General features: G+C 47.9%; 2 protein-coding genes across 2 annotated transcripts; both read left to right on the forward strand.

Annotated features, from left to right (window-relative positions):
* The first annotated feature begins 426 nt into the window (after positions 1 to 426).
* LOC149995611 (uncharacterized) lies at positions 427 to 32,106 on the forward strand. Its single transcript, XM_090259503.1, is given in 6 exon segments — positions 427 to 1,211; positions 5,126 to 5,252; positions 10,072 to 11,609; positions 30,122 to 30,180; positions 30,265 to 30,615; positions 30,688 to 32,106. Coding segments are annotated over 6 exon segments (2,823 nt in total). The 5' UTR covers positions 427 to 1,163; the 3' UTR covers positions 31,388 to 32,106.
* On the forward strand, positions 25,231 to 55,365 carry LOC149995612 (uncharacterized). Its single transcript, XM_090259502.1, has 4 exons — positions 25,231 to 25,257; positions 41,412 to 41,480; positions 48,118 to 48,244; positions 52,622 to 55,365. Exons 2-4 carry the CDS (start codon positions 41,433 to 41,435, stop codon positions 54,859 to 54,861), a joined length of 2,415 nt encoding a protein of 804 aa, XP_090115628.1. The 5' UTR covers positions 25,231 to 25,257; positions 41,412 to 41,432; the 3' UTR covers positions 54,862 to 55,365.
* Positions 55,366 to 58,560: the final 3,195 nt, after the last annotated feature.

Raw genomic sequence — 58,560 nt, forward strand, 5'->3', positions numbered from 1 at the left:
AAATTAATGATGATAATTTCAAGGGCGCCTATAGGTGTAAGGCACCCTCGGTTCACTGTGCCTCTTGATTAAGGTGGCTCTAGTGACCCCTCGTGTCCTAAAAGGTGCCCAAGTTGTGAGCCTCGCCATGCAGGGATGAGTCAGAGGCCATGCATGCAGAATAAATACCTTTGTAAAGTTATATTCTGTTTAAGAAGTCATGAAATCACCGCACCCATGGAAGTACCTTAGCTCCTGTTTCCTGGAGGTGACCTGGGATATCAGAGTGTATGCCTCGCCTTCTGTCCTTTCCAGGGATTGTGCTTTCGTTGGTTGGTTGCTTGTTTGGTGTTTGCTTCTGAGATCAGTGCTAAATTAACATCATTTATGTCGTCATCAATTTTAGATAGAGAAGAAGAAAGAGAGAAACTTTAATCAGTTGCCTCCCACTTGCACCCCAATCTGGGTTTGGGGGATGAGTCCGGCTACCTAGGGCCCAGCCATGAACCAGGGATTTAAACCAACTCTTCGTGTTGCAGACGGTACTCCAACCAACTGAGCCACTTACCAGGGGTGGACTGAGTTCTTACTGTGTGCCACCTGGCTACAGGCTCCCCACTGATGCCTGAGTCTCACAGTAACCTCACGAAGTCTGGTGTAAACCTTGAAGCTGAAGGCCATGCTATGGTGTTTTCAGAGACCAGGGTCCAACAATCAGACCCAGGGTTTGGAACAGGGTCCTTTTCCTTCAGGCTTTGGGACTGGCAATGTGTACATATGTGTGTGTTGGGGGAGTGCCACTGAGTGGATGTGATGTGTTCACCAAGCAATTGGACTGGATGTACTGAGCCCAGCCCTAATCCCATTTCTGTCTTCTTGTGTGTGAGCCTTATGTGTTTGGGCCTTAGTTTCCTCATCTGTGAAATGAGGTGGGTATAAATAACCCCCACCCTGAAGGGAGTCATGAATAATAAATCACAGATGTTGCTTAAGGGCTTCGGAAGCCATAGGCCCCCACCCCTCTGCGTGCATTCACTATTAACTTGTGTGCGTGTCCCTGTCTGCCTGTCTCCTAATGGGTGTGATGGCTGTAAGGTCTGCATAGTGGGGCAGGCTTCAGCCTGATTTCTCATGTGCCTTTCTCTTTCTCCCCCTTCACACAGCCTGCCCATCCCTGAGTTACTATGGGCACTGGAAGACTTCTCACCCACCTCCTGACCATGAAGGCCCAGGTGAGTCATGTCAGCCTCTTACAGCTCCTTCCTAGGGTCAGTCTTCTGGGCAGGAATGACTCCCTGCTGCATCTCAGCCCCACTCAGAGCCAAGGGCCAAGGACCCAGGCCTGTTCTCCTGAATGTGTTCACTGTGAGGTGCTAGATTACTGTATGACACTGACTTTTGTCAACGTCATGGGACAGATTAGCTCAGCAGTGACTTGTACTCTGGGGCTCTGTGGAGACATTGGCAGGTACCTGGAAGTGGCATCTTAAAAACATTCCATCTAGTGTGACAGAGGCCCTGGACAGGAACTGATGTACGAGGTACATTTGGAAATAGGCAGACGGTACTAATGCCCAGGACATAATTGGAGGATGGTCGTGGAGAAGGATCCATAAACGTCTACGATTGTCACTCTGAACTTTTATGACTTTTTAGTGGGTGGCTGTGTATAGTATTCTTCTCTAAATTTCTTTGTATGCAAGAAATACTTTACATTAAAGAATATGTACATGTCGCTCAGAAGGTTAGAGCATCATCTTGATATGCCAAGGTTGTGGGTTTGATCCCCAGTAGGAGCACACAGAAGATGAAAGCAATGAATTCATCAAAATTGAGAGAATATTTCTTTTTCTCTCTCAGATCACTAAATTATATGTCTTTGCATAAATCTTTTTATTTTTTCCTCACCAGAGGATATGTTCATTGAGGTTTACAGAGAGATGAAGGGAGAGAAACATACGTGAGAGAAAAACATTGATTGGTTGCCTTCTGCACGCGACCACTCCCTGGATTGAACCCGTAACCTTTTTGTGTACTGCATAATGCTCCAAACAACTGAGCCTCATGGCCAGGGCTAGGCATAAATTTTCTCCTCCAGTTTGTATGATATTTTTTCCTTTTTCTTTATGTTTTTAATCATGGGTGGTGGAGCAACTCTGTAAAGGTTTTATTTATTTTTTAGAGAGAGGGGAAGGGAGGGAGAAATAAGAGGATATTATAGAACAATGTGTGAGAGAAACATCAATGGGTTGCCTCTCGCACGCCGCCATCTTGGGGCCTAGCCAGCAACCGAGGCATGTGCTCTGACTGGGATTCGAACCAGTGACCCTTCGGTTCACATGGAGTTCACTTTATTCATCCAGTCCAGTTTGGCCTACGGTATTTTTAGGCCTTTCAGAAATCTTTATAGTTATGGGCTGGAATGGTTTATTTTCCCACCACTGTGTAGCAGAGGCTGGCAGTGTTTCATGTTGTCCATTGTTAATTTCTTATAGTGCACTGAATATAAATAATAAGCAGAATCAACTATCCTTGTGATAGGAGACCACTGATGTCACATGATTTCTATCTGAGTAGCATCATTTGTGGTATTTGTTTGGTTTGATTTTTAGAAAATTTTTTCGCCAGCTAAGTGTACTGCGAAATTATGTATCATATGCTTTGCTGGTCTACAGGAATATGAAGGCTTTTATTATGTTTAAGAGCTGGTTTGGTTCTTTTTACAGTGAATGGAAGGGAGGGAGAAAGAGAGGTAGAGAAACATTGCTGTATCAGAGAAACTTTGATTAGTTGCCCCTCATATGTGCCCCTGTTGGGACCGCACCCTCAGACAATGCTGCAGCCAACTGAGCAACCTGGCCAGCCTGAACATTTCTTAATAATGCGCTCACACAACATGTGGTTTTTCTGTCTGGCTGTTTTCACTGACCTTCATGTTTCTAATGTACATCTGTGTCATAACAGGTGTCCTTTTCCATGGCTCTATACTATTCCATTGTACAAGTAGACCATGTGGTGTACATTTGAGTTGTTTCCCATTTTGGTTGTTATTAGTAATGCTGCTGTGAACATTTATGGACAGTTTTTGTTTGCTCTTCTCATTTATCTTGAGTGCAGTGGAGGAAATTAGGTTTTCTTTGATAACAGTATATTTAACCATTTAAGATGTGATCCAACTGTTTACCAGGGTAGCTGTAGCATGATGTCTTCACTTTTACCTTCTCCGTGACAGTTGCTTTGGTTTGTCATTTTACAAACCTTGCTTAGGATTTTCAATGCTTGTCTTTTCCATGTGGCTGGGATTTGAGGGTTTAATTTCTTTTTCTTAATCTCCTTTAGTGTAATTACTTTCTGACTTTTCTAAAAATACAGCCTTCCCTGGCTGGGTTGCTCAGTTGCTGTAGCATGGTCCCATACACCAGAAGTTGCGGGTTCAAATTCCGGCTCAGAGCGGGTCAGGAGGCAGTTGATTGATGTTTCTCTCCCTCTTTTTCTCTCTCAAATCAAGAAACGTATCTTTGGAACAGAATTTAAAAATTAAAAAATTATTTGCTGGGCTTTCGCAAACGTTGAGTGGGGCATAGAATCAAATAATAATAACATGAAATTAGTGTTAAGATTCAAAGCATATAGGAAATAAATATGGAATGTCAGGTAATCAAATGAAAAGAGCCGTGGCTGCCATTACTGAAGGCATCCAGCAGCCATACAACACTGGAATCACACATGCGTGACCTCATTCACCCTCGTAACAGCTACCTGGGGGACACTGTTGCTAGGGGGTTCATTGATCAAACAAGCTCAGAAAGGTTGTTGGTTGTCTGAGGAAATAGCCAGGGCCGGGGAGCAGAGCTATGACTTCATTATAGGCTCCCGAGCACAGACTAATAACCACTGACTCCCTGGACTGCACCCTCATCATGTGGTGGTGGCCGCAGGACCTAGGAATCCAGTGTGAATCCAGAGTCCTTGGCAGCACTCAGAACCCAGAGGGATTGGCTTGCAAGTGAGGCCTCCTCTCCGGGAGAGTGAGCTGTGCGTGGTTCATGGTCAATGACACATAACGTTCCTCTGCTCTGGTACCACAGATGGGGAGGCTTGAACTACAGGAATCCATTTGCCACAGTTATGGGGCTTGGAAGTTGGAACTTAAGGTGTTGGCAGGGCACTGCTGCCTCTGAGGCACCTGGGAAGGGTCTGTTCCAGCTGTGTGACCCAGCCTCTGCTGTTTCTGTGGCTCATCGCATCATAACTCCCATCCTAACGTGGCATGTACCTGCGTGAGTGCCTCTGCACAAATTTCCCCCTTTAAGAGTATCAGTCCTGTTGCCTTAGGGGCCACAGTTCTCCAGTGTGACCTCATCTTCACTCTGTACATCTGCAGGGACCTTGTTCCAATGTCCAAGTCCCATCGTGAGGTGCTAGGGGTTAGCACTCAACAGAAATCAACCTGGAACAGAGCAACTGCCTATTGAGTGACAGGTGTCATTACTGCTGTGGTGACATCATTGTCATCATGTATTTGTCCACAGAGTGCTGGAACTTTCATCATGCACAGGGTCATGGTGTGTACATCCTCAGTGCTTGTCACTGCTGTTTAAGCCTCAGGTCTTGACCCACCTGTCCCTACCCTGAATGTCCCTCTAAGTCCCCCACCACAGACAACACCTTCCAGCTTCCTGGATACTCCTTGATATGCTAAAGTTCATGCACAAGTCATAATGGCATTGACAAGATTGTAGTCCCTTACAGAGGTTTCTGTCTTAACAAGTACGAGGTGATATTTCATTGAGTTTCAACTTGCAGCCCTCTCATGATTACTGATGTTGAGTATTTTTCATGATGTCTGTTGGCCATGTGTATGTGCTCTTGGAGAAGTGTCTATTCAGGCCCTTTGCCCATTGTTTAATGGGGTTGATTTTGTTCCTGGTGAACAGCACCATACTTTATTTCTCAGTCCGAGGACCATCCAATGTACTCAGACAGCGAGGACACCGCATGGTCATACCCTTGAGAGCTCTGCACCTTGCAGACACCGCATTATATTCATCCTGTGTGCTTCCTCATCCTCTCAGCCCTTTTGGCCCCATCTCCCGACCCTTGTAAGGGGGGCCCTGTGGTGAATGGTTTGCACTTCCTCTCACAGGGCTCGGTGTCGTTCAGTGACGTGATGGTGGACTTCACCCAGGAGGAGTGGCAGCAGCTGAAGCCTGCGCAGAAGGACCTGTACAGAGAGGTGATGATGGAGATCTACTGGAACCTGGTCTCGCTGGGTAAGGGGCAGCTTTGCTGCATAACTCACCGCCTGCCTGTCACTCAGGATGACATAGATATAGAAAAGATGGACAGATCAGTGTAGGTAGTGCCCAAGTTACTTGAAGCTAAAAATAAACCACATAGCTGAGGAAGTAGGGAAGAGTATTTCCCACATGCATAAACGTTCATTGGATTGTAAATATGTAAAGAGTTTCTTTTTTCCATTTATGATAAATAAATGAAAAAAGACATGTGTATGATAGAGATGGACCAAGCTGATGAGTATACTATTCATATATATAGAAATGCAGTTACAGTTCATAAAGATTTTTAAAACACTACTAATCATGGTAGTACTAATGTAGTCACAGAAATACATTTCTCATCCCTGAGGTACACAGACATGAAAAAGAAGAACATCCCTGGCCGGACATGGCACAGTTGGTTGTACTTTGTCTGGTTCCCCTAAATGTTGCCAGTTAAACTCCCTGTCAGGGCACATACCTAGGTTTGAGTTTGATCCTCATGCAGAGCACATATCGGAGGCAGCTGGTCAATGTTTCTCTCTTTCCCTCTCCCTACCTCTCCCCATTTCCCCTTTTAACCCACTGCCCCTCGATCGCTCTCCCCGTCTCCTTTCCCCCTTTTGCCCGTCTAACCTCTCCCTTTCTCCTCTCTCACTCTCTGTCCTTATTCCCTTTCTCCCTGTCTAAACATATTTTTGGTGAGGATTTAGAAGGAAAAAAAGAACAGTAACAGCTGTTATCGTGCATTGCAGCAATAAGGAAAGGAGGAAATTTAGAAGCGAATTTAGGTGTTTATTTTAGCTGGCCAGAGACTGCTCACCCAAACACAGAACAAAAGCAGGGTGAACAGCCCCGGCCTTAAGGACTAAGGGGTTTATGAAGTCAAAAACCACATCCTGGTTCCTGCATCGGAACGGTTACGATGACTTAAATGAAAAAGAACATTGTTTAATATTGTTCCAGGAACTGTTATTATTATGTGGTTGAGAACATTACATTGCATACATAAGCAACTTTCTAAGTCATTGCTCAAGGATGGAATGTTTTGGTCAACCGTTTGTTCTGCTTGGCCTGAGGATGAAACCGCAGAGGTCCGGGTTCTTTGGCTAAGTTCCTCTAAGGTTGCAACCCTAGAGCTTAGAGCTACAGGCCTGGGGGAAGTAAAAATGACCTATAACAACAGCTTCTTGTAATATGATTTTCTAGGGAAAGGAACTCCTCATTTTAGGAGCATAAAGTATAGCTCTTTGGGCAGACAGTTTTGTGTTCTCAACCAAAGTTAATGATTCCATTTCTAGGATATATCCATTGATAATATTCCAATGAGTGTGCAGAGTATTTTAGAGAAAGAAAAGTAAACAGCAATGCCCTGCATGCTCACATACAAGACTGACAGAACATATCAGGGTGTATCAGTTCTGTGCAAATCATGACGATCTCCAAAGATGAGCACTCTGTGGTCACTGACACAGAAGGAGGTCCCAGAACAAAATTGTTCGGGAAAAACACTAACTTTCAGAAGGAGAGTATGGGCACATTTGTATAAAGCACTTCTGGAAGTTTAACTGACCTACAATTAACTGCACGTAGTTGATCTGAACAATTTGATGTTTTTTCACATTTATGTTCACCTGGGAAGTAATTGTCATGATGCAACAGAGTCATCGAGTAACCCAAAAACTTTCTCTTTTCAGTTGACCAACTTCACTGCCATGGTGACCAGTGCTCTGCTTTATATCGCTGCTGTTCAGTGTGCCTCTTCTAAACGGTGATATATATGGGATTATGTAGCCCGTACTCCTTTTTGTTTTTTCTTTCTTTCTCTTCTTACCCTTTGCTTCACTTTTTTTGACGTTCAACACTTTGTCCGTACATATCAATAGTTACCTTCCTTTCTGTCCTTTTTTAAAATTTTAAATCCTTACCTGAGAATATTTTTTATTGATTTCAGACAGAGCGAGAAAGATCATTGATCAGTTGCCTCCCATACGAGTCCTGATTGGGGATCAATCACACAACCTTTTGGTGCACATGATGATGGTCAACCAACCAACTTAGTCACCCAGCGAGGTCAATAGTTAGTTTCTTTTTATTTTTGCATAATAATCTACTTTATGGAGAGACAACCATGTGTTTATCCATTCACTTGATAAATATATGGGTTGTTTCGAGTTCTGGAAAATCTTCTGGAGACACTACATGTCCTTTTTGTTGATCATGGTTGGACAGAAAGCCCATATTTTCCCAAAGCAGTTGTCTCACTTTTGCTTCCACCAGCAGCGCTGGGCATTGCACTGCTCCGTGTGCTTGTCAGAACTGAATATGCTCAGCCTTTCTCACTGCAGCCACTCTGGTTGGTGAGCGGTCTTACCACGGCCCAGCTGGCAGCTGGTTCTGAGGGCCTTCGAGGTACTCATTTGTCAGCGGTCTGTTCTCTTCAGTGAAGTGTATGGTTCAGTCTTTTGCCTGTTTATTCAGGGGGGTTGTTGCTTCCATATCCTTCAAGATGGAAAGTTACAAATTCTATTTTTGTTAATTCTTGGTACAAGTCTTTTAACCAATGTCTATTTAGCAACGGTTTGTCCCATTCTGTTGGGAGACTTTTTTTTGATGGCATCATTTGAAACACAATTGTTTTAAGTTTTATGTGGTCAAGTTTATTTATTTCGTTGTTGCTTGTGCTTTCGATGTCATATTGCTGGGGACATTGCCGAACCAAAGGTCATGAAGAGTTACTCTGGTTTCTTCTGACAGTTTTCCACTTGGGGAGCTGGCAGTACACAGATCAGTAAAGTGCACAGTTAACAAGCGCTCACAGTGTAGCAGGGGAGAGAATGGCAGGCAGGAGCTTCCCTTGCACTGCAGGGTGGATAGAGAAGGCCTCCCTGTGGGGAGAAGGGCCCTCTGAGGACTCAGGATGAGCGCTCATGGGAAGGCCGGGGGGAACAGCAGGTGCAAAGGCCCTGAGTCTGGAAGCACTGGGCCTGGACAAGGACATCAGAGAGAAACAAAGAAGAGGGGCAGTGGATGGCAGAAAGCAATCAGGGGAGAGGAAGACATTGCCTGTGATCACCATGCGCTGAGAAGGTGCTGGTGGGTTTGATCTGACGCCTGAGACTCCCCATGGAGCGGACCGTGCGTTGTAAGAATGGGTCTGGCGCTCTGTGCTGGCACAAGGGGTGATGGGTAGGTCTGGTTCAGTTCATGTTTTCATATCAGATGGCATTTGTTAACTGTCTGATGGTGAGTGGGAAGGGGTGAGTCGAGGATGACTATTAAATCTTTTCTTTCTTTTTAATTTAAAATTTTCATTTTCTTAATGGTAGCAAAATATACCTATCATAAAATGGATCTCTACACTTTTTTTCTTTTTAATATTTTATTTTGGAGAGAGGGGAAGGGAAGGAGAAAGTGGAGAGAAACATTGATGTGTTTCCCCTCACACATCCCCAGATGGGGACATGGCCCACAACCCAGGCATGTGCACTGAACGCTAATCAAACCAGTAACCTTCTGATTCACTGGCTAGCACTAAATCCACGGAGGCACACCACCCTGGGCTGACCTGCTTCTCTGGGTGCAATTTGTGGCATGAAAGTACATTCACATTAAGTTCAGCTGTCACCGCCATACACCTCCAGAATTCATAATCCTCTCCCACCGACAATCTGTCCCCTCTAACTGGCACCCCCTACTCGAATCCCTGCACCCGGTTCCTAGTTTCTGTCTCTACCAATTTGATGATTCCAATTACCTCATAGGAGTAGAATCATGGTGTCAGTCATTGGGTGTCTGACTCATTTTTCTATGGCTCTCTGGTGGGCCTCTCTGTTATTTGGGAGCGAAGGTTCCAAATGCACATGTCTTGCATACAGTGCATTTGCTTTGTGATACCCAAGACGAGAGTCTCATGGGAGCTCAAACAGGAGGTCCTGTTCGGAATCCTTTTAGGCGGTGTCAGCATAGAGATGAGACTGAATTCCAGGCTCTGGTGAATTGGAGGACGGTCTCAAACTTGAGTGTTGTTGGGCTAGTCTGGCGTTCAGTGAGGGTAGGTGACTCCTGCTCCCCATTCCCGCTTTCTAGGCTGCCTCCTAGGAAGGAGGGCTCCATATGGCAGGACCTTCACTGTTTCAATGAGATTATTGTGTAAGATTTCACAATTGTTAATTTGAGTAGAGCTGTGACGTCCATGTCCAGAACTCAGGACAACCTCAAACTGGAAAGAGAAATTGAGGACCCTACGGGACACACAGAGGAAGGGATTGGGTCTCCTCTGGTGAGTAGTGAGGGACGAGTGTGCATGAGGTGGGTGAGGAGTCAGCAGCCAGGGCCAGGCAGCTCCTGAGCAGCTTAGGTTGTGGAGAGGTTAGTCGGGGAGACAGGACTATCATCACATCCACTTGTGAGTCAGGTGTTATTTTATCCTTTTTAATAAAAGCGGGTGGTTTGAGAAGCACAGCTAGCTGGGAGAGTTAGGATGAGACGTGCAAGTGAGGAGCTGGTTACGGTGAACACTCTCTGGGTTAGTGGGGCCTTGGATCCGCTTCTACAAGCCCGCCTTTCTCCTCTTTCTCTCCAGGGATCTATCCACCCATCTGTGAGCTACACTCGCCACCTTTGCACCCACTCCCAGGGGGACCTTTCTTGCTCTCTGCTCACCTCCCACAGCATCACTATTTCAGCTCACTGCTTCCTTTCTGCTGCTGCCCCCATGCCAGGTTGTTCCCTGCTCTCACGCTGTGCTTTGTCATGTCACAGCGTTGTTAATTACAAGTATGACATCTCTCTGCCCGCTCCATTCCCTCAGACTTGGAGACTAGACCTGACCTGAAAGAATCGGACCCACAGGAGAAAGTTTGGGAAGAGAGACCCTCTGTTGAGGTGGTGGCAGAAGGAGCTACGAGAGATGGTGCCTGGGATTGTGCCTATGAAGGAGCGGGGACACACAGTGACCCAGTGGGATGGCGACAGGGGAGCCCAGGGACCCGTGTGTGGCATTTGGACACGTCCCAAGCATTAGCCCCTCAAAGTCATGAGTTTAAGGTATTTCTCCTGCAAAGCCCCTTGTCTACCCTATCTAAATCTGAAGGATGGAGAGGAGCAGGGACACACCCGTCCGCCATGCCTACTAAGAACTCATATGCTTCAAGCCTCAATTCCCCCTCCAAACTCCTCGCAGTGATAAAGCCCTTTGTGTGTGGGGACTGCGGCAAGGCTTTCACATATAACTCATTTCTGAGGATCCACCAAAGAGTACACAGCAGGGAGAAGTCCTTTGCATGCGCTACCTCTCCACAGAAATTCCCTTTGCTATCGAGCCTCACTGCCAACCAGCGTGTGCACACCGAGGAAAAGCCATACACATGCGGGGACTGTGACAAGTCCTTTAGCCAGAATGGGAATCTAATTGTTCACCAGATGACTCGCAATGGTGAGAAAACATACACATGTAAGGGCTTTGGCAAGGCTTTCCGGCAGAGTGGGAATCTCATCCTCCACCAGAGGAGGACACACACCGGGGAAAAGCCATACACATGTGAGGACAGTGGCAAGGCCTTCAGCCGGAACGAGAACCTCATCCTGCACCACTGGACGCACAGCAGGGAGAAGTCCTTTTCGTGCACCACCTGTCAAAAGAAATTCCCCTCACTGTGGGGACTCACTGCCCACCAGCACGTTCACACTGGGGGAAAGCCATACACATGCGGGGACTGTGGCGAGGCCTTAACCCAGGATAGGAACCTCATCCTGCACAGGACACACACCAGAGAAGAGCCATACACATGCGAGCACTGTGGCAAGGCCTTTAGTCGGAACCAGAACCTTATTTTACACCAGAGGACACACACCGGGGAGAACCCCTATACCTGCGAAGACTGTGGCAAGGCCTTCAGCCAGAAGCAGAACCTCATCCGGCACCAGAGGATGCACACCGGGGAAAAGCCATACACATGCGCGAACTGTGGCAAGGCCTTCACCCAGAACTGGAACCTCATCGTGCACCAGAGGACGCACAGTGGGGAGAAGCCGTACACATGCGAGGACTGTGGAAAGGCCTTCAGCCGGAAGCATAACCTCATCTTGCACCGGAGGATGCACAGCGGGGAGAAGCCGTACCCATGCGAGGACTGTGGCAAGGACTTCAGCCGGAAGCATAACCTCATCCTGCACCAGAGGACGCACAGTGGGGAGAAGCCATACACCTGCGAGGACTGTGGCAAGGCCTTCAGCAGGAAGAACAACCTAATTTTGCACCAGAGGATGCACAGTGGGGAGAAGTCATACACTTGAGAAGACTGTGGCCAAGCCTTCAGCCAGAACAGGAACCTCATCCTGCACCAAAAGATGCACAGCGGTAAGAAGCCTTTCTTGGGCACCATGTGCGGGAAACCAGAACACGAACTTCAAACTGCTCCAGAGGACGCACATATGGAGAAGCCATGTGCCTGCGTGGAATGGTTCAAGGATGTAACTTTTCCCTGAAGAACCTTTAACGATCCCCTCCAGGTAGAAGTTCATCTCGCCTGCTGTGTGCAGGGGGCAGTTCACCTGACCTTCCTGCCTCACCATCCATCCTCCAGTACATGCATGCCTAGGACAAGCCATATGCATGCAGGAACTGTGGAAAGGACTTGAGCCAGAAGACGCACTTCATCCTAGAACAGAGAACGCTCACCGGGAAGAAGCACTTCTCCTGCACATATGTGGAAAGCAGGTCATCTGGCAGTTGACCCTCACTATCCAGGAGAGCTTGCACAACCTGGAGAAGCCCTAGTAGTGCGCCCTCTGCCTGATGCACTTTACATGGCGCTCGTCCATAACAATGCAACAGCACCTCCACCTCAACAAGATACCGTACAAGCATGGACAGACCTTTGTTAGGCACTTCTCGCTTAACCCCCACCACAAGTTCCACACTGGAGAGAAGCTGTACGTGTTTGGCAACAGCAGGGAAACTGTCAGCCGGAACATTACATTACGAGCACTAGAGCAGTATACACACATAGCAGTGTGTTCGTTGCATCTGAGAATCCACTTCCAACGTGTTGTTCCTGAGCCCGTGCGCCAGTGCCAGACTTGATATTGAAGTCCAAAGGTAGGGCTGTAGAGAAGTCCTTCCCAGATGGGTATCGGAAACGTGATTGCTGGGGAGAGGCCACGCCATGTGCCATGCACATGAGCTGCTTCCAGGGCATCCGCATACCGCATGGAGAGCAAGATCCCTATACTTCTAGTGTGTGGGAACATGGCCGGGGCCATGTGGCTCCAGACTGAGATTTAGTTAAGTATTCTATGAGCTTGGACAATTCATTAGGTGTCTGTTGGCCTCTGTGTCCTGGATAGTAAATAGAGGCGGGGCGGGGGGGGGGAGAAAGGATGAAGGGAAGGTGGGCTCCATGGGGACATTCTGCTTTTGTCACACAGCCCTGAATCTATTCAGAGATTAGATTGTGGTCATTTGGGTTTCCTGGTTTTCCCCACATCCACTCTACAGTTTCCCTGCAACAGAAGTTGCCAAGTTCATGAAGAAAAAATTATTCGTTCAGTGTTAGGAAGTAACACTGATGGCTTCATATGCCAAAGTTTCTCACAGTGAAATATTTTGTTTACATCTTTTAAAAATAGACGCCCATGTTAATTTAAACAATTGTCAAGTGCAAAAGCTACAGGTAGCTGCTCTCTTGTCAAAACGACTGGCAACATTTTGGGGGAGGGGTTTTCCCACCACAGGAACCCACGAGCCTGCCCCAGGTATGAAGCCTCCTTCCCCTCCCTGCCCTGCATTCCTGGCTTAGGAATGGTCAGACCAAAAGGCTGGGCCCAGAACTCAGTTTCAGAGATTTTGGAAGGCCCCCCCTGCAGAAACCCTGCACCGCAGCCCCCTCCCCACAGGGCTGTTTCAGTTACAGGAGAACAGCCCTGTCTCAAATCACACTGTATCCTTCACCCACCGTGTGCCCCCTGGAATTGTTGTGAAAATAAAAAGTGCCTTCAGGCTGGCGGGCGTATTATCCAATCTATACCTGACCCTCAACCTCACTCTTGGTGTACTTACTATTTCATTATTGATGATGAAACAATTGTTATTATTAAGATGAAAATGCTCTGTTTACAACCAAATACCTAAAGTGTTTGTTAATAAGTGGGTAATTATTTACTACTCACAGCCCTATTATTTCTGGATTTCTGCTGAGGATACCAAGGCAGAGATCCCTAATACTCTGCATAAGGAAGTTCCTGGGGACAGTGAATCAGCCCAAGGGACTCACTAGAGGGTGAAAGGTGGGAGGGGCTCAACCCGCCTTCATTGGGGAGACAGCTGTGTGTGCTTGTGTGGCTTAGAGGCCACACCAACCTCCCCTTGCATGGTCCTGGTGGTTGGGGACAGCAGGCAGGGAAGAAGCAAAGGAGGGTAGAGAAAGGGGTATGGGGAAGAAGAGGTGATGAAGGGGAGGAAGGAAACTACGTGATGCACTGACAAGATGAGTGACAAGTGACTGATTGGAACGGGTTGGGAACAGGAACTCTGGCATGTCTGCCTTATCCAAACCCCAGCTCTGTGCTTTGACCAGTGTGGTCATTTCCTGAGCTTCAGTGTCATCCTCTGTAAGGATACTGAGTAAGGAAATACATGCTATCGTGGTGTGTGGGTTCAGTGAGATAACTCACATACGGTTCCTACAACAGGGCCTGAGACCCTCTGTAACCGAGCAAACTGGGTTTCCGCTGCTTGGTGCCTTTAATGCACATGGCCCAACTGTTTCTGTTGAAGGCAACAGTTTTTTATTAATAGGGTTGCAGCCTTTGAGGGGCTGAGGGCACTCCTGCTCTGAGCCACTCTCACACGAGATCCAAAACCTCCCTTGTTCCCCAAAAGACTACAAGCAAAAACTATGCCCAGAAGTTCCCCATTTCCTCATCTGTCCTTAAGCCTGTTACACAAATAGATCTCCATCCTGTCTGGAATGTGCACTTGTGGGTTTCATAGTCAGCATCGTCTGGCAACAGGTCTCAGGATGTGGGGTCCGTGCTCTCAGTATCCATACAGGAGTCTAGAAACTGAATGCTATGCTACCCTGGATCATGGTGTCCCAGATGCTGGATCCCAGGGAGGCAGAGGTGCCTACATGACACCCTGTCTGCAGGAATGGGCTTCCATCCATGTTGGGTCTAAGTCTCGGTGGGCCCGCCATCTCTTGGTCCCAGGAGTGCTCTGATCCATATGAGGAGTTGTGCCAGCGGCCCAGAATGTGCCAAAGGCCAGAGGGAGAGCTTACACCAAGCTGCAAGGCAAGAGAGTAACTTCTTATCAAGTTCCTGTACACAGAACAGGAGGGAGAGATTGTGAGAGCTTCCTTAACTTTCGGAAGGTTTCCCAAAATACCCGATGCTCAGGAAGCCGGTGGGATTGCCTAGCCATTCCCATGGGTCCCTCAGTATTCGCCATTTATATCAGCGCCCCAGTGTCTCTGACCACCTTTCCACTGCCATCTTTAGTCAGCGAAAGTTTCCCAGTCTCGAACAGGAATGCGTGAGAGGCAACCACACAATAATGTTTCTTTCCCTTTCTCCCTTCCCCACTGTCTGAAAATAAATAAAATCTTAAAAAAAAAACTCTATGCCACCCTCTCCTTGTGCACCATTTACAATCCCCTGCCTTATTGCAGGAATTGGGGGAATGGTGAGGGTTCTTGTTCTGCTCCATAGAATGAACACAGTTAACGTTACCCCTCTCCTAATTACAATGCCGTGTGTATCAGACATTCCTGTGTTATATACAGATGGTATGACTCAGCACCAAAGCCAGGTCTATGGGGAAAGTGTTCAGTTCCATGGACAGCTCAGCCAGCCCAGGTCACACCCACGTACAGGTCCATCTGAACAGGGGTTTGGCCCTGACCTGGTGGCTTAATGGTCGAGCATTGTCCTGTGCACCAAAATTGCTGTTTCGAACCCAGTTTAAGGCATATAACCTAGGTGTCAGATTTGATTCCAAAAGGGGTCCCTATGGGAAGTAACGGATGGATGTTTCTCACATCAATGTTTCCCTTCCCCTTCCTCTCTAAAATCAATGAACATATCCTAGCCTGAGAATTAAAAAAGATGGAAAACATAGTCATTAATTGCCGCCTAAGGCGTACGCAGTTGTCATTCTTGTGGACATTGAGACATTCAGCAAATGCTTTTGCACTTGGTGTTGTGTTTATGGTTGGTGTAAGAGGACCTCAGCCTAGTGGCTTCTTTCGCACCCCAGTTCCCCTACTTCCCTCTCATGTGACCCCGTCTTTTGTGGCACTGTCCGCCATCTGGGAAGTGGCTTGTGAGGATCAAATGTGTTTGTGCATATTAATGATACTGATGCCAGGCCTGACCACTGAAGAAAGGAAAGGAGAGGAACCAGAGCGGCCAGCAGAGGAAATCTCTAATGGTCCTGCTTTTGATGAGGCAGAGGGCAGCACCGCGTTGCCTGGGTAACGGAGCTCTGCCCTGCAGGTGGAGCATCGTATCCTGGAGGCGGATTTCCCTGCTGGGAAAGGCAGTGGCAATAGGAACTATTGCCCTGAGCACGTGCTACCCTATCAAGGTGATTGGAGAGGCGGAAATCCTTCCTACCGGCTTCTGGTACCTGATGGGGGGTAGGATCAGGGAAATCAGGTACCTGCATCTCAGAGGTCAGAATGGAGGCCAGGGGATGGTGGAGGAAGGTGCTGGTGACCAGCCTGTCAGTCTTGCCTGGGAAAGGACGCGATTGGTCCCAGTGGACCCTCCCGGAGCACCGGGAACGTTGGGAAATCAACGGGGCGTTCAGCCCGCCCACACCTGAAATATAAACCCAGGAAACGGAAGGGACGCCCTCTTGCCCACCCATCGAAAATACTACCCGGTGAGTGCGCTGGACCTGGTGGTCCTGGAAGCGGCCGGGCGGACGACGGGGCCTGCACGTCCCAGGCGGGAGCCTGAAAGCGGCCAGTTGCGGGGAGCGAGCTGAGCTGCCTGGGTGACTGCTCCGCGGCCGCCTGCGGCTCCCAGGGGACAGCACCTTATACGGGAGCGGGGGAGCTGCACACTGACTTCTGGCCTGGCTGGGTTTTTCCTCGGGTTTCCGTAGCGGGGGGCTCTGAGAGGAGTCTGCCATCATCCCCGACGCAGGAGCATCTCAGCGAAAACCCTCTTTCCTTTCCCACCGGCTGCGTCTCTGGAACTTCCTAATGTGGGCGCGGGAAGCGGACACTCACTTTGGTTCTGTAACGATAACGTGTAATGAACAGGGGCTGACAAGTGATTTCTTGGGTCTCACGCTTTACAATTTTTCTGCAAGTCAGCATGGCGATGAGGGTCCGTGCTGGACGCAAGACGTCTGCTGAGGGGCCGCAGCGTCTTTTCGCGCCTTCACCGAGGCCCCGCCTCCTCTGGGATTCCGCTCCCCCTCCATCCCCTCTCGCTCGCTGTCCTCTCCGGCAGACTTCACGTCTCCCTACAGGGCTCTCCTCACTGGGACGCGAACCCGTTTGACCCTGATCCCGCTCTCTAGTCTTCCGTCCTCTCCCGACTTCCTTGCGCAATGTTCCCCCTGATACCTAAGAAACCCCGTCTCCCCCCACCCCCGCACCTTATTGGCCAGGGTGGCGCAGGGGCTTCTGGGACAGTTGCACAGCATTCTGGGAAGCGTTCCTGCTCCAACCGCTTACTGCGGCTTGTGCGCTCTGAGGGAGCCGCGCTGTGACTCCAGCTGCGCACCAGGCGGCCGCGGTAGTGGAGAGGCTGCGGATCCCCGCGGGTCGTGCGTGTGGAGGTGCTGCCGTGGCTGTGTGTGTGCGTCCGTGTTTCCGCTCCTGTCTGGTCTCCCCGGGTCCCTCTGTGCCCGCGTCTGTGAGCGCGTCCGCCGTCATTTCCGTCCGGGGACTGAGCCTGAGGCCCCATCCAGGCGTCCGCCGTGTCTGGTCTCCTCGGCGCCTGTCTGCGCGTCTGGGGGTGAGTGTGTCTGTGCGTGCGGGTGCGTCTGTCCTGTCCGAGGCTCCCCCGCGTGTGCCCCTGCGCTCTGTCTGCGGGCTTGGCTGCCGTGTGTTCGGTGCGTGTGGGGGGCCCTCCCAAGAGCGTGGGGAAGGGTGCCCTCCTGCCGGCAAGAGCCCACCTGCTTCCTGTCCTTGGAGCCGCACCTCGCCCTGGGGGTTGGGGCTGTGAAAGAGATCAGAGGTCCCGCCGGATGCTGACGGTAGTGGATTGTTCAGGACTGTGCTACATGCTCAGGGTATGGCTCTGGGCATGTTATAGGCCTCCCAGTAGCTGTGAGGTAGGGACCCTCACCAGCCTCAATATGCAGATGGGGAAACTGAGGCTCTGAGACTAACTGAATCTCTCAACTCCATACCAAGGCATCCTATTTCCAGAGCCCCCACACCATCCACCTCACTGGTGGCAAATCCTTGTTTGTGCTTAGAACCAGAAGAAGGAAGGAGATGTTAGAAAGCTTGGGCACAGATTAGGAGCAGGAGATGCCACAACGCCACACTCTTGAGGCCACACTGGGGTCAGCTGTCACCAGCCTCAAGCACATGCCACTTCCAGGGCCACTGTGACTTATGGCCTCCTTTAAATGAAGTAGAAATTAGAATTGTGATTGTACTGCTATAAGGACAACAGTAGCCCAGGATGAACTAAATTTTCTTTTTCTCTAGTAATTTTGAAATTAATGGTGATAATTTCAGGGGTGCTTACATGAGTCAGAGGTCCTTGGAGGGCCTTGGACTACTTGTGACTCCTGGATAAGTCGGCTCTAGTGGACTCTCCCAGTACAAGGACCCCATGTTGTTAGCCTCGCAGTGCAGGGGTAGGGGTCAGAGACCACACGTCCAGAATGAATACCTTTGTAAAAGTTAAATTCTGTTTAAGAAACCATAAGGTCACCAGAACCTGGGACATAAGTTTGCTCCTGTTTCCTGTAGGTGGTCTGGGACTTCAGGCTGGGTACCTGGCTTTCTGTCCTATACAAAAATTGTTCTTTGGCTGGTTGGTTGTTACTTGCTTCAGCGATACACTGCTAAGATGAACATCGTTTATAGGTTTATTGATTTTAAATATAAAAGAAGATAGAAATAGAAACATCAGTTAGTTTCTTCCCACTCACACCCCAACCATGGCTAGGAGATGAATCCGGCAACCTAGGCCGTGGCCAAGAACCAGGGATTGTACCTGACTCTTTGTCTTCCAGACAATGCTCCAACCAACAGGGCTACTGACCAGGGGTGGACTGAGTTCTTACTCTCTCTCATGGCGCCAGGATCCCTACTGATGATTGAGCCTCACAGTAACTGCATGAGATTTGGGGTAGAAACACAAGGTGGAGGCGGTGCTAGGGTGTCTTCTGGGGCCTGGATCCAACAGTCAGATCCACTGACTGGCGTAGGGTACCGTTCCTTCGACCTATTGAACAGGTAGTGTCAGTGTGTGTGTTCGGAAGTTTAACTGTATTGGTCTGACGTGTGCACCGAACCACTGGACCCAGAGAAGTCAGGCCAGCCGTAATGCCATCTTTATCTTGTGTGCGTGGCTTATGTCTTTGGGCCTCAGTTTCCTCATCTATTAAATGGTGTGAGTGGAAATAGCCCCCATCCCGTACAGTGTCATGAATATGAAATAAGAAAATTAGTCAAAGGCTTTTGATGCTATAGGTACCCCTGCATGCGTTCACAGTTAACCTGTGTACACTACCCTGTCTGCTTGTCCCCAAAGAATGTGTCTGTACTGTCTGCATTGTGGGGCAGGTTTTGACCTGATTTCTTCCTGTGCCTTACTCTTTCTCTCCCTTTACACAGCCTGCCCGTCCCCCAGTCACCATGGGCACTGAAAGAATGGCCATACAGCTACTGACTGAGAAGGTGCAGGTGAGTCATGTTACCTCCCAGATCATTCCTACGATCAGTCTTCTGGGCAGGATTCATTCCCTGCCACACGTGAGCCCCACGCACGGCCTAGGTCCCAGGCCTCAGGCCTGTTCTCCAGGAATTGTGTCCACCATAAGGTGGTAGATTACTGTACTGACACTGACTTTTCTTAACCACATGGGGCACAGTAGCTCAGAAGTGATCTTGTCTTAAGCTGGGACTCTGTGGAGACATTGGGAAGCACCTGGAAGTGGCATCTTAAGCATGTTCCAGCTAATGTGAAAGAGGTCTTGGACCAGACCTGTTGGATGAGGGACCTTGAGAAATGGGCAAATGGTACTAAATGCCCAGGGGACAATCAGAGGATGGCCATGGGGAGGGATCTGTGAACATTTGCAGCTGTCACCTTGCAGTTTTATGATTTCTTGGTGGCTATGTGTGCTATTCTCTAAATTTCCTTGTATTCAAGAAATCCATTACCATAAAAATATATACATGTCGCTCAGCAGTTTCAAGCATCATCTTGAAAAGCACGGTCATGGGTTCATTCCCTCAACAGAGCACAGAGGAGAAGAAATCAATGAATTCATCAATAAGTGAAAGAATATCTCTCTCTCTGAAATCATAAATGTTTTCATTTTTTCCTCACCAGAGGATATGTTCATTGAGTTTTACCCAGAGAGGAAGGAAGTGAAACAAATGTGTAATAGAAACATCAATCGGTTACTTTTTGTGGGCGCCCCCACCCTAGGTCCAATCAGTAACCTTTCGGTTTATGGCACAATGCTCCAAACAACTAAGCCTCCTGGCTAGGGCAAGGAATATTTTCCCCTCTAGTTTGTATAATTCTTTGCCCTTTTTTTTTTTTTCTTTAATGTTTTTAATCATGTGAGGTACAGGGACTGTGTAAAGATTTTTTTAGCTTTTTAGAGAGAGGAAGGGAGGGAAAAATAAGAAGATAAGACACAACGATGTGTTAGAGAAACATCAATAGGTTGCTTCCTGCATGCCCTCAACTGGGGGCCTGAACAACTCAGGCTTGTGCCCTGACTGGGAATCGAATAGTGACCCTTTGGTTCACATGGAATTCACTTTACTGATCCAGTACTACTTGTGCTTGGGTAAGTATTTTAAAGGCCTGTAAGAAGTCCTTATATTTATGAGGTGGAACAGTTTATGTTTTCATCACAGTGTAACAGGGCTGCCCCTCTTTCACTTTGGCCATTGTTACTTTCTTATTATGTATCAAATATAAATAACAGATTGATTAAACTAACCTTCTGATAGGAGACAACTGATGTCACATGATCTCTTTCTCAGTAGTATAATTTCATATTTCTGAGATTTCAGTTTAAGTAATGTTTATTCGCCCGTTCTGCAGGTTCGCAAATTAAGGCTCTCGGCCTCCAACACCCGGCTGGGTGGACACTCCCTGTCCAGCAGAGGTTTTGGGGTCACAGATGAAAACAAAATTACCCAGGACACAGTCTTGTCTGAAAGGAGGAAAGGTTGCAAATTTCTGTAGTGGAGAAGGGCGCTGAAGGCTTTCTCCTGGTCCCTTTTATTGTGGAGGGGATTTTGGAGATAGAATGTCAAGACTTATGAATCATCAATAAGCTTTCAGACACTTGGGATACAGTTAAAAGTTACTGATTACGGATATCAATGTGAAGAACACAGTGACCACTCTGTCAGGGTCTGTTAAACATCCTGACGCCATACTAACATCAGGTGTAAGGCTTCATACATTTTTAGTACACACTGTTTATAGTAAACAAAGAGACTAGAAAAACAAGGCAAGCTCTAAAGCATAATATGCATTCTTCAAATCCAGTTCCCATGGGAACCTCCTAGGTGGCCTTCAAGTCATGTCTGACTCTACATTCCCAGTTTTCCAGTCAAGTCTTATAGGCCTCTGGGGTGACACGGCATGCACCTAGCTTGCATATGGGCTACAATTCCTGAAACCATACAAACCAGTCTCAAACAGCAAAGTATTTATCATATGCTTTGCTGGTCTACAGGAATCTGAAGGCTTTTATTATTTTTAAGAGTTTGCTTATTTCTTTTGAAAGCATATGGAAGCAAGAAAGAGTAGTAGAGAAACATCCATGTGTAAGAGAAACATCCATCTGTTGCCCCCCTCATGTGCCCCAGTCGGGACTGCACCTTCAGCCTTAGTTTGTACAGACAGTGCTGAAACTAACTGAGGAAACGGGCCAGCTCTGAACATTTCTTAATAATGCAATCACACAACGTTTCACTTTGTGTCTGACTGTTTTCCCTGAGCTTCATGTTTTTGATGTACATCTATGTCGTAACAGGTGTCCTTTTTTATGGCTCTATGCTATTCCTTTGTACAGGTTGACCATGTACTGTACATTTGGGTTGTTTCTACTTTTTGGTTGTTATTAGTAATGCTGCTATGAGCATTCATGGACTGCTTGTGTTTGATCTCATTTCTCTTGAGTGCAGTGGAGGAAATTATGTTCTCTTTCATAACAGTATACTTAACCATTCAAGAAATGATCCATTTAAAACTAAGACTTCCGACCAAGATGGAGGCCTAGACAGACACGCTGTGTCACCCATCACAACTAAGAAAGAATACAACTACCTGAAAACTAGAAACAACCAGAACTTACCGAAAATAAAACTGCATGGGAGTCCAGCTAACAAATATATAAAGGAGAGATACTCATCCAGACAGGTAGGAGAGGCGGAGCGGCGGCAGAGAGAACACTGCTTGCTGGCTGCGGCAGCGGCAGCGGCAACAGCAGGAGCACCGTCAGACTACCAGAAAATGCAGTCACACGTCTTAAAAAGTCTGGAGGGATACCTGGGGAGTGTTCCCAGCTCCTCACCAGACCTCGCAGCCCATGGTCCTAGCACTGGAGAAAATTAAGCCTCATTGCTTCTGACTGTGCGGACCAGTGGGGGCTGGGGTCTTGGCAGAAACTACCGGTGTCAGCAGAGTTCGCTTGTTTAAAGGGCCCGTGTGGTCCTAGAACATTCCGAGACCCACCCACTCTGGGAACATCAGTCAGGGAAGCAGGTAGAGAGGCGCTAGTCCTGTCCGGAAGTGGGAGAGGTCCCTGGAAAACAGGCGAGTCCTGGGCAGGGGGTATTGTTCCCTTTTGGACGCCTCCCCCACATAGAGAGCGACAACGTGGTGAAATAGGTCACCCTGTACTGACAAATTCCTAAGGCTCCGGCCCTTACAATGTAACAGGAGGAATAGCTCTACCTGGGACACAGAGGAAACAAACACAGGAGCCTGTCAAAGTGAGGAGATAGAGAAGTATGACCTAAAAGGGGATATGGATCAAGGTTCCAGTGGGAGACCTAAGCAACAAAGAGATAGCCAACCTAACAGATGAGGAGGTACACAACCTAAGAGCTGCAGAATTCAGAACATTGGTGATAAAGGTGCTCACAGGCTTGACAGATATGACTGAGTACGGCAAACACATTAGAGAAGAAGTGAAGGCTATGCTAAGTGAAAGATGGAAAATACATACAAAACCAATGGTGAAGGGAAGGAAACCGGGGTTCAAATCAATGATTTGGAACATAAGGAAGAATAAAACAGTGAACCAGTGTAAATGACGAAGACAGAATTGGAAAAACTGACTTAAATTTCCAAAGTTTTGCAAAGAAGATGGACATACAGGTACGGGAAGTGCGGAGGTTCCCGGGGCAGCTGGACCCAGAGGGGGTCACACCAGGATGCATCATGATTGAAATGCCAAAGGTGAAAGATAGAGCGGCAGAGAGTTGCGTACAGGGCGGTGCCTATACACTATCAGCTGATTTCTCAAAGGACACTTTGCAGGCAGGTAGGGACCGGCAAGCAGTATTCAATGTGATGAAAAGCAACCTACAACCAAGATTACTCTACCCAGCAAAGCTATCATTTGGAATGGAAGAGCAGATGAAGTGGTTCCCTGACAAAGTGAAGCTAAAGGAGTTCATCATCACCAAGCCCTTATTATATGAAATGTCAAAGGGAATTAACTTAAGAAAAAGTTCAAAACTATGAACACTAAAATGACAACAAAATCACAACTATCAATAACTGAATCTAAAAAATAAAAACAACCCAACTAAGCAAACCAGAATAGGAACAGAATCAGATATGGGGGTCAGTTAGAGGGTTATCAGCTGAGAGGGGGGAGTGGGAGAAATGGGCAAATGGTTCAGAGACTAAAAAGCATAATCAGTTGGTACAAAATAGGGGGAAGTTAAGAATAATCTAGGAAAGGGTGAAGCGAAAGAACTTCTATGTACAATGCATGGACATGAAATAAGGGGGTGGTATTCCTCGGGAAGGAGGGTACTGGGCAAAGGGGAGCAAAGGGAGGAAAAATTGGAACTACAGTAACAACATAATAAAATATACTTAACAACAACAACATAAAAGGGATCCAACTGTTTTCCAAGGCGGATGCACCATGATGTCTTCACTTTTACATTCTGCATAATGGTTGATTTGGTTTCCTGCTTTACCAACATTGCTTAGGATTTTCCAATGCTTGTCATTTTCATGTGGATGGGATTTAAGGGTTCCATTTCTTTTCCTTAATCTCTTTTAGTGTAATTACTTTCTAATTTTTCTAAAAATACACCTTCCCTTTCTGGGTATCTAGGTCGTTGTAGCAGTGTCGTCTTACATACAAAAGGTTGCGGGTTCAAATCCCCGCTCAGGGTGTGTTTGGGATGCACTTGATTGATGTTTCTGTCCGTCCTACTCTCTCTAAAATCAATATACAGTATCCTTCAGTTATTGCAGGTATTACATTCTAGACCCCCCGCAATAGGTGAAAATCCGCGAAGTAGGAACCCTACGTTTATTTTAGTATTTACTGTACAGTACCGAAAATCCCATAGTATAGCAAAAAATCCATGATAAATAATTAAATATAATATTTTTAACAATCCCGTGATATAGAGAGGCTGCGATAAGCGTACCGTGATACAGAGAGGGATTACTGTATCTTCGTAACAGAATTAGAAAAGAAATTATTACCTGGGCTTTCCCAAAGGTTGAGTGGGACATTGCATCAAATAATAATAATATGAAATTAGTGTCAAGGGTTAAAAGTCTATAGAAGATGCATATGAAATGTTCAGTTAATAGGATGAGAAGAACAATAGCTGCCATTACTGGGAGCTTCCAAGAACCATACAACAGTGTGGAATCACACATGTGTGACCTCATTCACCCTCGCAACAGTTCCTTGGGGACATTGATACTATGAGGTTCATTGATCGAACAAGGTCAGAAAGGTTGTCTGTTGTTTGAGGAAACAGCCAGGGCTGTGGAGCAGAGCCAGCCGTTTATTACAGGCTCTCAATTACAGATAAAAACCACCGACTGCCCTGGACTGCACCATCATTATGTGGTGGTGACCCTAGGACAGAGGAGGTCAGCATCATTCCAGAGTCCCTGGCAGGTACTCAGAACTCTGATGGATTGGCCAGCAAATAAGGCCTCCTCTCCAGGAAGGTGAGCTGTGCGTGGTTCATAGTCATCAACAGATATGTTCCTCTGCTCTGCAACCACAGACAGGGAAGCTTGAACTACAGGAATCAATTTACCACAGTTCTGGGGCTCGCAAGTTGGAACTGAAGGCGTCGTCAAGGCACTGCCACGTCTGAGGCACCTGGGAAGGGTCTGTTCCAGTCTGTTGGCCATGTGTATGTCCTCTTGGAGAAGTGTCTGTTCAGGCCCTTTGCCCATTGTTTAATGGGGTTGATTTTGTTCCTGGTGAACAGCCCCATAGTTTGTCAGTCCGAGGACCATCCAATATACTCAGACAGCGAAAACAGGGCATGGTCAGACCCTTCAGAGTTCTGCACCTTGCAGACACCATGTCACATTCATCCTGTGTGCCTTCCTGATCCTCTCAGCCCTTTTGACCACATCTCCAGACCCCTGTAAGGAGGACCCTCGGTGAGTGGTGTGCGCTTCCTCTTGCAGGGCTCGGTCTCATTCAGTGACATGATGGTGGACTTCACACAGGAAGAGTGGCAGCAGCTGAAGCCTGCGCAGAAGGATCTGTACAGAGACGTTATGATGGAGGTCTATTGGAACCTGGTCTCGCTGGGTAAGGGGCAGTTTTGCTGCATAACTCACGGCCTCCTGTCACTCAGGATGACACAGATACAGAAAAGATGGACAGATCGGTGTAGGTAGTGCCCACGTTACTCAAGGCTAAAAATAAACCGCATATCTCATGAAGTGGGGAAGATTATTTACCGCATTCATAAACATTCATTGGATTGTAAATATGTAAAGAGCTTCTTTTTTCCATTTATGATAAATAAATGGAAAAAGACGTGAATGATAGAGATGGACCAAGCTGATGAGTATACTATTCATATATATAAAAATGCACAGTTACAGTTTTAAAAGATTTTTAAAACAGTACTAATCATGGAAGTACTAATTTAGTCACAGAAATACAATTCTAATCCCTGAGGTACACAGACATGAAAAAGAAAAACATCCCTCGCCGGACATGGCACAGTTCTTTGTACTTTTCTGGTACCCTCAAATGTTGCCATTTAAACTCCCTATCAGGGCACATAACCTAGGTTCAAGTTTGATCCTCATGTAGAGCACATATGGGAGGCAGCCGATTAATGTTTCTCTTTCCCTCTACCTGCCTCTCCCCATCTCCCCTTTTAACCCACTGCCCCCCTCTCACTCTCCCCCTCTTCTCCTTTTTTTTTCCCCTCTAAGCACTCCCTTTCTCCCCCTCTCACTCTCTGTCCCCATTCCCTTCCTCCCTGTCTAAACATTTTTAGTGAGGATTTAGAAGAAAGAAAAAAAAAAAACAGTAACAGCCTCCTGTAATATCATGTTCTAGGGAAAGGAACTCCTCATTTTAGGAGCATAAAGTACAGCTCTTTGGGCAGACAGTTTTGTGTTCTCAAACAAATTTAATGATTCCATTTCCAGGATATATCCATTGATAATATTCCAATGAGTGTGCAGAGTATTTTAAAAGGAAGAAAAGTAAACAGCAATGACCTGCATGCTCACTAAAAGACTGACAGAACCTATCAGTGTGTATCAGTTCAGAGTAAATCACTATGATCTGCAAAGATAAGCACTCTTTGTGGTCACAGACACGGAAGGATGTCCCGAGACAATATTGTTCCGGAATAACACTAACTTTCTGAAGGAGAGTATGGGCACATTTGTATAAAGCACTTCTGGAAGTTTAACTGGCCTACAATTAACTGCACGTAGTTGATCTGAACAATTTGATGTTTTTGACATTTATGTTCACCTGGCAAGTAATTGTGATGCAGCAGAGTCGTCCATTAACTGTTTAGTGTGCCTCTTCTAGATGGTGATATATATGGGATTATGTAGCCCGTACTCCTTTTTTTTTTCTTTCTTTCTCTTCTTACCCTTGGCTTCACTTTTTTTGACGTTGAACACATTTTCCATACGTATCAATAGTGACCTTCCTTTCTGTCCTGTTTTAAAGTTTTAAATACTTACCTGAGAATATTTTTATTGATTTGAGACAGAATGAGAGAGATCATTGATCAGTTGCCTCCCTTATAAGTCCTGATTGGGATCAAACACACAGCCTTTTGGTGCACATGATGATGGTCAACCAACCAACGTAGTCACACAGCGAGGTCAATAGTTAACTTCTTTTTATTTTTGCTTAATAATATACTTTATGGAGAGACAACCGTGTGTTTATCCATTCAGTTGATAAATATGTGGGTTATTTCGTATTCTGGAAAATGTTCTGGAGACACTAGATGTCCTTTTTGTTGATCATGGTTTGGTCATACAACAGTGCATATATAACTTTCAGAAAGCCCACATTTTTCCAAAAGAGTTGTCTCATTTTTACTTCTACAAGCAGGCTCTGGGCATTGCACTGCTCCGTGTGCTTGTCAGAACTGAATACGCTCAGCCTTTCTCACTGCAGCCTCTCTGGTTGGTGAGCGATCTTACCACGGCCCAGCTGGCAGCTGGTTCTGAGGGTCTTCAGGTGCTCATTTGTCAGCGGTCTGTTCTCTTCAATGAAGTGTCTGGTTCAATCTTTTGTCTGTTTATTCAGGGGGGTTGTTGCTTCCATATCCTTCAAGATGGAAAGTTCTTTACGTATTCTGTTTTTGTTAATTCTTTGTACAAGTCCTTTAACAGATGTCTGTTTAGCAACTGTTTGTCCCATTCTGTTGGAAGACTTTTTTTTTATGATATCATTTGAAACAATTGTTTTAAGTTTTATGTGGTCCAATTTATTTATTTTGTTGTTACTTGTGCTTTCGATGTCATATTGCTGGTACCACTGCAGAACCGAAGGCCATGAAGAGTTACTCTTGTTTCTTCTGACAGTTTTCCACTTGGGGAGCTGGCAGTGCACAGATCAGTAAAATGCGCTTTCAACGAGCACTCACAGTGACACAGGCAAGACACTTGCATGTGGGAGCTTCCTATCCACCATAGTGTGGACACAGAAGCCCTCCCTCTGGGAGTTAAGGCTCTCTGAGGCCTCTGGATGAGCGCACATGGGAAGTCCGGGGGGAACAGCAGTGCAAAGGCCCTGAGGCTGGAAGCACTGAGCCTGGACAAGGACATCAGAGGGAAACAAAGAACAGTGGCAGTGGATGGCAGAAAGCAATCAGGGAAGAGGAAGGCATTGCCTTTTATCACCATGCGCTGAGAAGGTGCTGGTGGGTTTGATCTGACGCCTGAGACTTTCTTCCCATGGAGCGGACCGTGCGTTGTAAGAGTGGGTCTGGTGCTCTGTGTTGGCACAAGGGGTGATGAGTAGGTCTGATTCAGTTCATGTTTTCATATCAGATGGCATTTGTTAACTGTCTCATGGTGATTGGGAAGGGGTGAGTCAAGGATGACTACTAAATCTTTTCTTCCTTTTTAATTTAAAATTTTCATTTTCTTAATGGTAGCAAATTATTACCCATCACAAAATGGATCATTTATTTATTTTTTTTCAATATTTTATTTTGGAGAGAGGGGAAGGGAAGGAGAAAGTGGAGAGAAACATTGATGTGTTTCCCCTCACACATCCCCAGATGGGGACATGGCCCACAACCCAAGCATGTCCACTTACCGGGAGTCAAACCAGTGACCTTTAAATTCACTGGTTTGGATTTAATCCACGGAGCCACACCAGCCACGGCTGAACTACTTTTCTGAGTGCAATTCTGTGGAATGAAGTACATTCACACTAAGTTCAACTGTCACCACCATCCACCTCCAGAACGCATAATCCTCCCCCACTGACAAGTTATCCCCTCTAAACGGCAGATCCTTATCCCCCTACAAGAATCCCTGCACCCAGGTCCTACTTTCTGTCTCTATCAATTTGATGATTCCACTTACCAAATATGAGTAGAATCATATGGTGTCAGTCGTTGGGTGTCTGACTTCTTTTTCTACCCTTCTCTGGTGGGCCTCTCTGTTATTTGGGAGCGAAGGTTCCAAATGCACATGTCTTGCATACAGTGCATTTGCTTTGTGATACCCAAGACGGGAGTCTCATGGGAGCTCAAACAGGAGGTCCTGTTGTGAATATATTTAGGCGATGTCAGCATAGAGATAAGATTGAATTCCAGGCTCCTGTGACTTGGAGGACGGTCTCAAACTCCAGTGTTGTGGGACTAGTGTGGCGTTCAGTGGGGGAAGGTGACTGTTGCTCCCTATTCCCGCTTTCCAGACTGCCTCCTAGGAAGGAGGGCTCCATATGGCAGGACCTTCACTGTTTCAATGAGATTATTGTGTAAGATTTCACAATTTTCAAACATTGGGTAGAACTGTAAGGTCCATGTCCAGAACTCAGGACAGCCCCAAACTGGAAACGGAAATTGAGGACCCAAGGGTACGCACACAGGAAGGGACTGGATCTCCTGTGGTCAGTAGTGAAGGACAAGTGTTCAAAGAGGAGGGTGAGTGGTCAGCGGCTGGGACCAGGCCGCTCCTGAGCAGCGTATGTTGTGGGGAGCTTGGTTGGGGAGACACGACTATTAACACATACACTTGTGAGTCGGGTGTTATTTTATCCTTTTTAATAAAAGTGGGTGTTTTGAGAAGCACAGCTAGCTGGAAGAGTTAGGATGAGGCCTGCAAGTGAGGAACTGGGTTCAGTGAACACTCCGGTTTACTGGGAGCCTTGTATCTGCTCCTCCAAGCCCGCCTTCCTCCTCTTTCTCTCCACATATCTCTCTGCCCATCTCTGAGCTCCGCTGGCTACCTTTGCACCCACTCCCAGGGGCACCCTTCTCGCTCTCTGCTTACCTCCCTCAGCCTCACTGTTTCAGCTCACTGCTTCCCTTCTCCTGCTGTCCTCATGACAGGTTGTTCCCTGCTCCCAGGCTGTGCCTTATCATGTCTCAATGTTGTTAATGCACGTATGCCATCTCTCTCCCCGCCCCAACCCCTTAGACTTGGAGACTAGACCTGACCTGAAAGACTTGGACCCACAGGAGAATGTTTGGGAAGACAGAGTCTCTGTTACGGTGGTGGCAGAAGGAACCATGACGGATTTTTCCTGGGGTCGTGCCTGTGAAGGAGCAGGAACACACAGTGACCGGGTGGGATGGCAACAGGGGAGCCTACGGAACTCTATGTGGAGCCTGGACATGTCCCAAGCATTAGCTCCTCGAAGTCGTGAGTTTAAGTTATTTGTTCAACATAGCCCATTGTCAACCCCATCTAGATCTGATGGATGGAAAGGAGCAGGGACGCACCCGTCCGCCATGCGTACTAAGAACTCATATGTTTCAAGCCTCAGTTCCCCCTCCAAACTCCTCGCAGTGACGAAGCCCTTTGTGTGTGGGGACTGCGACAAGGCTTTCGGCTCTAACTCATTCCTGAGGATGCACCGAAGACTCCACATCAGGGAGAAGTCCTTTTTGTGCACTACCTGTCGAAAGAAATTCCCCTCACTGTGGGGCCACACTGTCCACCATTGTGTGCACACCGGGGAAAAGCCGTACACATGCGAGGTCTGTGGCAAGGCCTTCAGCCGGAACCAGAACCTTATCCTGCACCAGAGGACGCACAGCACCGATAAGTCCTTTTCGTGCATCACCTGTCAAAAGAAATTCTCCTCACTGTGGAGCCTCACTGCCCACCAGCGCGTGCACACTGGGGAAAAACCATACACATGTGGGGACTGTGGCAAGGCCTTTAGGCTGAACAAGTACCTCATCCTGCACCAGAGAACTCACACTGGGGAGAAGCCGTACACATGCAAGAACTGTGCAAAGGCCTTCAGCAGGCAGCAGAACCTCATCGTGCACCAGAGAAAGCACACTGGGGAGAAGCCGTACCCATGCGAGGAATGTGGTAAGGCCTTCAGCCAGAAGCAGAACCTCATCCTGCACCAGAGAATGCACACTGGGGAGAAGCCGTATACATGTGAGGACTGTGGCAAGGACTTCAGCCGGAACGAGAATCTTATCCTGCACCAGAGGACACACAGCAGGGACAAGTCCTTTTCGTGCATCACCTGTCAAAAGAAATTCTCCTCACTGAGGAACCTCAATGTCCACCAGCGCGTGCACACCGGGGAAAAGCCATACACATGCGGGGACTGTGGCAAGGCCTTTAGGCTGAATAAGTACCTCATCCTGCACCAGAGGACTCACACTGGGGAGAAGCCGTACACATGTGAGAACTGTGCAAAGGCCTTCAGCAGGCAGCAGAATCTCATCGTGCACCAGAGAATGCACACTGGGGAGAAGCCGTACCCATGCGAGCACTGTGGTAAGGCCTTCAGTGAGAAGCAGAACCTCATCCTGCACCAGAGAATGCATACTGGGGAGAAGCCGTATACATGCGAGGACTGTGGCAAGGCCTTCAGCAGGAAGAACAACCTCACCCTGCACCAGAGGACTCACACCGGGGAGAAGCCATACACATGCGAGGACTGTGGCAAGGCCTTCAGCCGGAACGAGAACCTTATCCTGCACCAGAGGACACACAGCAGGGACAAGTCCTTTTCATGCATCACCTGTCAAAAGAAATTCTCCTCACTGAGGAGCCTCACTGTCCACCAGCGCGTGCACACTTGTGAAAAGCCATACACACGCGGGGACTGTGGCAAGGCCTTCAACCGGAATGGAAACCTCATTGTTCACCAGATGACGCACACTGGGGAGAAGTCATACTCATGCAAGGACTGTGGTAAGGCCTTTAGCCGGAAGCAGTACCTCATCCTGCACCAGAGGTTGTAAAGTGGGGAGAAGTCATACACATGAGAAGATTGTGGCTAGGCCTTTAGGCAGAACAGGACCTTCATCCTGCACCGGAGGACGCACTGTGGTGAAAAGTTGTACACATGTGAGGACTGTTGCAAGGCCTTCAGCCAGATAAGGAACCTCATCCTACACCTGGGGACACACACTGGGGAGATGCCATACATGTGTCAGGAATATGGCAAGGTCTACATACAGAAACAGAGCCTTATAATACAGCAGAGGACACCCAGCAGAGTGAAAGTGTATACGTGCGGGCCTGTGGAAAGGCATTCACACAGAATTAAGATACTCATCAGCTACCGGATGACGCACACCAGGAAGAGGCTGTACATGTGCAGGGACTGTGGCAATGCGTTTGTCCAGAAAAATCACTCATGGCACACCAGTGGATACACACTGGGAACAAACCTTATGCATCTGGGACTGCGGAAAGGGCTTCACATAGCAGAGGTACGTCATTATACACCAGAGGATACACACTGGGGAGAAACTGAATTTGTGCGGGGATTGTGAAACGCCTCAGCCAGAGAGTGAGACTCATCCTGCACCAGAGGCTGCATACCAGGTAGAAACCATCATGTACAGGGAATGTGGAAAGGGCTTCAACTAGAAAGGCAACCTCATCCTGCACCAGAGGACGCACACCAGGGAGACACCTTTCTCGGGCACCATGTGCGGGAAGCAATTCACCTTCCATTTGACCCTCACAATTGACTAGCACATGCACGCAGGGGAGAAGCCTTACACATGTGAGGACTGTGGCAATGCTATCAGTTGTAACTCATTCCTTAAGAATCACCAACTAATCCACTCTGGGGAGAAGCCCTACTCCTGCCACAAGTGTTGGAAGCAGTTTGCCCGGATTTCGAAACTCCCCATCCACAACCATATGCACTCCGGGGAGTCGTCATTGGGTGCAGAGAATATGGCAAGATCTTTAGCCAGAACACGAACTTCATACTGCACCAGAGGACGCACATTAGGGAGATGCCATTCTTGTGCGCCACGTACAGGAAGCAGTTCACCCACCTGTTGAGCCTCATCATTGACCAGCACATACACACAGGGGAGAAGCCTTACATGTGTGAGGACTGTGGCAAGGCCTTCCAACAGAGTGGAAATCTCATACTGCACTGGAGGATGCCCACCAGGGAGAAGCCATACACATGTGACAACTGTGGCAAGGCTTTTGGGCACAGTAGGCATCTCATCCTGCACAGGAGGACACACACCATGGACAAGCCATACACATGCAAGGACTCTGGCAAGGCCTTCAGCTAGAACCAGAAACTAATCCTGCACCAGAGGTCGATCACTGTGAAGAAGCCATACACATGCAAGGACTCTGGTAAGGCTTTCAGCCGGAAAAGGAACCTCAGCCCACACCAGAGGATGCACATAGGGGGAAGCTATACACATGCAAGGACTGTGGCAAGTCCTTCAGCCGAAACCGGACCCTCATATTCAACCAAAGAACACACACAGGGGAGAAGCCGTACACATTCAAGGATTGTGGCAAGGCCTTTGGGCAGAATAGGAACCTCATACTGCACAGGAAGACTCACCAGGAAGAAGCTGTACACACGCGAGAACTGTGTTGAGGCCTTCTGCCGGAACAGTAAACTCATCCTGCACAGGAGGACTCACACCAGGAAGAAACTGTACACACGCGAGAACTGTGTCGAGACCTTCTGCCGGAACAGGAAACTCATCCTGCACAGGAGGACTCACACCAGGAAGAAGCTGTACACATGTGAGTACTGTGGCAAAGCCTTTGTCCGGAAAGATTACCTCAGCGTACACTACAAAACACACAGCGGAGAGCAGCCTTATGCATGTGGGGTCTGTGGAATGTCCTTCACATGGAAGTGGACCGTCAGCGCACACCAGAGGACACATTGTGGAGAAGCCTTCTGCATGTGGGGATTTTAGAAAAGGCTTCACACGGAATGAGAGCCTCGGCATTAAGCGAAGGACACATACTAGGGAGAAATACTTGTGTACAGGGACTACAGAAAAGGCTTCAGCTAGAAAGGCAATCTTGTTCTACACCAGAGGGTGCACGGCAGGGTGAAGCCTTTCTCGTGCACCACGTGAGGGAAGCAGTTCATCTATCAGCTAAGCTTCCCCATCCACCAGCACGCGCACACAGGCGAAAAGCCTTACATGTGTGAAGACTGCGGCAAGGCTCTCAGTTGTAACTCATCCCTTAAGAACCACCGACTAACAATATAACCAATAAAATATAATTTCAAAAAAAAAAAAGAAGGGAGAAAAAAAGAATCACCGACTAATTCACTTCAGGGAGAAGCCCTACTTGTGCCAGACGTGTGGGAAGCAGTTTCTCCAGTCTTCGAAACTCCCCATCCACCAGTGCGTACACATCAGGGAGACACCGTTCGCATGCAGAGACTGCAGCAAGGTCTTTAGCCAGAACACGAACTTCATACTGCTCCAGAAGAAGCACATATGGAGAAGATATGTGACCGAGTGGAGTTCTGCAAGGCTCTAAGTCGCCCAAGAAGAAGCTCTAAGGATCCACTCGATGTAGAAGTTCATCCCACCTGCTGTGTACAGGGAGCAGTTCTCCTGACTTTCCTGCCTCACCATCCATCCACCGGTGCATGCACACCTAGGACAATCCATATGTGTGCAGGGACTGCGTAAAGGACTTAAGCCACAAGATGCACTTCATCGTGCTGCTGAGGACGCACACCGGGAAGAAGTGCTTCTCATGCACAGAAGTGGAAAACAGGTCATCTGGCAGTTGACCTTCACTATCCAGGGGCGCATGCACAACCTGGAGAAGTCTTAGGACAGCTCCATCTGCCGGATGCACTTTACAAGACACTCATCCCTGACAATCAGCAGCACCATGACCTCAACAAGGTACCATACAAGCATGGGCAGACCTTTGTTAGGCACTTATCACTTACCCTCCACCACTGGATCCACACTGGAGAGAAGCCGTACGTGTGTGGCAAGTGCAGGAATGCCTTCAGCTGGAACATTAACATGAACACTATAATATGCACACATAGCAGTGGGTGTGTTGCATCTGAGAATCCACGCCCAAGATGTTATTTCTGAGCCTGTGCGCCAGTGCCAGACTTGACATTGGAGCCCACAGGCAGGAGTGTAGAGAAGTCCTGCCCAGACAGGTCTCTGGAATGTGATCACTGCGGAGAGCCCACGCCATACGCCACGCACACAAGCTGCTTCCCAGGCATCTGTAGGGCCGCATGGAGAGCAAGACCCCCAACACATCTAGTGTCTGGGAACATGGTCGGGGCCCTGTGGCTCCTGACCGAGATTAGTAAACTGTTCTAAGAGCTTGGACAACGCATTAGGTGTCTGTTGGCTCGCTTGACCTGCATTGTAAATAGGAAAGGGGGAGGAGAAAGGAAAAAGCGAAAGTGGGCTCCATGGGGACAGTCTCCTTTTGTCACACAGGCCTAAATCTAGTCAGAGGTCAGATTGTGACCATCTTAGTTTCCTGGGTTCCCCACATCCACTCTACAGTTTCCCTGCAACAGAAGTTCCCAAGTTGTTCATGTAGAAAAAATTATTCGTTTAGTGTCTGAAGGAACACTGATAGCTTCAGATGTCAGTGTTTCTCACAAATATTTTGTTTAAATACATCTTTTAATAATAGATACCCATGTTATTTTAAACAGTTGTCAAGTGCAAAAGTTACAGGTACCAGCTGTCCTTTCAAAACGATTGGCAACATTTTGGGGGAGTGGTTTTGCAATCACAGGAACCCACAGAGCCTGCCCCAGGTATGAGGCAACCTGCCCCTCCCAACCCTGCATTCCTGGCTTGAGAATTGTCAGACCAAAAGGCTGGGCCCAGAACTCAGTTTCAGAGATTTTGGAAGGGCACCCCCTGCAGAAACCCTGCACCTCGGCCCCCTCACCACAGGGCTATTTCAGTTACAGGAGAACAATCCTGTGTCAGATCACAGTTTATTCTTCACCCACCATTTTCCCCCTGTAATTGTTGTGATAATAAAAATGGCCTTTAGTCTAGAGGGCGTATTACCCAATCTATGTCTGACCCTCAACCTTAGTCATGATGTAGTTACCATTGCATTATTGATGATGAAAGCAATTGTTATAACTACTACATAGCAACTGATATGAAAATGGTGCTCTGTTAACAACAAAATACCTAAAGTGTTTGTTAATAAATGGGTAAATAATTACTACTCACAGCCCTGTTATTTCTGGATTTCTGCTGAGGGTACCAAGGCGGAGATCCCTAATACGCTGCATAACAAAATTTCTGGGGACAGTGAATCAGCCCAAGGGGCTCACTGGAGGGTGCAAGGTTGGAGGGGCTTAACCCACATTCATTGTGGGGAGAGCTAAATGTGCTTCTGTGGCTCAGAGGCCACACATACCTCCCCTTGCATGGTCCTGGTGGGCGGGGATAAATGCAGGGGACAGCAGGAGGGCAAGAAGCAAAGGAGGGTAGAGAAAGGGGTATGAGGAAGAAGAGGTGATGAAAGGGAGAAAGGAAACTCCCTGACGCACTGACAAGATCAGTAACAAACAAGTGACTCATTGGAACGGGTTGGAAACAGGAACTCTGGCACATCTGCCGTATTCAAAGCTCAACTCTGTGGTTTGACCAGTGCAGTCATTTCCTGAGCTTCAGTGTCATCCTCTGTAAGGATACTGAGTAAGGAAATACATGTTATCGTGGTGTGTGGGTTCAGTGAGATAACTCACATACGGTTCCTACAACAGGGCCTGAGACCCTCTGTAACTGAGCAAACTGGGTTTCCGCTGCTTGGTGCCTTTAATGCACATGGCCCGACTGTTTGTGTTGAAGGCAACAGTTTTTTATTAATAGGGTTGCAGCCTTTGAGGGGCTGACGGCACTCCTGCTCTGAGCCCCTATCTCACATGAGATCCAAAACCACCCTTGCTCCCCAAAAGACTACAAGCTAAAACCATGCCCAGAAGTTCCCCATTTGCTCATCTGTCCTTAAGCCTGTTACACAAATAGATCTCCATCCTGTATGGAATGTGCACTTGTGGGTTTCATAGTCAGCATTGCCTGGCAGCAGCTCTCGGAATGTGGGGTGCATGCTCTCAGGCTCCATATAGGAGTCCAGAAACCTAGTGCTGTGCTACACCAGATCATGGTGTCCCAGATGCTGGATCCCAGGGAAGCAGAGGTGCCTACATGAGACCCTGTCTGCAGGAATGGGCTTCCATCAGTGTTGGGTCTAAGTCTCGGTTGGCCCGCCATCTCCTGGTCCAAGGAGCGCTCAGATCCATATGGGGAGCTGTGCCAGAGGCCCAGAATGTACCAAAGTCCAGAGAGAGTGCTTACACCAAGCTGCAAGGCAAGAGAGTAACTTCTTACCAAGTCCCTGTACACAGAGCAGGAGGGGGAGAGAGCGTGTGAGAGCTTGCACTAACTCAGATTCTCCTAAAGTCCCTGATGCTCAGGAAGTCGGTGGAAGTGTCCAGTCATTCCTGTAAGTCCCTCAGTGTTCACCATTTATATCAGCGCCCCAGTGTCTCTGACCACCTTTCATCTGCCATCTTTAGTCAGCGCAAAACTTTCCCAGTCCCGCACAGGGATGTGTGAGAGGCAACCACACAATGTTTCTCTCTTTTTTTCTCCCTTTCCTACTGTCTGAAATAAATAAAATCTACAACACTATACCACTGTCTCCTTTGGCATTATTCCCAATCCCCTGCCTTTTTGCAGGAATTGCGGGTGTTCTGGGGGTACTTGTTGTTCTGCTCCACAGAATGAACACAGTTAACATTACCCATCCCCTAATTACAAGCCAAATGTGTACCAGACATTCCTGTGATATATGCAGATATTATGACTCAACACCAAAGCCAGGTCTACGGGGAAAGGTTCAGTACCATGGACAGCTCAAAAGGGCCCAGGTCACACCCAGAAACGGGTCCCTCTGAAAGGGCCTTTCGCCCTGACCTGGTTGCCCAATGGTGGAGTATTTCCTGTGCATGAAAATTTCCGTTTCCAACGGAGGTCCCAGCACATAATCTACGTGTCAGATTCGATTCGAAAGTGGTGATTACGGCAAGCAACCAATGGATGCTTTTCACATCAATGTTTCTCTTCCCCTTCCTCTCTGAAACCAATGAATATTTCCTATCCCGAGCATTAAAAATGCCAGAAAACTACATCATGAATTGCCAGCTAAGTCAGCTGCAGTTGTCATTCTTGTGGTCATTTAGACGTTCGGCAAATGCTCTTGCGCTTGGCGTTGTCGTTTATGGTGTAAAAGGACCCCAGCCTAGAGGCCTCCTTCCCACCCCAGCTCCCCCACTTCCCTCTCATGTGACGCCCCTCTTTTGTGTCACTGTCCGCGCAGTCTGGGAAGTGACTTGGTTTTGAGGATGAAATGAGTTTGTGAATATTAATGATACTGATAGCAAGGCTGGATCACTGAAGAAGAGGAGAGGAACCCAAGGCGCCACTAGAGGAAATCCCTAATGGTCCTGGCTTTGATGAGGCAGAGGGCTCCACCGCGTTCCCGGGATAACGGAGCTGCGCCTTGCAATTGGAGCATTGTATCCTGGAGGCGGATTTCCCTGCTGAGCAAGGCAGTGGCAATAGGAAGTATTGCCCAGAGCAAGTGTTACCTATCAAGAAGGTTGGAGAGGGGAAAAGTCCTACCGGCTTCTGGTAGCCGATAGGGGGTAGGATCAAGGAAATAAGGCACCTACATCTCAAAGGTCATAATGGAGGCGCGGGCATGTGCTTGGGGCGGGGAGGTGCTGGTGACCAGCCTGTCAGTCTTCCCTGGGAAAGGAATCGATTGGTCCCCGGTGGACCGTCCTGCAGCACCAGGAACGTTGTAAATTAACGGGGTATACAGCCCGCCCCACACCTGAAAGTAATATAAACCCAGTGAAAGGAAGCGACGCCCTCTTGCCCACCCATCGAAAATACTACCCGGTGAGTGTGCTGGACCTTGTGGTCCTGGAAGCGGCCGGGCGGACGACTGGGTCTGCACGACCCAGGGGGGAGCCTCAAAACAGCCAGTTGCGGGGAGCGAGCTGAGCTACCTGGGTGACTGCCCCGCGGCCGCCTGCGGCTCCCAGGGGACAGCACTTCATACGGGAGCGTGAGATCTGCACACTGACTTCTGGCCTGGCTGGGTTTTTCCTCGGGTTTCCGTAGCGGGGGGCTCTGAGAGGAGTCTGCCATCATCCCCGACGCAGGAGCATCTCAGCGAAAACCCTCTTTCCTTTCCCACCAGCTGTGTCTCTGGAGCTTCCTAATGTGGGCCCGGGAAGCGGATCCCCCACTTTGGTTCTGTGACACTAACGTGCACTGAACAGGGGCTGGCACCTAACAGGACGGGCTGACAGTGTTTTCCTGCGTCTCTCACGCTTTACAACTTTTCTGCAAGTCAGCATGGCGATGAGGGTCGTTGGGGGACGCAGGACGTCTGCTGAGGGGCTGCCGCGTCTTTACCCGCCGCTCTGGGATTCCCCTCCCCTCCGACCCCTCCCCCTCGCTCTGCTCCACGGCCCCTCCCCTTCTCCCTGCACCGCTCTCCTCAGTGCGAGGCACACCTTCCGACCAACCGTTCCCGCCTGGCTCCCTCCCGCTCTGTAGTCTCCTGTCCGCACCCCGCTTCCCTCCGCAACGTTCCCCTGAGATCCCTAACGAACCTCAGTAGCCTTGGCGCGGGGGCTTCTGGGACAGGCGCCCGCTCCCGCCCCTGCTGTGGTTCCGGGACCTTAGGCCGCGCTCGCTCTGAGGGGAGGCGGCGCACGGCATTCTGGGAAGCGTTCCTGCTCCTCCAGCCGCGAAGGGCGGCCCGTGCGCTCTGAGGGAGCCGGTCATTTCCCGGAGGGAGCCGCGCTGTGACTACGGCTGCGCACAACGCAGACTCGGTAGTGGAGGCTGCGAATCCCCGGGGGTCGTGCGCGTTAAGGTGCTGCCGTGGCTGTGTGTGTGTGTGTGTGTGTGTGTGTGTGTGTGTCTGTCTCTCTGTCCGTGTGGTCGCTTCCTCATGTCTGTCCCGGTCCCTCTGTGAGCGCGTCCACCGTCGTGTCCGTCCGCGGGGACTGAGCCTGAGGCCCCATCCAGGCGTCCACCGCGTCTGGTCTCCTCCTCGGGTCCTGGCTGCGCGTCTGGGAGTGAGTGTGTCTGTGTGTGCGGGTGCGTCTGTCCTGTCCGAGGCTCCCCCCGCGTGTGCCCCGCGCCTCTGTCTGCGGGGGTGGCTGCCGTGTGTGCGGTGCGTGTCAGGGGCCCTTCCGAGAGCGTGGGGAAGGCTGCCCTCCTGCCGTCAAGAGCCCACTTGCATCCTGCCCTCAGAGCCTCACCTAGCCCTGGTGGGGCGGGGCGGAGCCTGGGTTGTAGAAAGGGTCGGGCCTGAGAAAGAGGTCAGAGACCCCGCCCCATGCTGACGGGATTGGTTGTTCAGGGCGTGTGTGGGGTGCTCAGGGTTTGACTCTGGGCTTGTTATAGGCCTCCCGGTAACTGTGAGGTAGGGACCCTCACCAGCCTCAATATGCAGATGGGGAAACTGAGGCTCTGAGACTAACTGAATCTCTCAACTCCATACCAAGGCATCCGATTTCCAGAGCCCCCACACCAACCACCTCACTGGTGGCAAATCCTTGTTTGTGCTTAGAACCAGAAGAAGGAAGGAGATGTGAGAAAGCTTTGGCACAAATTAAGAGCAGGAGCTGCCACAATTCCACTCTCTGAGGCCACACTGGGGTCAGCTGTCACCAGCCTCAAGCACGTGCCACTTCCAGGGCCACTGTGACTTATGGCCTCCTTTAAATGAAGTAGAAATTAGAATTGTGATTGTACTGCTATAAGGGCAACAGTAGCCCAGGATGAACTAAATTTTCTTTTTCTCTAGTAATTTTGAAATTAATGGTGATTATTACAGGGGTCAGAGGCCCTTGGACCACTGTGCCTCCTGGGTAAGTGGGCTCTAGTGGACTCTCCCAGTACAAGGACCCAATGTTGTTAGCCTCGCAGTGCAGGAATAGGAGTCAGAGGCCACAGGTCCAGAATGAATACCTTTGTAAAAATTAAATTTAGTTTAAGAAATGATAAGGTCACCGCACCCAGGGACAGAAGCTTGCTCCTGTTTCCTGTAGGTGGTCTGGGACTTCAGGCTGGGTGCCTGGCCTTCTGTCCTATACAAAAATCGTTCTTTGGTTGGTTGGTTGGTTGTTATTTGCTTCAGTGATACAGTGCTAAGATAAACATCGTTCATAGGTTTATTGATTTTAGATAGAGAAGAAGAGAGAAAGAGAAACATCACTTAGGTGCTTCCCAGTCACAATGTGACCTGGGTTAGGGGAAGAATCTGGCAACGTAGGCCCCAACCACAAACCAGGGATTGTCCCTGACTCTTGTGTGTTCCAGACAACGCTCCAACCAACTGAGCCACTGACCAGGGGTGGACTGAGTTCTTACTGTGTGCCTCATGGCGCCAGGCTCCCTACTGATGATTGAACCTCGCAGTAACTGCACGAGATCTGGGGTAGACGTTCAAGGTGGAGGCAGTGCTATGGTGTCTCCTCGAGCCTGGTTCCAACAGTCAGATCCACTGACTGGCACTGGTACTGGCTGTGTAACTGGTAGTGTGTGTCTGTCTGTGTGTGTGTGTGCGTGTTGGGGAAGTGTCACTGTATTGGTGTGACGAGTGCACCGAGCCATTGGACCCAGCCTTAATGCCATCTTTGTCTTGTCTGTGTGGCTTATGTCTTTGGGCCTCAGTTTCCTCATCTGTGAAATGAGGTGATTGGAAATAGCTCCAATCCTGTATAGTGTCATAAGTATTAAATAAGAGATTTGTCAAAGGCTTTGGATGCCATATGCCCCCCGGCATGCGTTCACAGTTAACCTGTGTACATGTCCCCGTCTGCCTCTCTCCATAGGATATGTTTATCTGTACTGTCTGCATTGTGAGGCAGGTCTGATCTGATTTCTTCCTGTGCCTTACTCTTTCTCTCCCTTTGCACAGCCTGCCCGTCCCTCAGTCACCATGGGCACTGGAAGGATGGCCATCCAGGAACTGACTGAGAAGGTGCAGGTGAGTCATGTCAATGTCTTTCAGATCATTTCCTAGGGTCAGTCTTCTGGACAAGAATGATTCACTGTCACACGCTTGCCCCATGCAGGGCCTAAGTGCCAGGCCTCAGGCCTGTTCTCCAGGAATTGTATCCACCATAAGGTGGTAGATTACTGTACTGACACTGACTTTTCTCAACCACATGGAACACATTATCTCAGGAGTGACCTTGTCCTACACTGAGGCTCTGTGGAAACATTGGCAAGCACCTGGCAGTGGCATCTTAAGCATGTTCCATCTAGTGAAAGAGGCCTTGGACCGGACCTGATGGATGAGGGACCTTGAGAAATGGGCAGACAGTACTAATTACACAGGGGACAATCAGAGGATGGCCATGGGGAGGAATCTGTGAACATTGGCAGCTGTCACCTTGAAGTTTTGTGATTTTTTAGTGGATGGCTATGTGTCGTATTCTTCTCTATAAATTTTCTTGTATTCAAGAAATTCGTTATAATAAAAATATATACATGTCGCTCAGTAGGTTCAAGCATCATCGTAATAAGCATGGTTGTAGGTTCATTCCCTGGCCAGAACAAATAGGAGATAAAATCAATGAATTCGTCAAGAAATGAAAGAATGTCTCTCGTATTACCACATTATATCTGTCTGTGCATAAATGTTTCCATGTTTTCCTCACCCGAGGATATGTTCATTAAGTATTACCCAGAGAGGAGGGAAGTGAAACACATGTGTAAGAGAAACATCAATCGGTTGCCTTTTGCGTGCCCTCCTACTCTGGATCAAATCACTAAACTTTTGGTGTATGGCACAATGCTCCAAACAACTGAGCCTCCTGGCTAGGGCAAAGAAGCAACTTTCCCCTCCAGTTTGCATGATTTTTTGCCCGTTTTCTTTTTTTTATGTTTTTATCACTGGAGGTAGAGCAACTGTGTAAAGATTTTTTTATATTTTTAGAGAGGGGAAGGGAGGGAGAAATAAGAGGATAACACAGAACAATGTGTGAGAGAAACATCGATGGGTTGCCTCTTGCACACCCTCAACTGGGAACCTGGCCAGCAACTCAGGCTTGTGCCCTGACTTGGAATCAAACCGTGACCCTTCGGTTCACATGGAATTCACTTCACTGATCCAGTACAACTTGTGCTGGGGTGAGTATTTTAAAGGCCTTTCAGAAATTTTTAAAGTTACGGACTGGAACTTATTTTCTCACCACAGTATAGCAGGGGCTGCCACTGTTTCACTTTGGCCATTTTTCCTTTCTTATTATGTATCACATATAAATAACAAGTGTAATAAAATAATCTTGTGGTAGGAAAATTGATGTCACATGATCTCTTTGTGAGTAGCATCATTTCTGAGGTTTGAATTTTAGGAAATGTTTATCCACCAGTTCTGCAGGTTGGCAAATTAAGGCTCTCTACCTCAAGCGCCCCGCCTCGGTGTACACTCCCTCTCCAGCAGAGGTTTCAGGGTCATGGATGAGAGCAGAGTTACGCAAGACACTGTCTTTTGTCTGAAAGGAGGAAAGGTTGCAAATTTCTGTTGTGGAGAAGGACGTTGAATGCTTTCTCCTGTTCCCTTTTATTGAGGAGGGGATTTGGGAGATAGAATGTCAAGACTTATGAATCATAAATAAACTTTCAGACGCTTGGGTTACAGTTGACAGTTACTAATTACAGATATCAATGTAAAGAACACAGTGACCACTCTGTCAGGGTCTGTTAAACATCCTGATGCCATACTGACATCAGGTGCAAGGCTTCATACATTTTTAGTACACACTGTTTATAGTTAACTAAGATAAGAAAAGCAAGGCAAGCTCTAAAGCATAATATGCATTCTTTAAATGTAGTTCCCATGGGAACCTGCTAAGTGACCTTTGAGTCATCTTCTCCTACGTTCCTGCTTTTCTGATGAAGCTTTAATAGGCCTCTCGGGGTGGCGGTGTGTGCACCTAGCCTGCGGCTGGACTATGTTTCCTGAAACCATACAGAATGGTCCTGAACAGAAAATTATTTATCATATGCTTTACTGGTCTACAGGAATCTGAAGGCTTCTATTATTTTTAAGAGCTTAATTCTTTTGAGAGTGAATGGAATCGAGAAAGTAAGAGAGATAGAGAAACATCGATGTGTGAAAGAAACATCCATCTGTTGTCCCCCTCATGTGCCCCAGTCAGGACTGCACCTACAACCTTTCGTTGTACAGACAGTGCTGCAACCAACTGAGCAAACAGGCTAGGTCTGAACATTTCTTAATAATGCAATCACATATTTGGCTTTATGTCTGGCTGTTTTTACTGAGCTTCATGTTTTTGATGTACATCTATGTTATAATAGGTGTCCTTTTTCATGGCTCTATACTATATCTTTGTACAGGTAAACCATGTGGTGTACATTTGGGTTGGTTCTACTTTTTTTTTGTTATTACTAATGCTGCTATGTACATTCATGGACAGTTCTGTGTTTGAGCTTCTCATTTTTCTTGAGTGCAGTGGAGGAAATTATGTTTTCTTTGGTAACAGTATACTTAACCATTCAAGAAGAGATCCATTCAAAACTAAGGCTTCTGGCCTAGATGATGCATAGACAGACACGCTGTGTCTCCCTCCACAACTAAAAAGAAATACAACTACCTGAAAACTAGAAACAACCAGAAGTTCCAGAAAATCAAACTGCATGGAAGTCCTGCAGACAAAGACATAAAGAAGAAATACTCATCCAGACAGGGGGAGGTGTGGAGCTGGGACTGAGAAGACATGGTGTTGTGTCAGCAGTAGCGGCAGGCCTCTGAAAATGCAGTCACATGTTTTAAAAAGTCAGGAGGGATACCTGGGGAGTGTTCCCAGCTCCTCACCGGACCTCGAAGCCCATGGTCCCTGCACTGGGGTAAATCAAGCCTCATTCCTTCTGACTGTGCAGACCAGTGGGGTTTGAGGTCGAGACAGAAAATATCAGTGTCAGCAGAATCTGCTTGTGTAAAGGGCCCCTATGGTCCTGGAACGATTCGCAGACCCACCCACTCTGGTAACTACTGCCAGGGCAGCAGCTAGAGAAGCGCCAGTGCAGTGTGGAAGTGGGAGACGTGCCTGGAAAAGGGGCGAGTGCTGGGCACGCGGCATTGTTACCTATCAGATGCCTCCTCCATATAGAGTGCCACAACGTGGTGAAACAGGGCACCCTGTACTGACAAATCCCTATGGTCCGCCCCTTACAACATAACAGGAAGGACAGCTCTACCTGGGACTCGGAGGCAAACAAACACAGGAGCCTGTCAGAATTAGGAGACAGAGAAGTATGGCCCAAAACGGGAAACAGATCAAGGTTCCAGTGGGAGAGCTAAGCAACAAAGAGGCAGCCTAACAGATGAGGAGATAGACAACCTAACAGATGCAGAATTCAAAACACGGGTGATAAAGATGCTCACAGGCTTGACAAATATGCTTGAGTATAGCAAATGCATAAGGGAAGAAGTGAAGGCCATGCTAAGTGAAACGAAGGAAAATACATACAAAACCAATGGTGAAGGGAAGGAATCCAGGGTTCAAATCAATGATTTGGAACATAAGGAAGAATAAAACTGTGAACCAGTGCAAAATGACGAAGCCAGAATTGGAAAAACTGAGTTAAACTTCCCAAGTTTTGCAAAGAAGACGGACATACAGGTCCGGGTAGTGTGGAGGTTCCCAGGGCAGCTGGACCCAGAGGGGATCACACCAGGATGCATCATGATTGAGATGCCAAAGGTGAAAGATAAAGAGAGAGGCAGAGAGTTGCCTACAGGAAGGTGCCTATAGACTATCAGCTGATTTCTCAAAGGACACTTTACAGGCAGGATGGGATTGATAAGCAGTATTTAATGTGATGAAAAGCAACCTACAACCAAGATTACTCTACCCAGCAAAGCTATCATTTGGAATGGAAGGGCAGATGAAGCGCTTCCCAGACAAGGTGAAGCTAAAGGAGTACATCATTACCAAGCCCTTATGAAATGTCAAAGGGACTTACTTAAGAAAAAGATCAAAACTATGAATACTAAAATGACAACAAAATCAACAACTGAATCTAAAAAATAAAATCAAAACCCAACTAAGAAAACCAGAACAGAAACAGAATCATAGGTATGGGGATCATTTGGAGGGTTATCAGCTGGGAGGGGGGTGGGGGAGCAATGGGGAAATGGTTCAGAGACTAAGAAGCATAATCAATTGGTACAAAATAGGGGGAAGTTAAGAATAATATAGGAAAGGGTGAAGCCAAAGAACTTCCATGCACAACGCATGGACATTAACTAAGGCAGGTGGGATTCCTTGGAGGAAGTGGGTTACTGGGCAGAGGGGGGGAAAAATTGTAACTACTCTAACAACATAATCAATAAAATATACTTAAAAAAAGGGGGGGGAATCCAACTGTTTTCCAAGACGGATGCACCATGATATCTTCACTTTTACCTTGTGCGTAATTGTTGATTTGTTTTCCTGCTTTACCAACATTGCTTAGGATTTTCCAATGCTTGTCATTTTCATGTGGATTGGATTTAAGGGTTCCATTTCTTTTCCTTAATCTCTTTTAGTGTAATTACTTTCTTATTTTTCTAAAAATACACCTTCCTTTGCTGTGTTTCTAGGTCGTTGTAGCTGCATCATTTTATATACCAAAAAGTTTCAGGTTCAAATCCTGTCTCAGGGTGTGTTTGGGAGACAGTTGATTGATGTTTCTGTCCTTCCTACTCTCTCTAAAATCAATATACAGTATCCCTCACTTGTTGCAGGTATTACATTCCAGACCCCCCGCAATAGGTGAAAATCCGTGAAGAACCTTACATTTGTTTTAGTATTTACTGTACAGTACTGCAAAGTCCCACAATATAGCGAAAAATCCACGATAAATAATTAAATATAATATTTTTTAAAATCCCGCGATATAGTGAGGCCGCAATAAGTATACTGTGATATAAAGACGGAGTACTGTATCTTCATAACAGAATTAAAAAAGAAAGAAATTATTACCTGGGCTTTTTCAAAGGTTGACTGGGCAAATCTTCAAATAATAATAATATGAAATTGTATTAAGGATTAAAAGCCTATTGAAGATGTATATGAAATGTCCAGTTAATAGCATGAGAAGAGCAGTAGCTGCCATTACTGAAGGCATCCAGCAGCCTTACAACACTGGAATCACACATGTGTTACATCATTCTCCCTCGTAACAGCTACCTGGGGTACGTTGATACTATGGGGTTCATTGATCAATCAAGGTCAGAAAGGTAGTCAGTTGTCTGTGGAAACAGCCGGGGCTGGGGAGCAGAGCCAGCCATTCATTACAGGCTCCCAAGTACAGATATTAACCACTGACTGCCCTGGACTGCACCATCATTATGTGGTGGTGGTCCTAGGACACAGGAGATCAGGGTGAGTCCAGAGTCCCTGGCAGGTACTCAGAACTCTGATGGATTGGCTGGCAAGTGCGGCCTACTCTCCAGGAAGGTGAGCTGTGTGTGGTTCATGGTCAACGACAGATATGTTCCTCTGCTCTGGCACCACAGATGGGGAGGCTTGAACTACAGGAATCAATTTGCCACAGTTCTGGGTCCCGGAAGTTGGAACTGAAGGCATCAGCAGGTCACTGCCACCTCTGAGGTCACTGGGAAGGGTGTTCCAGCCATGTGACTCAGCCTCTGCTGGTTCTATGGCTCCTGGCACAGAAGCTCCCGTCCTTACGTGACATACACTGCGTGTATGTCTCTGTGCACAAATTTCTCCCCTTTATAAGGACATTAGTCCTGTTGCCTTAGGTCCCACAGTTCTCCGGTGTGACCTCATTTTCACTCTGTACATCTGCAATGACCTTGTTTCCAAATTAGGTCCCATCCTGAGACATTAGAGGTTAGCACTCAACACAGGAAGTCAACACAAATCTCAATCAGCAGCATGGCTTACACTAAAACCCTGAACAGAGCAATAGCCTATTGAGTTACAGGTGTCGTTACTGCTGTGGTGACATCATTATCCTCGTGTCTCGGTCCACAGAATGCTGGCCCACATCATCAGGCACGGGGTCATGGTGTCTGCATTCTCAGTGCTTGTCACTGCTGTTTAAGCCTCAGGTCTTGACCCACACGTCCCTACCTGGTATGTCCCTCCAAGGGCCCCACCACAGACCACAGCTTCCAGCTTCCCGGACACTCCTTGAGATGCCAACGTTCATGCACTAGTCACGATGGCATTGAGCAGATCGTGAGTCCCATACACGGGTTTCTGTCTGACAAGTATGAGGTGATATTTCATTGAGTTTCAACTTGCAGCCCTCTCATGATTACTGATATTAAGCTTTTTTCATAACTGTTGGCCATGTGTATGTCCTCTTGGAGAAGTGGCTATTCAGGCCCTTTGCCCATTGTTCAATGGGGTTCATTTTGTTCCTGGTGAACAGCCCCATAGTTTGTCAGTCCGAGGACCATCTAATGTACTCAGACAGCGAGGACACCGCATGGTCATACCCTTCAGAGTTCTGCACCTTGCAGACACCGCGTTATATTTATCGTGTGTGCCTTCCTGATCCTCTCAGCCCTTTAGGCCCCATCTCCCAACCCCTCTGAGGAGGGCCCTGTGGTGAGTGGTTTGCACTTCCTCTCACAGGGCTCGGTGTCGTTCAGTGACGTGATGGTGGACTTCACCCAGGAGGAGTGGCAGCAGCTGAAGCCTGCGCAGAAGGATCTGTACAGAGAGGTGATGATGGAGATCTACTGGAACCTGGTCTCGCTGGGTAAGTGGCAGCTTTGTTGCATAACTCACCGCCTGCCTGTCACTCAGGATGACACAGATACAGAAAAGATGGACAGATCGGTGTAGGTAGTGCCCAGGCTACTCGAGGCTAAAAATAAACCACATACCTGAGGAAGTGGGGAAGAGTATTTACCGCATGCATAAACATTCATAGGCTTGTAAATATGTGAAGAGCATCTTTTTTCCAAAAAAGACTTGTGAATGATAGAGGTGGACCAAGCTGATGAGTATACGGTTCATATAGATAGAAGTGCACAGTTACAGTTCATAAAGAGTTTTAAAACACTACTAATCATGGAAGTACTAATGTAGTCATAGAAATACAATTCTCACCCCTGAGGTACACAGACATGAAAAAGAAGAACATCCCTGGTCGGACATGGCACAGTTGGTTGTACTTTGTCTGGTACTTCCAAATGTTGCCAGTTAAACTCCCTGGCAGGGCACATAACCTAGTTTCAAATTTGATCTTATGCAGAGCACATATGGGAGGCAACCGATCCATGTTTCTCTCTCTCTCTCTCCCGCCTCTCCCCTTCTCCCCTTTTAACCCTCTGCCCCTCTTTCGCTCTCCCCCTCTCCTCCTTTCCCTCTTTTACCCCTCTAACCTCTCCCTTTCTCCCCCTCTCACTCTCTGTCCCCATTCCCTTTCTCCCTGTCTAAACACATTTTTGGTAAGGATTTAGAAGGAAAAAAAAAAAAACAATAACAGCCTCCTGTAATATGATGTTCTAGGGAAAGGAACTCCTCATTTTAGGAGCATAAAGTACAGCTCTTTGGGCAGACAGTTTTGTATTATCAACCAAATTTAATGATTCCATTTCTAGGATATATCCATTGATAATATTCCAATGAGTGTGCAGAGTATTTTAGAGAAAGAAAAGTAAACAGCAATGCCCTGTATGCTCACATACAAGACTGACAGAACATATCAGGGTGTATCAGTTCTGTGCAAATCATGACGATCTCCAAAGATGAGCACTCTGTGGTCACTGATACAGAAGGAGGTCCTGGGACAATATTGTTTAGGAAAAACACTAACTTTCAGAAGGAGAGTATGGGCACATTTGTATAAAGCACTTCTGGAAGTTTAACTGACCTACAATTAACTGCACATAGTTGATCTGAACAATTTGATGTTTTTTGACATTTATGTTCACCTGGGAAGTAATCGTTGTGATGCAGCAGAGTCGTCCAGTAACCCAAAGACTCTCTTTTCTCTCGCCCAACTTCACTCCCCCGGTGACCAGTGCTCTGCTTTATATCGCTGCTGTTAAGTGTGCCTCTTCCAGACGGTGATATATATGGGATTATGTAGCCCGTACTCCTTTTTGTTTTTTCTTTCTTTCACTTCTTACCCTTGGCTTCACTTTTTTAGATGTTCAACACATTGTCCATACATATCAATAGTTACCTTCCTTTCTGTCCTTTTTTAAAATTTTAAATCCTTACCTGAGAATATTTTTATTGATTTGAGACAGAGCACGAGAGATCATTGATCAGTTGCCTCCCATACGAGTCTTGATTGGGGATCAAAACCACAAGCTTTTTGTGCACATCATGAGGGTCAACCAACCAACTTAGTCAGCCAGCGAGGTCAATAGTTAACTTCTTTTTATTTTTGAGTAATAATACTACTTTATGTAGAGACAACCATGTTTATTAATTCACTTGATAAATATATAGGTTGTTTGCAGTTCTTGAAAATGTTCTGGAGACACTAGATGTCCTTTTTGTTGATCATGGTTTGGTCATACAATGGTGCATATATAACTTTTTTAGAAAACCCATCTTTTCCCAAAGCAGTTGTCTCATTTTTACTTCCACCAGCAGGCGCTGGGCATTGCACTGCTCCGTGTGCTTGTCAGAACTGAATATGCTCAGCCTTTCTCACTGCAGCCACTCTTGTTGGTGAGCAGTCTTACCACAGCCCAGCTGACAGCTGGTTCTCAGGACCTTCCAGGTGCTCATTTGTCAGTGGTCTGTTCTCTTCAGTGAAATGTCTGGTTCAATCTTTTGCCTGTTTATTTAGGGATGGTTGTTGCTTCCATATCCTTCAAGATGGAAAGTTATTTCCATATTCTATTTTTGTTAATTCTTGGTACAAATCTTTTAACAGATGTACGTTCAGCAATTGTTTGTCCCATTCTATTGGGAGACTTTTCCTTGATGGCATCATTTGAAACACAATTGTTTTAAGTTTTATGTGGTCCAATTTCTTTATTTTGTTGTTGCTTGTGCTTTCGATGTCATATTGCTGGTACCATTGCAGAACCGAAGCCATGAAGAGTTACTCTGCTTTCTTCTGACAGTTTTCCTCTTCGGGAGCTGGCAGTATGCAGATCAGTAAAGCGCACTGTTAACGAGCGCTCACAGTGTAGCAGGGGAGAGAATGCCAGGCATGAGCTTCCCTTCCACTTTCTCCCCTGTGGGGAGAAAGGCTCTCTGAGGCCTCAGGATGAGCGCTCATGGGAAAGCCAGGGGAACAGCAGGTGCAAAGGCCCTGAGGCTGGAAGCACTGGGCCTGGACAAGGACATCATAGGGAAACAAAGAACAGTGGCAGTTGATGTCAGAAAGCAATCAGGGGAGAGGAAGACATTGCCTGTGATCACCATGCACTGAGAAAGTGCTGGTGGGTTTGATCTGACGCCTGAGACTTTCTTCCCATGGAGCGGACCGTGCGTTGTAAGAGTGGGTCTGGCGCTCTGTGCTGGCACAAGGGGTGATGGGTAGGTCTGGTTCATTTCATGTTTCATACCAGATGGCATTTGTTAACTGTCTGATTGTAAGTGGGAAGGGGTGAGTCAAGGATGACTACTAAATCTTTTCTTCCTTTTAAATTTAAGTTTTTCATTTTCTTAATGGTAGAAAATATACCTATCATAAAATATATTACTGAACTTTTTAATATTTTATTTTGGAGAGAGGGGAAGGGAAGGAGAAAGAAGAGAGAAACATTGATGCGTTTCCCCTCACACATCCCCAGATGGGGACATGGCCCACAACCCAAATATGTGCACTCATCAAGAATCAAACCAGTGACCTTCTGATTCGCTGGCTAGCGCTAAATCCACGGAGACACATCACCCAGGGCTGAACTGCTTCTATGGGTGCAATTCCGTGGCATGAAGTACATTCACATTAAGTTCAACTGTCACCGCCATACACCTCCAGAACTCATAATCCTCCCCTACTGACAATCTGTCCCCTCTAAGTGGCACCTCCCCATCCCCTACTTGAATCCCTGCACCCAGGTCCTACGTTCTGTCCCTATCAATTTGATAATTCCAGTTAACTCATATCAGTAGAATCATATGGTGTCACTCATTGGGTGTCTGACTTATTTTTCTACGGTTCTCTGGTGGGCCTCTCTGTTATTTGGGAGCGAAGGTTCCAAATGCACATGTCTTGCATACAGTGCATTTGCTTTGTGATACCGGAGACGGGAGTCTCACGGGAGCTCACACAGGACGTCCTGTTCGAAATCCATTTAGGCGGTGTCAGCATAGAGATGAGACTGAATTCCAGACTCCCGTGACTCGGGGGACAGTCTCTAACCCGAGTGTAGTGGGGCTAGTATGGTGTTCAGTGTGAGGAAGTGACCGCTGCTCCCCATTCCCGCTTTCTAGGCTGTCTCCTAGGAAGGAGAGTTCCATATGGCAGGACCTTCACTCTTTCAATGAGATTATTGTATAAGATTTCAAAATTTTCTAGCATTGGGTAGGCCTGTGAGGTGCATGTCCAGAACTCAGGACAACCCCAAACTGGAAACAGAAATTGAGGACTCCATGGGACACACACAGGAAGGGACTGGAGCTGCTGTGGTCAGTAGTGAAGGACAAGTGTGCAAAGAAGAGCGTGAGGAGTCATCAGCCAAGGCCAGGCCGCTCCTGAGCAACGTAGGTTGTGGGGAGCTTGGTTGGGAAGACACGACTATCATCACATCCAGATGTGAGTCGGTTGTTATTTTATACTTTTTAATAGAAGTGAGTGGTTTGAAAGGACAGCCAGCTAGGTGAATTAGAATGAGGCCTGCAAGTGAGGAGCCAGGTGCAGTGAACACTCTCTGGGTTAGCAGGAACCTTAGATCCGCTCCTCCAAGCCCGCCTTCCTCCTCTTTCTATCCAGGGATCTATCCACCCATCTGTGAGCTCCACTGACCACTTTTCCGCCACTCCGAGTGGGACCTTTCTCGGTCTCAGCTAACCTCCCTTCACCTCCCTGATTCACCTCACTGCTTCCCAACTCCTACTGCCCCCATGACAGGTTGTTCCCTGCTTTGAGGCTGTGCCTTGTCATGTCTCAGTGTTGTTAACTGCACATATACCATCCTATCTTCCCACTCCAACCCCTCAGACTTGGAGAGTAGACCTGACCTGAAAGAATCGGACCCACAGGACGACGTTTGGGAAGACAGACCCTCTGTTGCGGTGGTGGCAGGAGAATCTACGAGGGATGCTGCCTGGGGTCGTGCCTATGAAGTAGCGGAGACACAGGGTGACTGGGTGGCATGGCGACAGGGGAGCCCAGCGACCTGTCTGTGGCGGTTGGACACGTCACAAGCATTAGCCCCTCAAAGTCGTGAGTTTAAGGTATTTGTCCAGCAAAGACCCTTGTCGTACCTACCTAAATCTGAAGGATGGAGAGGAGCAGGAAAGCACCCACCCACAATGCCTAGGAATAACTCAAGTGCTTCAAGCCTCAGTTCCCCTTCCAAACTCTTCGCAGTGACGAAGCCCTTTGTGTGTGGGGACTGTGGCAAGGCTTTCACCTATAACTCATTCCTGAGGATCCACCAAATACTCCACAGCAGGGAGAAGTCCTTTTCGTGCACCACTTGTCGAAAGAAATTCCCCTCACTGTGGGGCCTCACTGCCCACCAGCACATGCACACCGGGGAAAAGCCATACAAATGCAAGGACTGTGGCAAGACCTTCAGCCGGAACCAGAACCTCATCCTGCACCAGACGACACACAGCGGGGAGAAGTCCTTTTCATGCACCACCTGTCAAAAGAAATTCCCCTCTCTGTGGGGCCTCACTGCCCATGAGCATGGGTACACCGGGGAAAAGCCATACACATGTGGGGTTTGTGGCAAGGCCTTCACCCAGGATAGGTACCTCATACTGCACCAGAGGATTCACACCGGGGAAAAGCCATACACATGCAAGGACTGTGGCAAGGCCTTTTGCCGGAAGGAGAACCTTATCCGGCACCATAGTACGCACACCGGGGAGAAGCCACATAACTGCGAGGACTGTGGCAAGGCCTTCAGCCTGAAGCAATACCTCATCCGGCACCAGAGGGTGCACACTGGGGAGAAGCCGTACACATGCGAAGACTGTGGCAAGGCCTTCCGGTGGAATGAGAATCTCATCGTGCACCAGAGGACGCACAGCGGGGAGAAGTCCTTTTCGTGCATCACCTGTCAAAAGAAATTCTCCTCACTGAGGAACCTCAATGTCCACCATCGCGTGCACACTGGTGAGAAGCCGTACACTTGCGAGGCCTGTGGCAAGGCCTTCAGCCAAAATTGGACCCTTATCAAGCACCAGAGGACGCACACCGGGGAGAAGCCATATACCTGTGAGGAATGTGGCAAGGCCTTCATCCGGAACAAGAACCTTATTCTGCACCAGAGGAGGCACAGCACGGTTAAGTCCTTTTCGTGCATCACCTGTCAAAAGAAATTCTCCTCACTGAGGAACCTCAATGTCCACCAGCACGTGCACACCGGGGAAAGGCCATATACATGCGGGGACTGTGGCAAGGCCTTTAGGCTGAACACGTACCTCATCCTACACCAGAGGACTCATACTGGGGAGAAGCCGTACACATGCGAGGTCTGTGGCAAGGCCTTCAGCCGGAACCAGAACCTTATCCTGCACCAGAGGACGCACAGCACCGATAAGTCCTTTTCGTGCATCACCTGTCAAAAGAAATTCTCCTCACTGAGGAACCTCAATGTCCACCAGCACGTGCACACCGGGGAAAGGCCATATACATGCGGGGACTGTGGCAAGGCCTTTAGGCTGAACACGTACCTCATCCTGCACCAGAGGACTCATACTGGGGAGAAGCCGTACACATGCGAGGTCTGTGGCAAGGCCTTCAGCCGGAAGCAGAACCTCATCCTGCACCAGAGAATGCACACTGGGGAGAAGCCGTACACATGCGAGAACTGTGCAAAGGCCTTCAGTAGGACGCAGAATCTCATCGTGCACCAGAGAATTCACACTGGGGAGAAGCCGTACCCATGCGAAGACTGTGGTAAGGCCTTCAGCGAGAAGCAGAACCTCATCCTGCACCAGAGAATGCACACTGGGGAGAAGCCATATATATGCGAGGACTGTGGCAAGGCCTTCAGCAGGAAGAAAAACCTCACCCTGCACCAGAGGACTCACACTGGGGAGAAGCCATACACATGCAAGGACTGTGGCAAGGCCTTTGGACAGAATAAGAACCTCATCCTGCACAGGAGGACTCACCGGGAAGAAGCTGTGCACACGCGAGAACTGTGTCGAGGTCTTCCGCCGGAACAGGAAACTCATCCTGCACAGGAGGACTCACACCAGGAAGAAGCTATACACATGTGAATACTGTGGTAAAGCCTTTGTCTGGAAAGATTACCTCAGCGTACACTACAGAACACACAGCGGAGAGCAGCCTTATGCATGTGGGGTCTGTGGAATGTCCTTCACGTGGAAGTGGAGCGTCAGCCCACACCAGGGGACACACTGTGGAGAAGCCTTCTGCATGTGGGGATTTTAGAAAAGGCTTCACACGGAATGAGAGCCTCAGCATTAAGCGAAGGACACACACTAGGGAGAAATACTTGTGTACAGGGACTACAGAAAAGGCTTCAGCTAGAAAGGCAATCTTGTTCTACACCAGAGGGTGCACAGCAGGGTGAAGTCTTTTCTCGTGCACCACGTGAGGGAAGCAGTTCATCTATCAGCTAAGCTTCCCCATCCACCAGCACGCGCACACAGGCGAAAAGCCTTACATGTGTGAAGACTGCGGCAAGGCTCTCAGTTGTAACTCATCCCTTAAGAACCACCGACTAACAATATAACCAATAAAATATAATTTCAAAAAAAAAAAAGGAGAAAAAAAGAATCACCGACTAATTCACTTCAGGGAGAAGCCCTACTTGTGCCAGACGTGTGGGAAGCAGTTTCTCCAGTCTTCGAAACTCCCCATCCACCAGTGCGTACACATCAGGGAGACACCGTTCGCATGCAGAGACTGCAGCAAGGTCTTTAGCCAGAACACGAACTTCATACTGCTCCAGAAGAAGCACATATGGAGAAGATATGTGACCGAGTGGAGTTCTGCAAGGCTCTAAGTCGCCCAAGAAGAAGCTCTAAGGATCCACTCGATGTAGAAGTTCATCCCACCTGCTGTGTACAGGGAGCAGTTCTCCTGACTTTCCTGCCTCACCATCCATCCACCGGTGCATGCACACCTAGGACAATCCATATGTGTGCAGGGACTGCGTAAAGGACTTAAGCCACAAGATGCACTTCATCGTGCTGCTGAGGACGCACACCGGGAAGAAGTGCTTCTCATGCACAGAAGTGGAAAACAGGTCATCTGGCAGTTGACCTTCACTATCCAGGGGCGCATGCACAACCTGGAGAAGTCTTAGGACAGCTCCATCTGCCGGATGCACTTTACAAGACGCTCATCCCTGACAATCAGCAGCACCATGACCTCAACAAGGTACCATACAAGCATGGGCAGACCTTTCTTAGGCACTTATCACTTACCCTCCACCATTGGATCCACACTGGAGAGAAGCCGTACGTGTGTGGCAAGTGCAGGAATGCCTTCAGCTGGAACATTAACATGAATACTATAAGAATATGCACACATAGCAGTGGGTGCGTTGCATCTGAGAATCCACGCCCAAGATGTTGTTTCTGAGCCCGTGCGCCAATGCCAGACTTGACATTTGAAACCACAGGCAGGAGTGTAGAGAAGTCCTGCCCAGACAGGTCTCTGGAATGTGATCACAGCGGAGAGCCCACGCCATGTGCCACGCACACGAGCTGCTTCCCAGGCATCTGTAGGGCCGCACGGAGAGCAAGACCCCCAACACATCTAGTGTCTGGGAACATGGTCGGGGCCCTGTGGCTCCCAACCGAGTTTAGTAAACTGTTCTAAGAGCTTGGACAACACATTAGGTGTCTGTTGGCCCCCTTCACCTGCATTGTAAATAGGAAAGGGGGAGGAGAAAGGAAGAAGCGAAAGTGGGCTCCATGGGGACATTCTCCTTTTGTCACACAGGCCTAAATCTAGTCAGAGGTCAGATTGTGACCATCTTAGTTTCCTGGGTTCCCCACATCCACTCTACAGTTTCCCTGCAACAGAAGTTCCCAAGTTGTTCATGTAGAAAAAATTATTCGTTTAGTGTCTGAAGGAACACTGATAGCTTCAGATGTCAGTGTTTTTCACAGTCAAATATTTTGTTTAAATACATCTTTTAATAATAGATACCCATGTTATTTTAAACAGTTGTCAAGTGCAAAAGTTACAGGTACCAGCTGTCCTTTCAAAACGATTGGCAACATTTTGGGGGAGTGGTTTTGCGATCACAGGAACCCACAAAGCCTGCCCCAGGTATGAGGCAACCTGCCCCTCCCAGCCCTGCATTCCTGGCTTGAGAATTGTCAGACCAAAAGGCTGGGCCCAGAACTCAGTTTCAGAGATTTTGGAAGGGCACCCCCTGCAGAAACCCTGCACCTCGGCCCCCTCACCACAGGGCTATTTCAGTTACAGGAGAACAATCCTGTGTCAGATCACAGTTTATTCTTCACCCACCATTTTCCCCCTGTAATTGTTGTGATAATAAAAATGGCCTTCAGTCTAGCGGGCGTATTATCCAATCTATGCCTGACCCTCAACCTTAGTCATGATGTAGTTACCATTGCATTATTGATGATGAAAGCAATTGTTATAACTACTACATAGCAACTGATATGAAAATGGTGCTCTGTTAACAACAAAATACCTAAAGTGTTTATTAATAAATGGGTAAATAATTACTACTCACAGCCCTGTTATTTCTGGATTTCTGCTGAGGGTACCAAGGCGGAGATCCCTAATATGCTGCATAACAAAATTTCTGGGGACAATGAATCAGCCCAAGGGACTCACTGGAGGGTGAAGGTTGGAGGGGCTTAACCCACATTCATTGGGGAGAGAGCTAAGTGTGCTTCTGTGGCTCAGAGGCCACACATACCTCCCCTTGCATGGTCCTGGTGGGCGGGGATAAATGCAGGGGACAGCAGGAGGGCAAGAAGCAAAGGAGGGTAGAGAAAGGGGTATGAGGAAGAAGAGGTGATGAAAGGGAGGAAGGAAACTCCCTGATGCACTGACAAGATCAGTAACAAACAAGTGACTCATTGGAATGAGTTGGGAACAGGAACTCTGGCACATCTGCCTTATCCAAACCCCAGCTCTGTGGTTTGACCAGTGCAGTCATTTCCTGAGCTTCAGTGTCATCCTCTGTAAGGATACTGAGTAAGGATATACATGCTATTGTGGTGTGTGGGTTCAGTGAGATAACTCACATACGGTTCCTACAACAGGGCCTGAGACCCTCTGTAACTGAGCAAACTGGGTTTCCACTGCTTGGTGCCTTTAATGCACATGGCCCGACTGTTTGTGTTGAAGGCAACAGGTTTTTATTAATAGTGTTCCAGCCTTTGAGGGGCTGACGGCACTCCTGCTCTGAGCCCCTATCTCACATGAGATCCAAAACCACCCTTGCTCCCCAAAAGACTACAAGCTAAAACCATGCCCAGAAGTTCCCCATTTGCTTATCTGTCCTTAAGCCTGTTACACAAATAGATCTCCATCCTGTCTGGAATGTGCACTTGTGGGTTTCATAGTCAGCATTGCCTGGCAGCAGCTCTCAGAATGTGGGGTGCATGCTCTCAGGCTCCATATAGGAGTCCAGAAACCTAGTGCTGTGCTACACCAGATCATGGTGTCCCAGATGCTGGGTCCCAGGGAGGCAGAGGTGCCTACATGAGACCCTGTCTGCAGGAATGGGCTTCCATCAATGTTGGGTCTAAGTCTCGGTGGGCCTGCCATCTCCTGGTCCGAGGAGCGCTCAGATCCATATGGGGAGCTGTGCCAGAGGCCCAGAATGTACCAAAGTCCAGAGAGAGTGCTTAAACCAAGCTGCAAGGCAAGAGAGTAACTTCTTACCAAGTCCCTGTACACAGAGCAGGAGGGGGAGAGAGCGTGTGAGAGCTTGCACTAACTCAGATTCTCCTAAAGTC

This window comes from Furipterus horrens, unplaced genomic scaffold, assembly GCF_987537825.1.
Source record: "Furipterus horrens unplaced genomic scaffold, mFurHor1.1.pri manual_scaffold_13, whole genome shotgun sequence".
Lineage (NCBI taxonomy): Eukaryota > Metazoa > Chordata > Mammalia > Chiroptera > Furipteridae > Furipterus > Furipterus horrens.

Excerpts from the sequence above, each read along its gene's own strand:
- LOC149995612 (XM_090259502.1), top strand. The coding sequence starts at position 41,433 with ATGGGCACTGGAAGGATGGCCATCCAGGAACTGACTGAGAAGGTGCAG. Across the intron at positions 41,481-48,117 it reads AACTGACTGAGAAGGTGCAG|GGCTCGGTGTCGTTCAGTGA; the intron begins GTGAGTCATGTC and ends TTCCTCTCACAG. Across the intron at positions 48,245-52,621 it reads CTGGAACCTGGTCTCGCTGG|ACTTGGAGAGTAGACCTGAC; the intron begins GTAAGTGGCAGC and ends CCAACCCCTCAG.